Source organism: Gavia stellata, chromosome 4, assembly GCF_030936135.1.
Source record: "Gavia stellata isolate bGavSte3 chromosome 4, bGavSte3.hap2, whole genome shotgun sequence".
Lineage (NCBI taxonomy): Eukaryota > Metazoa > Chordata > Aves > Gaviiformes > Gaviidae > Gavia > Gavia stellata.
Genome location: NC_082597.1, coordinates 41,295,905 through 41,367,993, shown reverse-complemented (window position 1 = coordinate 41,367,993; position 72,089 = coordinate 41,295,905). Strand labels below are relative to the sequence as shown.

The 72,089-nt window shown below is 40.8% G+C and overlaps 1 protein-coding gene across 1 annotated transcript; it reads right to left on the bottom strand.

Moving 5' to 3' along the window:
• Positions 1-15,475: 15,475 nt before the first annotated feature.
• Positions 15,476-65,413, bottom strand: TPH2 (tryptophan hydroxylase 2). Its single transcript, XM_059816738.1, has 11 exons — positions 65,309-65,413; positions 61,821-61,973; positions 59,136-59,319; positions 58,926-59,026; positions 55,734-55,801; positions 50,223-50,419; positions 48,301-48,436; positions 42,801-42,927; positions 23,105-23,200; positions 15,736-15,869; positions 15,476-15,650 (listed from the first exon to the last, which is right to left on the bottom strand). Exons 1-11 carry the CDS (start codon positions 65,411-65,413, stop codon positions 15,476-15,478), a joined length of 1,476 nt encoding a protein of 491 aa, XP_059672721.1.
• Between the last annotated feature and the right edge of the window lie 6,676 nt (positions 65,414-72,089).

Here is a 72,089-nt window from a genome sequence, read left to right as displayed (position 1 = left end):
AATGAAGGGCACTGTCTTTTTCAAGAACTTTAAGGAGAGTGGGAGAGGAAGGGAACACAGGTCACGGACAGAAACAAATCAAATTAATGGTAAGACTTGCACTGGCAAAGAGATTTTACATTTCAGAGTGGGACACATTTCCATTAACAAAAGAACTCATGACCTACTATTTCCAAACAATCCACCCCCAATGTTCAGCTCAAACACCCAAACTATCAACACTGCGAGAACAAAAAACGTAGCTTGAGCTTAATTTGGTTCTTTTTTTTTTTCTTTGTAAAGCACCACACATCTTAGCCTGATACTCGTTTTGCCTACAACTCTCTTCCTGATTTACATTCACATGCCAATATACCTGCTATCAAATTTGCTCACACCATTTCCTTGCAGACCCCAAGAGCTGAGCATAGAAAGTTAATGTTGGCAGTTTAGTGCCTTGAGAGGGAGAATTAAAAGCTGTTCTCCTGGCATCAAATTAACCCCATCTTGTTTGAATATGAAGTATATAGCAAGGGGTGAGTCGTTCGATCCTTATCAGACAGGTGAAATATGCTCACATGTAGAGAGATTGAGATTAGCATGAATTTACATAAAACTGTGTGAACAATACAGACCTGTGTGGAAGAGTGGGCTGTATGAGGGAATACAAGCACACACATCTCCCATGGGCAATCACTATTCAGTAGCAATGGTCACGTTTGTTCCATGTGACGGATGAACAGCAGATTAACTGACAGTGTTTTGACACTAATTTTGGAACAGATCCTTAAGATTAGGTGAAGTCTAGATAATGAAGTCAAAGAGATTGAGGATATGAGATAATAATTTTCTCAGTTTTTACCCCATTCATAAAGCCATATCCTTGGTGTATGTCCTACTTCACCACCTCCAGAAGTTCAGGAGAATGAGGTCCCATCTGTGGCTCTCTGGAAGCTCCCCTAACCCAAGAGATTTCCAACACCCTCAGAGCAGGGCAAAGTGACCTGACCTTTGGACTTTGAGCTTTGACACCCAAAGCACTAAGAAAATTCTTCTGATCTTAGTCCACAGTGGGAGGATCTTCAGAGGATTTCTTTGCTGAGCTGTAGGGGCTCTTAGACTCTTAACTCAAAGCTGCAGCTCACTCTCAGGAATAAACCAGCATCAAGCTTACAAACTAAAGGAGCTACAGGTTGCTGCCTTCTTTTGCAAAATTGCATTCCTCCATGCAAAAGTTTGTTTTACTCTACATGCTTAAGTTTGCTTTAGCCCATTTATGGAAAATCAGAAGAGATCTTACCCTGTCAAGAACAGACCTTACTGATTTATAATCAGTGATTACTGTCTCAAGCAAAAGCATGGAAGATGTTCATAGAAGAAAACATTAAGCAGGCAGCACTGTGGATCCTACCACAAAAATAAGATTAAATCTGCAGCATTATCCACATTTGGCTTAGAAAGAGATGGCAGAGCTTCTGATGGCACCATTATTACAATGTATTAGCAGCATTTGTGAAATGTCCTGGTCACAGTGTCTCAGCATGGTTGAAGCTGGAAGGGATGCCTGGAGATTATCTAGCCCAGCCCCAAGCGCAGAGCAGGATCAGCCACAGCAAGTTGCTCAGGGCTGGGTACTGTCGGGTTTTGAGTGCCTCTAAGGACACAGACCCCACAACCTCTCTCGACAACCTGTGCAAGTGTTGACAACCCTCCCAGTAAAAATGTTTTTCTTCTGTTTACGACCCATTTCCTGTACTGTTACGCTCGCCCTGTGCCCCGCTTTGCTCCACTGTGTGCAGCACCAGCCAGTCCATCCCTCAGTGCCCTGCTGTGCCCCTGCCCTGTGCGGGGCCTCTCCACTCCCCAAGACGGGCTTCCCTCCTCCTCCTCCTCCCTCCAGGACTGCATTGCAGCCAGCCACCAGAGCAGCGCTGTCACCTCGACAGGGTTGGCAAGTGGTGGGAGACACCCTATGCCGGAGCACGAGGACATCCACACGAGAGGGACGAGAGGAGAAGGAAATTCTGGTGCCACCCGGTGCTATGGCACCTACCATTGGGTGTAAAACCTGGCCTCTCCTTCCCCCTCCTGCTTGACCAGACCAGATGGGGAGCAGGAACTGAAACGCCACCCATCCTTTGTGCAGGTATGGCTGTATTTGATGGTTTCACAACACCACAATACAGCCCGTGGCTCTGCCTCCTCACGCTCCTGCACATGCTTCAGCCCTGGGATGTCACTGGGGCAAATATTTTCCTGGTCTTGCCCCGAGCGAGTGACTGCCTCCAGGGGCTCTCACTGGGAGAGCCCCCTCCACGCAGCCCTAGGACGTGAACCACTCCTTGTCATCAGTGGTTCCCTCGGGTTAAGTACCCCCTTTAACATAGCAGCTGTAATTTTTTCAGGATTATATAAACAATGCCTGTCTCCTTACCCGCTGAAGTTCCAATCTAGCCCCTCATCACCATACTTTTTTGGCTGCAATTATAACATTATTAATGGTTATCCATCCTGAAGTAAAGTAATCTTGACTACACCAGTTAATCAATACTTGTACAAATGAACTGAGCTTTTCCCCAGGCTAGGACAAGTAATTGTAATTATGAAATGTGATCAGCTGGTGAAGCACAGTTACTAACACATGCATCTGGCAGAGAAGTGAAGTTTTAAATATCTATCAAAAGGCTCTGGTTTCACAGAGACAGTATTTCTTTAAGTCGCGTTAAGCACTTGTCAGAAACCATTAGCTTTAGCTAATCAGTTATCATCCTTCTGAGGAATGACAAGCAAGAGTCTAGTGGACTGACTATTGAGATCCCTTGCTGGCACCATTGTCCATCTGTCCGTGCGAGCACTGAGCAGAAGGCATCGCATTTGCAGCAAGGTCACAGGGCATCAAAGGGAAAAGCATCAGAAGGCAGAATGGATACGGACCAAAGAAAACAGTAATTTACTGCAAGTCTTGAACACTTTGAGGCATCTGGTAGTCAATATGGGTTAGTTACATTATGTTTGCTCTGCTTTCTGCATGAGAACCGCATGTGCAACTTCGCAGAACCCTGGGCAGCAATTACTACATAGGAGACCATGGAAAAATCTGCTCAGAAAATAATCTGGCCTCTTTTTAATTTAAGCATACATACATACACACACTGAAAAATAAAAGTTTGACTGTATTGCCTAACTGAGGAGCCACACACAAGATTAATTAGGGCAAATGGTAATCTAAACACAGAAGGGAAGGAGGGTGATAAAATATCAATTTGCTTGTTTGCTTTAATCTTCTAAAAGACTAGAATAGGTTAGGTTTTGGGTTGGGATTTACAGGTTCCAGTACTGGGAAATGTCCAACAGTGAAGGACGTGTGCAGGCTGCAAGCACTTAGGCAAATGTGTGAAAGTAGATGTACTGTCTGTCGTGTTACCACAAAACATTTTTCAGAAAACAGCAAGAAATAAAGGTCCTTTCTGCAGTAGCAAAGATGAAGCCATCTTCTGAAAGGGAAACATGAGTCACCTTTCATCATGCTGTAGCACCCCAGGCAATTGAATATAAGCTTGCAAGAGGGAATCACAGAGAACAAATGCTGTCTACAACTTCTGGGGTAAAAGTGCCAGGGAGGCTGGAAGTGGAGCACTCTCTTGAACTTGGTGGTGCTAGAAAGGGGAGGTTTCTGTTTGCACCACTTGCTGACCGACAGAGGGAAAATATTTTTTCCCCGTTTGTGGTTTCTTTCCCTTATGCTATGCCCAATAGAAAGCAGAAACTCAGGAATTTAAGGGAATCCAGAGAAAACTACTGTAGCTCCTTAGTCACAGCAACAGCTTTGTGCAAATTCTGCCCAGACTTACTTTAAGACAGCCCTGGGGCCACCATGATCTATACTTGGTAGCTCAGAGTCACCTAACTGCCAAGGACCATCACAGCATGTTAACTCTTGGGGCGGATTCCTCTTGCTCCTCCAGATATGTGATTTATTCCAGAGCTAAACAAAATGGAAGGTTTCACTTAGATTCAGACCACTGCCAAGGTTTGCCTGGAACTTGCTAAGGTCAGAAAGATACAGGGTGAGAGCCATCCATCTGAATGGAGATACTTGGTAATGCTACATTTGCAGTAACTAGCCAAGGCTAACTTTACAAAGAAAGGCACTCACAGGTTGCATTTCATATCACCCTGAAGTAAAAACCTCATAGGACAAATTTGCCCCTATTGCCCCATGTTCACTCCCGCAATCCAAAGGGATTACTCCATTACTCCATTTTACAGGGATTAATTGTACCACTGCAAATCCCAGCCATGAAGCCAGTACTGCTGGCTTGCCCAGCAAACCCAGGCCCAGTGTACTACTTCCAGAGAGGGCAACAGTAAAATTACCCAGAGACTCAGCACACATTTCACCAGGCATTTCTATCCCAGTGTCATTGAGGGAGGTAGCCCTGGAACTGAGGATTCTCCTCTTGTGCCTGGACAGAGGTACTGATAGCTTAGGATTTACGAGAAACTAACAAAAAAGGGCATTTTTTCCTTAATATGCTAAGATTAGGTAACTCTTCTGCTATTGATAATTTTAAGTCTCTCTCCCCTACCAAAGTCATGTAGGCTGGTTTTTGTCTAACCTTCTGTCCCTTTTCCATTATATCTATAGGAAGAAGGCAGATACTTTCCCCCTGCTATGCAGAGTTCCCCCTTGTGTCTCCAGGAACAACGTGCAAAATGGGTGCTATGAAATTAATGCTCTTCAGTTGCTCTGAAGCCACTGACGGGTGCCATTCCCAACAAGGCAGGTCACCTCCACTGCCCATCCTACCTCCTCAGAAAGATCCTAGATTTCAGCACCCACATTGAGCGCTGCTGCTGCCATCAATTTAAGTAGCTCTCAGACTAAAAGCATTTTTAGCATCAACTTTATAATCATTGTTTATGGTAAGCATAAGGGGTAGACTCAGATTCTCAGATGAAGTGACAGTCTCATCACCATCTAGCAGAAGGGGCTGCAACAGGTAATTGCTACTCCTGACTTCTAATTTTTTTACATTTTAGCTATGCAATTTGAAATAAGACTCCTAAATCCTCAACTATGCAGGTTGTTAGTCTTATTAATAGCTTTCAAAGCCATCTTTATAGCCATCAGCTTCTTCCACCCAACCCATTGACTCTCACTGCATTTTAAAAGCTCTACTGAATTTATACTTTGGGACAGGGATTGCCCTTTTACAATAACAAGGAAAGCCAAGGCCTCCTTGGAATTGAACGTGGCAAGGGATGTCAAGGTCAACAGGAAGGGTTTCTTCAAGTACATCAGAGGCAAAAGGAAAACTAGAGAAAATGTGGGCCCGCTGTTGAACGAGACAGGTGCCATGGTGACAGAAGATGCAGAGAAGGCGGAGTTACTGAATGCCTTCTTTGCTTCAGTCTTTACTGCTCCGGCCAGCCCTCAGGAGTCCCAGACTTTGGAGGTAACAGAGAAAGTCTGGCAGAAGGAAGACTTCCCCTTGGTTGAGGAGGATCAAGTTAGAGACCAGTTAAGTAAACTGGATATGCACAAGTCCATGGGTCCTGATGGGATGCACCCGTGAGTGCTGAGGGAGCTGGCAGAAGTCATTGCTGGGCCACGCTCCATCATCTTTGAAAGGTCCTGGAGAACAGGGGAGGTGCCTGAGGACTGGAGGAAAGCCAATGTCACTCCAGTCTTCAAAAAGGGCAAGAAGGAAGACCCAGGGACCTACAGGCCAGTCAGCCTCACCTCCATCCCTGGAAAGATGATGGAACAGCTCGTTCTGGGCATCATCTCAAAGCATCTGGAGGAAAAGAAGGTTATCAGAAGTAGTCAACATGGATTCACCAAGGGAAAGTCATGTCTGACCAATCTGATAGCCTTCTATGATGGCATGACTGGATGAGGGGAGGGCAGTGGATATTGTCTACCTTGACTTCAGCAAGGCTTTCGACACCATCTCCCACATCATCCTCATAGACAAGCTTAGGAAGTGTGGGTTAGATGAACGGACAGTGGGGTGGATTGAAAACTGGCTGATAGATAGAGCTCAGAGGGTTGTGATTAGTGGCACAGAGTCTAGTTGGAGGTGTGTAACAAGTGGTGTTCCCCAGGGGTCAGGACTGGGTCCAGTCCTGTTCAATATATTCATCAGTGACCTGGATGAAGGGACAGAGTGTGCCCTCAGCAAGTTTGCTGATGACACAAAACTGGGAGGAGTGACGGGCACACGGGAAGGCTGCGCTGTCATTCAGCGTGACCTGGACAGGCTGGAGAGTTGGGCAGAGAGGAACCTTATGAAATTCAACAAAGGCAAGTGCAGGGTACTGCACCTGGGGTGGAATAACCCCATGCATCAGTACAGGTCAGGGGCTGACCTGCTGGAGAGCCGCCCTGTGGAAAGGGACCTGGGAGTCCTGGGGGACAACAGGATGACCATGAGCCACCAATGTGCCCTTGTGGCCAAGAAGGCCAATGGCATCCTGGGGTGCATCAAGAAGAGTGTGGCAAGCAGGTGGAGGGAGGTTATCCTCCCCCTCTACTCTGCCCCAGTGAGGCCGCATCTGGAGTACTGTGTCCAGTTCTGGGCTCCCCGGTTCAAGAAGGACAGGGAGCTGCTGGAGACGGTACAGCAAAGGGCTATGAAGATGATTAGGGGACTGGAACGTGTTTCTCATGAGGAAAGGCTGAGGGGCTTGGGTCTTTTTAGTCTGGAGAAGAGAAGACTGAGGAGGGATCTTCTTAATGCTTATAAATACTTGAGGGGTGGGTGCCAGGAGGATGGGGCCAGTCTTTTTTCAGGGGTGCCCAGTGACAGGAGGAGAGGTAACGGGCACAAACTTGGTCACAGGAAGTTCCATCTAAACATGAGGAGGACCTTCTTTACTTTGAGGGTGGCAGAGCACTGGAACAAGCTGCCCAGAGAGGTTGTGGAGTCTCCTTCTCTGGAGATACTCAAAACTCGCCTGGACGCATTCCTGTGCAGTCTGCTCTAAGGGAACCTGCTCTGGTGTGGGGGTTGGACCAGGTGATGTCCAGAATCCCTTCCAACCCCTATCATTCCGTGATTCTGTGATTCTCTAATACATTTGTGCAGAATCTCCTTCCAAATAGCCCTGATAAGCACTAATGTATCATAAATAGTCAATATTAACAAGTGACTAATTACACTCTTCTGGAAGGCTGTTCCATTCAAACACTCTGATCCCATGAGCAAGAAATTTATGCAGTCAGGGCCGGCTCACAAACATTTCCAGATTAAAAACTGAAACTCCTTATAGCCCAAACAATTTCTATTCTCAATAAACTGGGGTTAAAGGCAGAAAAATGTCATCCTGTCTTGTAAAGCAGCTTAGCACATTTACCAAACGCCTCTGGGAGAAGCATCCCATTTTCACCAGAGCTTTATGTGGCCAATTCAGCTGTAACAGTTCTGGCTACTTTACCATCGACAATTTGACAAGTGGACTCAAACAGGAAATGTTTTGTGATTTCCTTTCACAAACCTGGATGGGGAAAACATTAAATAGAAATTGAAAACTGAGTTCCATTGGCATTTTTCTTTCAGACCTATTTTCCCATAATTTAACTTCTTTTTTAGAGGAGTGTTCCAATAGACTGCTGGAAAGATAACATTTGCCTCATTTCCCTTCCCTCCAGCCTTAAACAACCAGGATTTATACAGTTATTTTTATTCTTTTCAGATACCGCAGCCTTGCCTGTTTATAAAATGTAAGAGGTAGACAGATAATTGTACTATTTCACTAGTAAACAGGGAGCTGAATATGAAACCGAGCTCAGAACTGGAAACCCTGTCAGAGCGTTGGTGAATCATTATATGAAACAAATTGTTCACTTTCTGTTCAGTCCATTAGCTACAAGGATGGAAAGAATTGCTCTCACAACGCATAATGCTGCAATTTCCTATACCCACTTAGCACTTCCCCTTTCCCTTCTGCAAATCAGAGGCATTACAGTTGAGATTTAATTCGCTCCCTCTAACCACGTTTTCATTCCCAACTCAGACAAACCAAACTATCGCTTGGTGAAAATGCAACAGCTTTTACACAGCATTCATGAATACAGTGCTCTTCCTCTCCTTTGGAAATAAGGTAATGGCAGGAAAACACAGAGAATTGTATAGAGGCCGCTGTGCCTATCCAGCTGCAAACAGCCCCCCTTTTGATTCTCCTGAGCTTTTTGCGAGATGGTGTATCAAAACTGAATTCACATGAACCCCATGTCATTTGTATGCCAGATTTCATGCTGACGTTGTGATGAGAAAATGAATACTTGCCTACAGGTACCACACAGTTGCCCGTGCCCTTTCCTTGTGTTTGTAAGTCTGAGGGAGCTGGTGACCCTTCTAATAGTCCCTAAGTGTTAGGCTTCCTAAGCAAGCTATTTAAAGCAATTCTGCCTCTGAAATGGGGCAAGGAAGATTATATTGGTACAACTGAGAGCCCTAACCATCCTGCAGGGCTTCACTCCAGCAATGAGACAGGGCTTACCATCCCAGGCAGAACTGTGTGCTACCACACTGTATTCATCCTGAGACCTGCACTAGGCTGCCTGCCTCTGCATGGCAATGTCCTGCGGGGAAATAGCCCTGGGTGTGCACAGCAGTGAGTGCTCACACAGCCCTTCAGATCCACGGTTTGCTATTACTGGCCTCAGAGAAGAGGGAGACTGCACAGGACAGGTGAGAATGAGCACCCGCACAGTTTCTGCAGGATGACTGTAATGGGAGGGAGGCCTGGAAAGCACGACTTTATCGTCCGTGCCCGGTACTTACAAGGACGGTGCTGGTGGACCTCTACTGTGCATTTCTTCCAAGCAGAAGCCAAGTATGAGGAGGAAAAAGTTGAAAGGAGAGCTATGAAATAAAATTCTTGGCACTTTTCAAACTCTCTTTACTACCTTTCCTGCACATATGACAGCATATGTTAATTGATCCTGCTACACAGACACCCACAGACAAAGCCTGAGGAGTTGCTCTGTAAAAACAGAAGACAAACAGTGGTCATTTGAGGCCACAGGAGCAGCTAGGAGTGGGAGCTCTTCTCTGGGACTCAGGTGGCTTCTTAACTCCTGCCCCTGTCAATTAGCATGGGCCAAGAGTCTTCCCTTGGCTGCATGAACTGTGCTGACCAACACTGGGAGGAATAAATGAGATCTCAAAAAAGATCTGACCTCATTGCCTCTGCATCTTCTGCACACTGCGTTTTTATTCTGGAGATAACATTGCCAAAGAGACTTTTAAAAAATGCCTGCAAATAAAATAAGGAACAGGCCTGGTATACCTGACTTACAGCTCTATCTCCTGCTCTATCAGACACAGATCTATCTCAGAAAACTGTGGCTGGATTGAGACCTGGAGGTAAAATGTAGCCTTTCAGTCCAGCAACTATGAAATCTATTTTGAGCTGCTTCTAATTGAAATGACTGGCACTAAAATGCCTCTTGGAACATGTGCTGGTTTTGCAGCAGTTGAGATTTTGACTCCCCAGTTCCCGACTGATGTGAGACGCACGCTTTTTAATAACTTCACCTGCAAGTGATCTATCAGGGGTAATCATTAAAAGGGAATTCAACCACACTGATCCTGCAGACAAATTCTGCTAGAGTGGCAAATCCACTGCGTGCATAACCTTAAACTCATTTACCATTAACTGGCCTTATTCACATCTCTGAGATCAGCAATTCACTACAAGGAGGGATGGTGAGGAAGGGTAGCATTTTAGGCATACCCATCATTTGTCAAGCCCTGGGAAATGACAGCATCACATCTTCAGCATTACTCCACTTTCATGTAAAGTAGCAAGTCTGGGTAGGGAGTTTGGTGGCAACAAGAAAAGCTTGAGGGAGAAAGTGCTAAGAACATCAACCACTCCATAATTAACACATCTCTTTATAATACTTACAGAAGAATAAAATAGTAACACATTTCAAAAGGTATTTTACAAAAGAAATAGAAAACAAAACTGATTTAATAGGAAATAAAAGTGATTTTATTTGTGCCATGCTGGTCTCAAATCACCCACTTTGTCTCCTGTGTGGAAGCAGGGCTGTTAGGCGCTGGAGTGCTTTATTGCTGCTCTCTTATCAGAATTGTATTCACGCTGGAGCTCACGCAGAAGCCAGTGATGTAGGTGTATTTGGGTTGTGTTTCAGGTCATGTGCCAGTTTAACATGGACTGAAATCTACCTCCTGCTGCTTTGCAAACTCAACTCTTTTCCTCCAAAGGTGGAGTGTGGCAACAGCAGCTTCTTCTCCATTATTTTTCCTGGACATTTGAAATTTCTGACTACATTAAAAAATGTCCACCTGAATATCCATCACTCACTTGCATTTTAAAGTACATGACTATGTAACCCATTTCACCCATTTCCACCTGAATAGTCCACTCTGGGCCAAATCCCAAGAAGATGCCAGCACTTATTTTTAGTCTTACCTTAACATCTCAGCTGTGGGCAAAGAAATATGAATTCTTACTCTAAGGTGTTGGAGGGCCTTTTTAAACTAAATGTAGTTGTTGCAAAATGTTTGAATAGACATCAATGAATTCTGATTATTTTGTGTTTACTTACCTTTTCTCTAGGACCAGATACAAAATGAAGCAACACAGGTTTCATGGAGTATTTCAACTGAGGAGGACATTATTTAGCCTCCAAGCTCAGTTAAGTTACAGGAAATTGCCAATAAGGATGCCAAGGACATCTCTACAGCCTTCACTATGTCAACTAGAGGGACTCATTACTAATAAATATTTGCTAGTATAACCAGAATCTCTCTCTCAGCTCCGTGTCTCAAATGTACTTTGAAGCCAGAAGACGAATCTGTCACTGTTGGCCTATTCTTCACTGAGAAGGCAAGAAGTTGCCTGTGAAACATCTCCAGAGTTGGAGTGATGGATACTACAGAGCATAGCCATTATATACCAACACCAGAATTACTCCCTTTACAAATTATTTGGAAATATGAGAATGGTTCCTACTGAGATAGAAGGGAAGCTGCCATATTTCTAAAAAGGCATAGACTGTCCTGCTGAAGCAAGAAGAGAGAAGTTTCCAGGTTGGGGTGGAAAGCTGACTTTCTGAATGGAAGAGCATTGCATTGATCCTCTTCTGACTCTTAATGTGACACTGGGCTGAGCAGCAGGTGTGGTCCCCAAGTTCCCTGGCCAGCAATGTCAGGGGCCTGAACAAAAGCTCCCTTCTGGACTACACCAGTGGGTTTCTTCCCCTTGGCAACTGGGGGAGTTAGGAAGGACGGGCTGCTCTATGCCCGGATTTCACCAAGACACAAGGTTGATGTGTGGCTGGAGCACTCAGGCTCAGGAACTTGGAAGAGCTGCAGGTTCTCCAGATTGTTCAAGCAAGCACAGTCTTCCTGACAGGCCAAATGCAGGCACAGATAGGATGAAATATGCATTTCTATTTTGTTTATAGAGTTGAGCAGCTTTAAACCTTGTTTACAAAAAGGACAAACTCTGGTTGCTCACTATCAGTCTTCTGCCTCTGGGTAGCTGTAACTAGCAGGCAACTCACACACAAAGCTCTCTCAAATGGCCTATGAACTTAAAACAGAGCACCATAGTCAGCATTTGGGGCTACACTCAGACTATAGATCCTATTCATTCCCTAAGGGAAGACGGAAAGATGAAGAACCACTCTTTAGGGTTATTCAAAGACTGAAGGAGGAGGCAGAGGTGCAGGTGATGTACAAATGCTCTGCAGTGGTGGCTGTTGACAATTACTTTTTCTGTGAGCTGGCTGGAGCCCTTTCATAAGCAGGCTGAAGCCTTTTCCAGGCAGTCACTCTAAGGGACTTCAAGACATCGTGTAGCCTCTCCCCTAGTCTCAAGACAGGACCGACTGTGCTAACATCATTCCTGAGAGACAGCATCCTAACCTGTTCTCCTAAAAAATTATGGACGCTCTGCTGTCTCCCTAGGCAATGTCCCCCACGCTTCACTGTTACATAACTTAATGCTCCTTTCCTGCAATTTAAGTCCATTAGTTCTTGAGGCTGGAGAACAGTTTGTCCCTTCCGTTTTGCAGCTATTTCTATGTGTTTGAAAAAGGTTATCACATCTCCCCTCAGTCTCCTCTGCTCCAAACTAAGCAATCCCAGCTTCCCAGTTCATCACACAGAAGCCAGGCTGCTGCTGGCTGGTGATAGCTTTCAGTAACTGCTGACTGGGCTGGATTTGTACCAGCAGCCTGTAGGTGAAAGCCTTCAGCAGCTTTAGCTCTCTGAGCCAGGCTGTCCTTTCAAAGATGTGAAACTTTCTTCTGTAATCCATTACAGTGCATCAATTAATACACATTACATTACAGTAAATTTCTGGAATTTACTCCATCACATTAGTATATCATAACAAGAAGAAAGGAGAAGACGCCTTAGTTTGTGAAAGCGTACTGAAGGGCTAAACTTAAAACAGGCTTCTAAACAGGTCTTGAAGAGTAGAGAGGGAAAACGCACTATATTGTGTTAACACCTTCCCCGCTCCATCCCCTCTACTGAACAAATGAAATGAAATGCATGAACCATGTCTTGGTTTGCAAATGAAACTTGGTATTTGTATTTGCTGCAATGTCTCAGAGTGTTGTTTTTCATTTTAGACTTTGCATGGTAGTAAACACTGCAATGCTTTACATTCATTAAGCTCGGGCCCATTTACTCTGTGCAGGCAAAGCAAGTGCATACATCTCAGACCCATAAAGCATCAGTTCAAAATTACACAGGAAATAAATGAGCCTAAGCCAGAAGTCCAATTTCCAGAGTCCAGCTCACTAAAGCTAAACAAGCACCTTAGATAAATATGGCCTATTTTAAATGAAACGTTAGTGTAATTTGATAACTGTCAATAATTCCCTCATTATGCTTAAATGAGCTTGTCATCCAAGGAGACTGCTGCATGGCTGATCTTAATTTGCTAATAAAAAACGCAGAGAAGAATTTCAGCTAAGCTGGAACTATTTGATTCATAAAAGTGCAATAGTGCACTTTTTAAAGTGTTCCTTCCCAGTCCTGGCTCCTGGCTGGCTGAAGCCCAAAGCCAGTTTGCTCTGCAGCCTGTAAGAAGGCAGCTTTGCTATGTAAGAACAATGAGCAATTGTCTCTCTAAATCACTATTATTCCTTAGCCCATTATATTTAATTTATTTTTAATCATGCTGTATAATAGAAATAAAATCATTGGATTAAGCATACATCTAGCAGCAGGAGCCCATTATCCTTTGACAATGTTCTGTTTCATTGACATTATATCTTCATTGTAGACAGTTTCCTTGCCATCATTAGTCCTAAAATGACTATTGGATTTCAAGTGTTTCTCCCTAATCCATAATAAGATTTACTTGCTAACATCACAAAACAAAACAAAGATATGCTTCTATTGTTTTACTGCTGTGGAATTCTTATTTTAAGCTATTCAGAAAAGTCAAGAACAAATCCAGGTATTATAAGTATTTAAAGTTGTCCTGCATAATTCTTATTCAAGGGAAAAGCCTCAGTAACTTTGTAAGCTTTGGATCTTTGTTACTCATCGTGGCTTCATTTTACTTAAGCAAGCAACAATACTTTGTCAGTTCTTGAACTACGTAACATCTACTATTCCTTGCACAATGATTTTTTCAGACCAGTTAAAGCAAATCTCAGTACAGTCCATTTTCTCCAGAAAGTGCTATGAGAAGTTCATCAGATTCCATGGGAAGAAAGAGGGAGAAACTTCCACGCCAAGGTTGCCCGCGATTCCTCTGTGATAAGTGCTAGTTAACAGAGTAAGCACTAATACCAGGAAGTTAAAAAAACTCCTCCGGCATGCTGATCCCCATAGGATAATTCAACAGCTCTTCATTTGTACCAACGGCAGCTACAGTTAAATCTAAAACTAGATTTTTCCACACCCTATTAACAGCAGCATTAGAATGCAGCAGGCACCATCCGGAGAAAAAAGCATTTTCTGTTATCTCATAGTTATCTTTGAGGAGGTGGCAGATTCCCCTGTGAAAATTATCCTTGTAGATTGCCTGTTATTTAAGGATATGCCGGTACTATCAAGTGGTGCTCTTTTTATGCTGAAATTGCTAGCAACACTTAAGATTATCTGCATGACTTTCAGCTTGGAGAGCAGCTTCAATAGATACCTATTTTCCATATATGTAGACAAGCTATGACACTTTCACCCATACTGACATGATCTGCATAAGCCACATGGTTTCTATTAAGAAGGGTCCATACAATATCGTCAACTCTCCATTACCTTGGCTAAGAGGAGAATAGAATAACCCAGATAAAGGAAAGACATGCATAATTATTGCTTCCAGATAAGAGCTGGCTCAAATCTTTCTGCACTGTGCTCCCCAGACAGAGCTTGTACTTCTGTCAGAGCTTGCTAACTTAGAGTTTATTAACTCAGGCATTCCCTGCATCTATCTGGTACAAGCTAGGCAGCTGGGGTGTCTCTATGATTTAATCACCCCACAAGTAATCTACTAACTGATAATTGTCTTGGCTCTAATTAAATAACATATTCCATATTCACCCTTTTATATGTGCTGATACTGATACACCGTAGACCCAGTCATGCATGGCCATGTCAAGGTTGAATGTGGCATAGTGAGGAAAGGCAGATTATGCATGAAGTGCAAGAGGAGTATGTTCAAAAGCCAAGGGAGTGCAGAAGGCATACAATAACGTAGAAGGGCTTTATATTCATATCTAACAACCCAGAATTAACACAAGCACTTCCTCTCTCATTCCCAGATAGCCCTCTTTTACAGAGGAAGTATGCTCAGGACTGTCACAGGTAACACATGCATGAACTAGAACTACCTTTCTACATGAACTATCAGAGGTTGGTTTTTTTATTGTGTTGCAATTACTCAGCCACATTGAACATTTGTCAGTTGTGAGTTCTCATCATCTGTAATCTCCACAGACCTTTTAGTACTGATACATAGTCTTCCTGATCTCAGCATTGGTATATAAATTGTATTGTTCCAGTCACAAGAGACACTCAGTTCTGTTACAGATACATGGGCGAAACATTGTCTTCACCACTATAGAAAGAAATACAGATTCTCTTACAAAGAAAAATGTTGCAAATAATTTTTTCTGGATTCTTAGGGAAGGGATTATAAAGAAATAAACTCAGACTTAATGAAATCAGCAACACCATTTCTTATACATTGAAATGAAACATCTTATGAAAATAAAACCATTGCCAGACAAGTTTTTAATGGTGTACTTGTACATGACATTGTGTTGAGGAATTGATGATTATATTCTGCCACATTCCATGTTGCATTTACTAATTAGCATTGCCTTGGTTTGTCTGCACATTACAATTAGATAGCTACACAATGATGCAAGCCACAGGCCAAGCTGTAAAGGGAAAATTGATGGGTTTGAGAAGTTAGCCCTATCATGTGATGTTACTAGACTGGCTACAGAAAAAGCAACTGACAGCAAACCACAGTGCCACACATATCAAATCCCTAAATATCTGTTCATTTTGCTTAAAGCATCACATACAGTGTTTAGATCGCTGCGGAGGTCCTGGACAACATTCTCTATACTCCTAGTATCCTTCAAAATCTCAATGCTTTGTGTATATGGATTGAAATACACAGAGAAGGGACGATTGATTGATTTGGCGAAGTCCCTGAAAGAAAAAAGAAAATTAACACCTCTTTTTTTTGGACAACTTAAAGAAGAGAAAATTAGATTAGATTAGGCAAATAATTTACCTCATCTTTTCTTTGGCTTCTTCAAAACTTTCTGAAACAAAGTAAGCTTCCTGGAAAGTAGTGATAAGGCATTCTTGCAAACAGGTTGTCTTTGGATCGAATGTTTTCACATTGGCCTTGTCAGAGAGAGCATGCTGCAAAATACACCACAGGATCTGTTAAACCGTATTTTGATACTGTTGTGTATCTATACAACTGTTCATATATACAGCTTTTATATTGCTGTGCAGTATGTTTCCCATTAGTTGGTAGCCTCTCTTGGTCTACATACAGTGGTTTTTCAGTTTGAACAGAAGAAATCATTTGTTACTTAAAAAAGCTCTTTTTATGAGAGTAATTTTTTCCAAAAAATAATTATTAAAATAATAACGAGGAGATTAGAAATGCACCTGCCATATAGGCATACAGGCCTAAATCTTCAGCTGGAAACAGGAAAGTCATCAAATAACCGTACCTGAAAAATTATCTATACAACTACAAATATGTGCGTCCCCAAAATGTCGCTTAACTGGCAGAATTGATCATTGTCTTGGTGGGTGAATTGAGTGAATTGAGACCAAACCATTCATATAATCTGTGCTTTACATTTTCAGGCCAAAATCATATGCTATTTTCCTGACAGTGAGTTTAAGAGTGAAACTATATATCTGAAAACCCATTAAATAACACCCATTTATTGCATGCTGATGAAATGCATTACCCTTCTGCCACATACACCTGAGCAATAACGCTCCATATAGTACTGCAAGGAAAAAATAACTAAATAAACAGGCATAGATAAGTACAGAGCAGACACTAGGCAGATGAGGCATCAAATGCTGCTACACAGAGAAGACATCTCGAATTAGCCTTTCTCTTCACATGACTGGCACAAGCCACTAGAAAGGACACAGAGGTTTCAAAACTGAAAATCAGGTACTGAGACATTTTCCAACACAATGTTTTTCTAGCTCCCCTTTCCACTTGAATACTTGTATTAGCTTTTGGATCTACCTTAACTTTTAGAGCACACATTTTCATTCTCAGTGCTCTGTACCGAAGTACAAGGTAAGGAAGGAGTGCATATTTAGGCCAACTTTCAACCTTTTTTAGTCCCCTAATATCTATCCACAGTGAAGATGTGCATGAAAAGCATAGAGAAATGACAGGGAGGGAGCAGATCCCTGAGGTCCAAAGGTGCTTCTGATTTCTTTACTTTCTTTCTGCATGGACATTCTTTATAGCAGAGTAAGGTATTAACCTTAAGGTATTCACCACACCTTTTATCTGAGCTCTTGCTTACGCTCATTCCTAAATCCCTGTGAAAGGCTCTGAAAATATCACACTAGCTCTCAACCTGCAGTCTCCAAATAACAGAACATAAAACTGGAACAAGAACCTCTTCCTCCCACCTCCTCTCTCTCCAAAAATAAATACATGAAAAATTAATGCATGGAATCTTTAAATGTCAGGGAATTAACTTTCTTTAGTGTATGTATCTTTCATTTCTCACAAGGTTTGCTGTTTCTAGCCAGCCATCAGTTAAACAGGTTTGAAAACAAAAATCAAAAATGGTCTGTCTTAATCAGCATCCTCTTCTAAATGGATTGCAGCAACAGGCTCACCTTATTAGGCCCCTGTCTGTTGTCACTTTCTCCTTCCAGAGCCATGATGTGATTGAGTGCCTGTAAATTTAGGCATTTACCTCCTTCTATTGAAATGAATTTGTTTTTCTTGACTGGGAATTATCATAGGCTCTCTAGGAGGTCAACTGTAGATAAAAACCATCTCCTCTTAAGGTGCCTTTGTACTTCCAGGTGAGACTTGATGCCTCAAATGCCTAAAGCACAGAGTTTTAAAACTCTAAGTGGATTGAGTGAAGCCCTGTGCAGAGAATCAAGATGGTGATATGGGCCATGTTTTCTTAGAACTGAATCAGTTCTTCTGGCTTATGGATTCTTTCCTGTACTGTGACAGCTTCAACAGAAAGCGTGACCGTGTTGTCCTCTCCTCTTCTCCTCCAGTCACTACGGCCTCTGCTGGGCCAGGCCTACTCCTTGGGATTGAAGCCATCAGAGGCCAGAAGGGATTCAGCCTGTGGCTCCTACACCATGAACAACTGCTCTAATCACTGAGCCCTAATTTTATAAAAGGGTAGAGTTTAAAGAGAAGCAAAAGCTAATTCTTTATCATCACAGTGGATGTCCTCTGAGAAATAATTTCTGGTTATTCTCAGATTATCTATATGAAATGACTCCTACTTTCTGGATCCCAGTTTAGTTTATGCATGAGCAGAGCTGCTGCTTCACAAAGCAACTCTGCAGAGACTGGGATGTGCAGACACCAGGAAACACGCAACCTGGAAACAGAGGGTAAAGAATTCAGACATGCCTTCAAAGTTAGGTGACAACTGATCAGTTATTTTTAGGATTGCAGTTTGGGAATGAATTGCCTAAATTATGATGAATTCCCACTCGAGATACCTATCTCCCTTCTAGAATATGGTCTTTTGGCTCTTGAATCAAGTAGGCATTGTCATGGCTACCAAAGCAATGGGAAACACCTTTGCAAATCCAGATGGTGTTTTCAAATTCTGCAGCCTGGAGCCTGTAACGTCTACTATTGAGTTGATATGCTGACACCAGCAACGCCAGAGTTCAACAACTGAACTGAGCTTGTAGACAAACCTTCAGACAGACCATAAATTGTCTAGTGTGAACTAGGATGGTCAGGACACTGACTAAAAGTTGAAGTAGTGTTTTTTTCAGAAACATTACAGTGCTCTAAAATATTGGTCCTTGGCACTCTCAACATTATGAAGTACAGAATCTCAATTAAAAACTTCATTCTGCTGAGTCCAAAAGCTTTTAAGTTCAGGCCTGTATTTTTTTTTTTAACCAATGCTATTCACTTATGGTTTGGTTGGACATTCAGTTCTTCAGTGAACTCAAATGAGTAAGTATCCAATATGGATTTCTCCATCAAAAACCTCTTCAGTTATCCACCTCCAATGAGATGTCAAGGCTAACAATCATATGGAAAATAGCTTTTGGTCAAATAGAGCATCTTACTACCTTGTGGATTTGTGATAACTGTCTCTAATGGTCCATTCATACAAATTGTACTGCTTATGCTAATACAGCTATTTGTGAACTCCTTCAGTTCATGCAACAAGAGTTTGGAGTGAAACTTCCAAATGAATCATTACTGATTCCCAGGAAAAGTAGCAGTATCAGACAACTGGACAGCTTAAGAATTAGACAACTACCCATATTGGAAATAAGCACAACACTAAAGAAATGCCTCCACTCCCTGCTAGATCAAAGGTTAAGAGAGTGATTGAGGTACCTAACCACAGGTCTCTGGGGCCTAGGATGTCTGATGCATCTGTACAGGGATGGAAGATATAGCAGAGGACCTAAAGAAGACTTACACGTTTCTGGAATGGCAGCTGGAGAGCTGGTCAGGCATGCTGGCGCATCTCAGATGGCACTGAGCAAACACGAATTATTTCCTAATTGACCAATATTACTGACACATGAAAAAAGAGTTTGGTCTTGTAATTTCTCCTCTGAGTATTAAAAAAATGGAGTGTAATAATACAACTCGGAGCTTTTCAGTTTCACAAAACCACCCCAAAACCCAAAAAACAAAAGCATCAGCTAGCAAGGGGAAGACTTGAGATGAGTTATGCATACTGCACTGAGGACTACAGGAAGGCAGTATATGAACACAGGTGAGAAGTTTTCTGTGTGCCAGTACTGATTTTAATGCCTTGTTATTCCGGGGGGGAACACAGAGTCTTGGAAAACCTGCTCTTAAATGGTTTTCTGCTTATCTCCAACGTAGGTTGCAAATCTGACAGTGTTCTGATTTTACCAGAATTTTTTTATTTCATCAGTATAATTTGATATATTGTTTAGACTAATAAGGAAAAGACTCTCTATTTAAAAAGAGCACTAAAATGAGCATCTAGGATCTGGGGGTTGTTTTCTCCATCATCTTCATCCTCTTCAGAAAACAGAGCCAAAACTTGTATTTGAATCTTTTTGGTTATAAAGGCTAATGCTGGCTCTTCTTAACATAAATTATCATTAAAACAAAATATGACTGGATATTGTACTTGACTTTAAAAATCTATACGGAAAGATTTGAATTCTACCTCTCTGTTAAATATAGAAGCATATAACAGGGATTTATCACTTGATCTACAGCCAGCTGAAGCTGATAGGAGACTCCTTTAATGAAAGAGTTCAAGAGAGCATCATACAAAGTAAATGGATTAAGGTTTCCGAAGACATTTGGACTGCCTTTTAGAAATAGTTTTAATAATTGAAATGTACATTATTTCTGCCTTATCTCTAAGCCCCAAATATATACTGTGTAATAGCGTTAGCTAGAGTTAACCTGACTATATTAGGCAGAACATTTTATAACTACTTACCATATTATTCGTTTCCCTCAGGCTTCATTTTTAATCTTCTCTTTCTCCTTATTTTGTTGTGCTTTTAAATTTTTTTTTGCTTGATGCTTCCATAGCATGCACATCAGGAGTTGCATTTTTCAGTATCTGAAATTTGAAGTCTAAATACTGAGTGGGGAAAAAGACTTGAAGACAATCCTATATTGATAGGCTGGTGCCCACATTTCCCTTGCTAGTTCTTTGTTGCTAAAGCTGTTGATTAGATTTGCAGAGTGGAGCAGTGTAATATAGAAACAGGGATGACTGAACAAGCTATTCACTCATCTGAAAGGACCAAATACTGCTGGGTACTTCCACCCTGCAAATAGTATGACTCATTTATTTCTAGAAATTTCTAGAAATTATACATAAAATTGGCCACCGTTTTGTTTCCTGTGAATACTGTTGCATTGAAAAGAGAGCTGATAGGGAGGGCATCTGGAGAAAGGCTTTTCTTCTTGCTCACGAAAGCATATTAATATCAAATGCCTGTAAAGTCAAGGCAGCAAAATTCAACATTGAAACAAGATCTACCTTCCTAGTGACAAGTATAAATAAGTATTTGAACTTCTTCATAGAAGGTACTATGGGCACACAATCGCCCTTGTCTTAAGATGGCAGTAGTTATTTCTGGAAGAACTTCTTCACTCTGACTCCTATGAGAAGTACGGGTGTTGCACACATGAGGGTCAGACTTCATGGCCATGCAGTCTGAGTCTCCTATTCATCTCCACTCACCACGGAAATAGCTGTTATTGTTGTTATCCTTTTCAGAGCAATTGCTGCCATCCATTAGCATTTCAGTTACAATCAAGATATTGATAGCATCAAGATCTCAGCTACAGTCTATTATATCAGCATCATCTTTTAGACACCTTCAGGTCAAGGAAGACATTTTCCCTCCCAATAGGTACTAGGAGATAACGGCAGAGGTAAGGAAGGTTGCTTTCCCAGGAAATAACCAGAGACCAGCAATGGCTTGATGCAAGGCTGTACACCAATGTCATGGGTGCCCAGACATTCTCTTTCCTAAGCACCTGCCTGATGTATCTTGTTGACAAGAAGCACACTCACTGCCAGGTTTCTGTTCTAGAAACAGTTTCTCCCATGGTCAGATTAGCAGAAAACTCAGTAGTTTTTTGCATTTTTTTCCTTACCTTTTACCTTCTTTTCTACCCTGGAGCACAGTCCCACAAAGGTTTTCCGGACATTTGTCACCTTATCAGTTCCTTCATGGAGACTATGGCTATTTGTGGTATGGTGCTGTTCTGTGCCTGCTGCACACAAGTGCTTTGTCTCTCAATAACTGAAATGTCTAACTTAAGTGCGTATGCTCAGTATATGCAAGATCTGGTGAAATTTATTAGCTTATGATACACAAGAGGTCAAACCAGATGATCTAATAGTCCCTTCTGGCTTCACATCTATGAAATATATACGTAGTGTAATAGAAAAGTATTTATTTATGGCAAAACTATTATGATATATATGGCCATACCTTTGAAGCAGATCAATATAGTCCATTAATGTGCACCTTATTTAATTTTTACTGTTGCTTTTCAAAAGGATTATTCTTTGCATTTATACTCTGAGATTATTGCTGAGTGAAGAACACATATTTGGGATCACAAATGTGTGGTAAGAAAATATGCACGCTTGACAAGAATAACGTGTTTGTTTATAACATTGATGGTAGAAGATTTATTATGTTCTTGACTATTCATTTCCTTGCTTTTATGCCCTTAAATTTTGTAAATTATGTGATCGGTATTTTCAGAGTCATCACCTTATGACCGTAACTGTTAGTTTAACTAAAAGGCCTGATTCTCTGCAGAATCCTGCACAGAATTTGAGGCTCAGCATGTTCTTGGGCCAGAGGAAAACAAGTGGACATGTTCATCTGTTTGCATTTAACCGTCTTTGCACTGTGGGTATAAAATATTGCCAGGCTGATACAGAATGCATCACCATTAATATTCTCAATTACAGATGAAACAAACAGCAAAAAGAGACTGAGATACTTCTATTAAACTGCCAGGTAGTTCACTGAAAGCCAGCCCAGGAGGGTGGGAAGATGTTTAAACACAAATAAACAAATATATTGCAAAACAGTTTGTAAATACTACTCTATATATGCTTTCTAAAACCAAATGTTTACTGAAAAGCCACCAAGAGTTCATTTGGGTCCCCGAAGATAGTACTCCTCCCTCTCCTTCCCCTTCCCTCCCATCTTGCCAACAGAGATGTATTACGTTCCAAAATACCACACTTGTGCAAAATACCTTTTGTTTGTTCCCTATGTTTTCTAGGCATAAAAAGAGGCAACAAATGATCCAATACAACTACTCACACCATGCAAGGTTAAACACTTTCACCTTTATAAGAATAGGGCTCTATGTATTGTCACATAGGCATGTACATCAAAAGTCTAGCATGAGTTTCTATGCATTTCTTAATTTTAAATATGATTCATCTACTGAATCAGGATCTTAATAAATGTTGTTCTTTTAATATCAATAACTAATCCATTGAAATACATTGGATTACATACAACAGAATCATGTCTATTTTCAAAACACTTTTTTGTGTGTATTAAAAATATATGCTTCTCTTGTAAGCAAAGCTTTCAGAGCCCAAGGCATCCTTACCTGTTAGAACCTATGAGCCTCCTTTTACAAGAAATGCAAATTCAAATGGAAATATGTTTTGTAGTTTATCGTTGCTTTGGTATTTCAGGCCTTACAAATCCATTTCATGCTTCAAGTGCCAGCTGATATTTCAAACAAAGCTTTTAGGTCAATATCACATTTTAAAAGTAAGCTTTTTATCTTGAGAACTTTAACTGTTACTTGAAAGTCAAAATATTTACATACAACTATTATTTTATTAAGATTAAAAGAAAGTTGATTCTGCTTTAAGGGCACATACCTTTAATTCACCAATAGAAGACAGAAGTCCTGCCCCATAAGCCCGTAGTTGTCCTTCTTGCTTGCAAAGGCCAAATTCAATCGTAAAAAAATAGCACTGTAAAATATACAGATACGTATAGTGTAGTTGCAAACAGGCACTTCAGCAATGACAATCGATACCATATTCACTTGATTGCCCCACTTCTTCAAGATTTCACATCTTTAACATAAATTCAGATAAAGTATGTTATTGCTTTTAAGCACTTCAAATGTCATGTTCTGCAGTAAGGGAGTTTTGCACAAAAATGTGAGATTCTGCTTTTTTTCTGGGCACCCAAGCAGTTCACAGCAATGGCCAATTAGGAACAGACAAGCAAGATCATTTAGGTATCAAAGGTGCTGACAGTAATCTGCAGAGATTTTTCAAACCTTCTGAAATAAATGAGGTGCCTTAAAATAAAATCCTGCAAGGTAGTTGGTCTGCCTGTCTAGGAATGTCTGAAGATCTCCGAGATCTAGTTCAGAGCACTCAGCTGTAAGCTCAAGCTGATGCCACTTTAAAGTCTGGCACGTATGTAAGTGCTGTCTTGAGTTAGAATGAACTTACTTATATGTATGTGCTTAAGAGCCTTCTTGAGCCGAGGTCTTAATCTTCACTAAATTTTACTCTGCTATAAATGAAGAACCAATATACCACTTGGCTTCTTAAATTACAGAAAGAAAATTACAGTGAGTCAAATGAGTTCACTTGACCAATCCATTACAATTGTTCTTTAGGTCTACATTCAATCAGGTAACGTATCTGAGCTGTAAAACTGATGAGAAGCTGTGAAAGAGATGTGCTAAATCAGCTAAATCAGTACTGTATCTAACTTTGCTGTATCCACCCAACAAAGTTAAATGTTAGGAAGACCGTAAGAAGTACAGATAGCCCACTGTCCACTAAATGTAAAAGACAGTCACTTCTGCTCCTATGGTACTGAGTTTTAGCATGGTTTTCTTATGACCCATCAAGATTGCTCTTTGATGTTAGATCAAACAGTTGAGACTAAGCTAGTAACTATTTCTACATATGAAGATTTTAGGAAGTCGATTTCTAACTTATACAAAAATACTGCATATATAAATATATACACACACACCCCTACCTACATATATATATATGTGTGTGTATTACGTTATCTGACAATTTCCGGTTTTGTGCAAAGGGACGTAACTACACTGAACCTAATAGATTTACATGTCCTCGCAGGAAATATGAATTTAGGATAAGAAACAACCCAGTATTTGGTACTAAATCTTAAGTTTTTCTGAATAACTTGAGAATGGATCCTAACACGATTTTTTTTTTTTTTGTCCATTTCCTCCTTAAACCCCCACTCTTCCAGGCTGAGTATCATACTAAATGCAAAAGAGCAGAAATTAACAGCTCTTTTAAGTTCAACAAATGTTTAGAAATTGAGAAATGATTCATTTCTCTGCCTCTCATAGAAGTTCCTGTAGAGCTAGTGATTCATGCAGCATGGCACTATGCAGAAGGGTGTAATAAAAAAGAATCAAAACATGAGCCCTGTGTCTAATCCAAACCTGCTAAGCCAGCTGGGAAGAAGGAAAGGTTGCAGTGACTTCAAATGTCTTGAATCAGATTCCATCACAGCAGAAAAAGGCACAGATATCCACAAGAGGAGGTGAAAGCACAAAATTGTCAAACAAAAAAAATCAAAGTTCCACCTCTGGCTTTGCTATTGACTCGGATAAGCCAAGCTGGCATAAAATTTTTCATTAGATGCAATGAGGTGATGTCATCACTTAGAGGAAGGCCAAGACAACTGGTTTCCAAAAAAAGACATCTCAGGGACAAACAGCCAAGTACACAAAATGATAAAGGCATCACTGTAGGAGTGATGAGTGAAGCTGAGAGACCTACTTCCAAGAAGAGTACAAACTTAGCTTCCCTCCCTAAATATTTTGCCAGAAAAACCTTCAGGAGGCTACAGTCCTGGTTCTATACATGCTGTCACTGTCAGCAACAAACCACTCAGCTTTTCACTTAAATCCCACTAACATCTTTGAATTTGCCCCCTCCCCCTCAACTCTCTTAAAAGAACGTATCAGGTAGTAGTTCTTATGCTCTGAACATGAACACCCTGACAGATACACAGCAGGACTGGGCTCCTGATAAAACACAGTGATGATGGTCATTTTCATTCTTAAAACCAACAGCAGCTAAAAAGGGGGGGGTCTGGTGTTTGTCTGTTATAGATCTGTAAGAGCAGCCATGACTTTGTCCCCCTACGTGGGACACCTTTACTGTAGACCTTCCCCATGTTGAGAAGGACCAAACCGATGTCATGCTGCTGCCAGGAGAATGCCCACTCGGCAATCTATAGGGCCAGTGGAGGGAGGGAAGAGAAGTGCTCTCCACTCCCCTGAAGATGTGCACTTACAGGTAAGGAAGGGGCAGAAGGCAGAGAGCTAACACTGACACAGGAGAGAGCAATCCCTGCTGCCCAGGGGTAGGGTGTTCACAAGACAAAGGGAGACCTCGATTTGACTTCCTCCTTTATGGATAGACAGCACACAAAGAGGGAGGCTTTTTTTACTTAAGTTGAAAAATTATTATTACTATTATTATAAAAGGGAGTCATATTTATGAGCCAACACTTGCTGATGAAAGCCTACCTTCGGTATTGATCAGACTTGCACTCTCAGTATAACTAACTCAAATAAAATGCATACAAAATGACCAGATGATAAAATACATCTGCCTGCTACTAACTTGTGGTATTAAGCTATAGCATTAAGAAAAGCCCTTCAAATGAAAAGCTGATTTTTTGATAAATTTGCTACATGCAACAACTACAATTTCTGTATTTAAGAGAGCTCTGCTTAGCTAAGAAAATGAGATAGCTCACCCAATGCTGCCATCTTCAGATCATCAGTCAGCAATACACGATTCCACCCACCCTCCCACTCACAGACAGACACGCAAAGGCTGCTGCTCTGTGGGTTATGAGACTCCACAGCCTTTGGAAAGCTGTGCTCTCAAGTCTATGAAGGCCAAAGCATACCGATAAGGAGGTTAAATATTAACTATATATAAACACTTTTTATAGACCAGATGCATAAATACTGGCTGTATGGTAAACTACACTGACTGTGGTACTCTATATTATATACAGGATACCTGCACTAGAGTAGGAATGACTGAACAAAGAAACGGATGTTGAGATGAATACATTTTTTAAAGCCTCACCTGAAAGCAAGTAGCTGATTATTACATTGTTGTTACATGTAGGCTGGTGAATGCAAGCACAAATGGGGGCATGCAGGCTCTCATGTTCTGATTTCAAATCTTGGACTTGCCTCTGGCATATTTCCTCTCCTGCGGCCCCAGACATGTGGCTCCTCTACAAGCTACAGCAGTATCCTGTTGTGTCCCTTTACTTCCAGTTCCACCTCATCTTCAGGGTCAAGTGTGGCTTTGCTACAACCTATAGGTAGGCTCTTGAAGTAGGAAAGGTGTCTTTCTATGTTGTATAAATTCTGTAGTTCATGAAGAGCCTTCCACTAAAACGCCGCTCCGTTAGCCAGATCAGCAAAATAAGATGAAGAATCAAAGTGCCAAATGAAGGATTAAAAATAATTTTTAAGCCAAGAGACATCAACGTAATGATCAAGACCATGCCAGGAGCACAAGACAGTGTACGATAGGATCTTAACTTATTTCTCTTATTTAACGAAAGTATATGAGAGATACTTTACAGTCATGCTTATGAAACACTGTCTACAGCAGTTCAAAAATTACTAAATAGATCCACGGAAGAAAATCCTATTAAGGGCTATTAAATACGAATATAGCAGATCTCTTCCTTCAGAGTCCCTGAATCAAAAGTCATCAGCAACTAAAGCAGTATGCCAGGAAAATATCACCACCATATGGCTTTAGACCCACACTGTCCTCCAGATGTCTGCAATTTGCCAGTGTCAGAGACAAGATACTGGGGTAGCTGGTCTGGCCCAGTACATGTGCGATTATAAGAGTCAGATCAGTTGTCCTACTATGGACAGGAAAGATACAGAACAGATCAAGCGCTGGCAAACTCCAAGCCTTTTCTCCAGGGTAAACACACGACTGTTCTTCATGTTCAGGCACTGTCCTGCATTATAAACTGGACTACCAAAAAGAAAAAGAAAAATTCAGTGACAGCTATGACAGCTAATAAGAACAAAAAAAAAATCATTATTCAAGTGTGTTTAGAAATTTTCAAAGGCAGTGAAAAAAGGTCTGACAAGCTCAGCTCTCCTCAACTGGCTGGTTTCTAAGACTTTGAAAAATCACTCCTCATATCACATAATTTTGCATTTAGGAATCTCCTTCCTGGGAACTGTGCAAAGAGCTTGTGCAGGGTGTTGTCACAGAGTCAGTACTTCAAAATCTGACTTGTCCATAAAAAGGCCTTTCAAGCCATTCCACTTCGCTTAGTTTTCTATGGTATAGCTTAGAGACCGGTATTTGTGTTCACTTGGCAATTCTCAGCATGATGTATAACCTGAGATTTTATCTGTTCTCTAAAAGTACCTTGTAAAGATGTTGTCAGGGTGAGTCCTGAGAACACCAACCATGTCAAGAGCTGATTCGCTTGCACTCCCTGTCACAAGGGAGAAGAAGGAGAGATTGAGTAACTACATGACTGCAACTCTAGCACATGGACAGGAATATTCACCACTACAGGAACTGCTAATGGGACAGGGCTACAGCCCCAAGCTAACATGTAGTAGCACAAACAATCACTTTTATGTGTGTGTGTATATATATATATAAAAAATCAGTTGCCATGAAGGCAATACAACTACTAATGTGTGTAAATACTTGCAAGACCAGTGCCAAATACATATCCTTAAGAAAACATCTTTACGTTCTTTCTACTAGATTTAAGATTTAAAAGGATATTTGAATGGATCACTCTTAATTCAGATGCATGTGATATGTTCACAATATGCAAAGATTAATTCTTTTTTCTTTAGAAGGAGACCTTTGATATTTTAGCTCTAAAATTATTTACCTAGAGATTAAATCTCTGCTATAGTTGTAATTATCTCATAAGAAGATAGTTATATACAACTGAAAGTCTTTCAAAAATGCCATTGTTAGAAATGAATCCTAAGAATCAATGAAGTGAAGGTGTTTTCTTTCCCCCTGTAAAAGCTGCTCAAATTGCAAGCAAATGTTGATTCAGAGATATCAGTGATTCCATTTGTGCTTGCTTTCTTCATTCAGAGCTGATGCAAATAAATTTGTGAATAGTTGCTTATTTTTCAATCTCAAAGACATCAATAGTCACCAAAAAACCAGCTGGCATTTCACATTTGACTGAATTATTCAAAATTCACAGTCTGTTGAGTAGTATCAGAAATGCTCCACTACAAGAAACAGCCAGATATAACACAGGTAACCCAGGCAACTAGCCAGTACAGCCCAATGTTGGAGTCCAGACATCAAGCAATACCGGCTATTTGACAGCTATTCATGCAGGAACATTATTGAGTAGAAATGCAGGGAGATTTTGAACAACAAATAAATCTCATGATAAGCTTGTGAATAGATCAAAAGCAGAAAAGAAGTAAAAGTCAATGGCTACGTTTTTCATTATAGATGATTTGCCTACCTCCAACAAAGGCAGTGACCCTATTCACAGCCAACAGCATTTCTAAATAAGAAAACAAATTTTAATTTTTCAGAGTTACCTTCCTGAAGTATTTTGTTTAGTCTGCCACTTTGAAATGTATTTAGGCTCACTGAAATGAGGTTTCCTTCAGGGATTTCAAAGTGTATGTATTTAACAATATTCTCCTTTTTCCCTCATCCGACTGCTTTGCATTCAGACCTTTCACTAAAGGTGAATGCTTGGAACAATCTCTTTATAAACAGAAGTTTGAGTAGAAGTGGTGCCGCTCATTAGAGCACTCGGGCATAGATGCACACCAGCCTTCGGATTTATGTTGACAGCCATAGCACACAGTATCACTACATGCAAATTCCTCTAATGCAGAGTCTTGACATACTCAGAGAAAGCATGCACTATAGTGAGCATAGTGGGACTTAACCCCTTGTGAATACTTTGAAATGATATGATTCTTCTTTTAGGAGTTTCTGGAGAAAAACTCATAATGGTAACCAAAATAAAATTATCATCATAAGTTTGTAAGGAAACAGAAAATGTACCTCAAGCAACACAATGCTACAGTGGTATCAGTAAGGAGGCAACTCTATACCTCCAACACTGGGAAGCCCAACCAAGACAAGACAATGTGTATGGCAGTTGCCTCCCTTGCAGGTGCAATACATCTTCTGGAATAAGATCTGGAGGACATTCCTACTAACACCTTTGTGCTCTTGAGAGAATGTGTCTTTCTGTTGTTCATTCTCACATGAAGGAGCCCCTCTTGCTACTCTGAAGAGTGGGCAGAGTGAATGGAGGACGAAGCACTTCTGGGAACTTCCTGCTGGTGCCGCTCCAAAAGAAGTTAGTTCCCACAGAGTTGGAGCCACTGGATATCCCATTCCATGTTTGAATTACTCCTAAATAATCTGAATTTAGGCTTGCTCTGCATAAAGATGATGTCTGTCCACCCCTCTCATTTTATCTCAGTTGAAAACCTTGGAGAACCTTGGAGCTGCAGAATCAGGAACCTCAACACTTAAGTGGAAAGTGTTTCCGTGTAAAAGGCTGGTGTTTCCTGGCAAGGCAGCAATTCCCCTCCAGCAAAGCTAGTGGTTACAGAGATGATGCGAAAAATCAATCCTACAAAAGCATACTTGCCTCAACTTGCTCAAGACTGTCAGAGAAAGAACTCCTAGTTTTTTCAATATAATTAACTAATAGTGCAGAAGCTTAATATGCAGCTAAAGAGATGAGACCATTGAAACCATGAACTGCTGCTTAGATCATTTGTTAAACATAAGGCATTGAAGACTTAATGCTTTACCCTTCCTATTTCCCCTTCCCTATCATTTGACTCTTATCTTGAACAACTTCTAAAACCTGGGGTTTTAAGGTTTATTAATTTCATATGGAGTTATTAAGAACAAATGATGTGCAATAATGAGCCATTCCCTTTCCACTTTATTTTACAACATGTGACGTGAATTAGTGTTCAGTGCTCCCTACGGTAGCTGAAGTGAGTATTTGCTCATTTCTTTTTCAAGCTGTTGCTTCAAATTTCAGCCATCTAGACATTTCACACAGTTAACATAACAGGCACAGTCAGGCCTTTCGACATTTTAGCTGGGACTTCAAGAGTCGGGGTCCTCTGAAAGTCAAACTAAAACGAAAAAAAAAAAAGCTGAGTAAACATATGTCACTGCTGTCCAACCACACTCTTCAGTCTATGCTGACTCATGTGACACACCTGATCCACCATGATCCTTCACAATTCACAGGCTGCAAGCAGGGACTGTCTTTAGGGCTCTGCCATCCCTGTTTTCCAGATCTTTGTCCTGATACTCTTTCAAATGAGGACTTTGCATTAACAAAATCTATCAAAGCAAGAACAGTCCTGATTTTATACGCTACATGGGCAAGGGCTGGCACCTCAGAAGTGCTCCCTCAGCATTGTGGCTTATGCTACAGCTTGGAGAATATGACTCCTCTAGCAAAGGGCCAGGGACTTGGAACACTGACAGGCTGGCATGACACAAGCAAGAGCAGAATTTGGAACAAATACACATACAAGAGATATAAGTTGTCCTTCGCCTGGCAGCATTCCCATTTTATGGAGAGTCATCAACCCCCAATTGTGACTGCTGCCCCAATTGTGAACTGCATTGCTTAGAAGAGAACAGACAAGAACAACCTCAGACACTTTTCTTCCTCTGGCATCCAGAGCCAGCATCTCTCCAAAAGCCTAGCCCAGCCCTCAACAACTGTTTCCCACAGTTACCTGTAGAACTCAGCACTGGTCCAACATAGTTTCCCCTTCTCTAGAAAGACCAACTTCCACTCCCCAGCAAGCATGCTAAGAAGGAGATTCAGAAGAGAAGGCATAAAGTTGCAACACTCCCTGAAATACCAAGAAAACCTCTTGAGGCTGAGGAGGCAGTGTCTGTCCTTTTGAACATGCTGCAATGCTCTAAGGAAACTGCAGAAGGGGAAAACTGGCACCGGAGCCTCTTCCACTTACCCTGGGAGAAGCTTTTGATAGACTGGTAAGGTAAATCCACAGATCAACAAGAAGCGTAGGTGCAGCAACAAATCACAGTACAGGCAATCCTCATTTTATAAGCAGAGTTTTTACTGAATCACTGCCCTATGCCAGTCCACTGTCAGAATTAACTAGTGCGGGCTGCAAGTCCTCTTTAATAACTATCCTTGGCCAGCCCAGAGACAGACCCCCAGTGTCCTCCCTAGCAGGCATTCCCCTGAGGAAGACACCAGACGCATGTGGTGCTTCTCATGATGCCATTCCCTGGAGCAGGCTGTGTCCCACCTAGCTGCCAGGCCAATTACTGCGTATGGCAGTTGCACTGCAGGGAGTGGTGCAGAAGAGTCACTGAGCCTCCCATGACATTTCAGCTGAGGAGGGGTATAAGGTTCTTGCGTACATGATTAGCAGCAAAAGTCCTAACGTATCTGCTAATGAGGGGAAGTTGTATCTTCAGAAAGGGGAGCAGCCTCCTGGGGCTGGAAGGATCTCAGACCTTTTGCAAGCCCTGAAATTGTCGGGGCAGAAACACATTGAAGAGACAGGGACAACTTGCCAGCAAAGTTTTAAAATTCTTATTCCAAGGAAAAAATGCACTATTTCTTTGCAGTCATATCCACTTCAAATTCATTTTTGTGGAGCAAAAAAGGGGAGGACTTCATTCCAAAAATAACAGCATCCACACTAATTTTCTAAACATTTAAAAAACAAAACTAACTTCTTACATCTGTTTACTGAAATCCGATTTAATAGCTAAGACTTGTTTTCAAACATCACAGTTTCCAACAGCAACACTGCATTTAAACTCAATGTTCTTTTAATTGCATAAATGCAAAGGGACTCCCAAAAGCTTTTGTGTCTGTTAATGCATTTGTTTAACCTGCCTTGCAAAAAAACCCAAAAAAAGATAGTAGACATCAGCACAAAAGTGTAAGTTTCTATTCATGTCAAGCTGACAGATCAAAGAAGAAAACTAGCTCAGGGAATTTTAAATATCTATTAATTTTACTTCTAAAAATATATCGAAATTGAAGACGTTTTTCACAGCCCCGAACAATCCTTTTCAAGTATAGTTGAGCATCTCCTTATAGCTCCCTGATTTTCAGCAGTCAGGGCATGTAAAATGAATCTATCATAACCACAGAGTAGTCAACTGAGTCACCACTGAGTTACCTGCCAGAAGTCTGTAAAGACAAAGCAAATCACGTGAACATGCATTCAGCAAGGTGGAAAAAAGTTATACTGAGAAAGTACCTGTGAGCAGAGAGATCACAGCTTTTCACTGTATCAAAGTCCAAGGAATTTACAGTGGCTGTGGTCTAGAAGTGACCTACCAAACATGAAGATCACATTGAAATGGTCACTAGTCATCAGGCTGCCACTGATATGCAAGATTGCTCCTAAATTCATTGCAGATGTATAATACAGATCTGCTCATAAGCTAATATGTCCATTCAAAGTTGAAAAATTAATCTTATAAAGGTGTTTACATTCTAGAAATGTAAAATGTCCTGTTAAACTATAATTTTAGCTACTTTTATATAGTCAAACTATATAATTGTAACAATTACAGCCTACTGATTCAAGGGAGGGAAGAACAACCTTTAGAAAAAAAGTACTATGTTTTATGGAAAAAAAGGATAATCTGGGAGTACCCACTCTTTCCAGCATGTCTTGAAAAAACTCTGAGTTCAAACTGCTTTATCTAGCACTATTAGTAGACACCATCTTTATCAATGCCACAATGATGATCTATAGAAAGTTCTCTATAATGTACAAAAAATATAAAGCTTACAAATGCTAACTGAAACAAGGTTATCTTGTCAAAATTAATGCTTTGTTTGATGCAAAAGCAAAATCCCAAACCGAGCTTGAACTTAATAAACAGACTGATGGTGGGGGGCGTTCAAACTGTGCCTGAAACGGTGCCATCATGTTAATGTTCTGTTGACCTTGCACTGCGACAACTTCAGCCACAGCTGGAATCACACCAAAACAACCAAAATTAACAGATACAAGGCCATTTTCTGTAAACTTTTCTTTGGCTTCAGCAAGGCTCTCAGGTTTAGAACATTTGCTTTAACTTTCCAAAATCATCAACAAATAAAAAACCTTTTTATACAATAATATCAGAAGGCCTGCCAGCTCTAAGTAGTAGCTAACAGAATTTGTTGCATGCTGTACCATGTAAACTTGGTTTGGACAGAGAAAGAGACACAATTGCAAAATCATGTGTCCTCCGGAATCGATTCTTTCCCTGCAGAAACCCGTATTCCTAAATAACAGGTTTTAGCAAGTAAATGATTAACACTAATTTTACAGTAACAAAACCCACTTTCATTTGCCTACGTACAACCCTACTGAATTTTAGGAGACTGTATACATGGAAATGAAGGTAGTATTTAGCCCACAGACCTAAACTCATTGAAAGCAATGGAAAACCTCCCCTTGGCCTTCTGTAGTGTCAGAGTTGGACTTATAAATATATAATTAAGCTATTCTTACAAAAGCATTATGGTAGATCACCCAAAAATACTTCAATTAAAAATTTATGGGACCATATTCCATCCAGCACTTTGATACCATTTGATAGAAAGATGACAACAGGCACAAGAACCACTTCCAAAGCTGCGGCATTAAGTAATTAAGCCCTAGGCATAGTTAGCTCTTTACGGATACCAGCCATATTTTGTCTTACTTCCATACTTTTGTCTGTGCATACAAAGAGAACTCCCAGGAACATGCTGGTGAGAGAATTAGACTGAACACATGTGGTACGCTCAGTCCTTGAGCCAGTATTTAAAACAATTCAGATTAGTGCATAGTTATGAATATTAAGTTAGCATCTTTTCAGCTCTGTACAGACATGAATTTTAAGACTCTTTCCATAAGATGGTATTTGGGTTATGCATAGTAGCTACATGTATGAATGTCCCTTCTGGAAGCAAAATTATTTACTTAAATACTCCAGACAATAAAAAGATAAGTGCATGATTTGAGGACTTTCTTCATTACACATAACTGGTTTGGTTTCTGCCTGAAAGCAGAATCTCCTGGCTTTCTTCCCCTGATGAGCCCACCAACCGCTGAAAGGAGGGCCAGGTGCACAGGGTCGCAGCCATGGTTGCACTGCGCGGTGCAGCAGGGTGCACAGATCCCTGAGTGAAGGGAACCTGGAGATGGCCCACCCCAACAGCACTGCAGGTCCCAGCCAGATAAGTGGGCAGCTGCATGCAGGGGGCTGCTCCCAAGAGAACCCCACCTGCAGTCACCAAAGCTTTTTTTGCACAGCACTCCTCAGCTGCTCTGGCTCCATGGAAAGCATGGATATAGCCAAGTCCCCCACCTGTGCACCCACAGCACAGACGTTCCCTTGGTCTTAAGTGAGACCTCGACATGGCTGAAATGAGTTGCCACATGCTGGACTTCTTCACTGCCCCACACACCTGTGTGCTGCTGCCAGAGGATCTCCACGTCTTGTACAAATGACTTAATTACCACTCTATGTTACAGAATCTTACAGATTTAAGTATGTAAACAAACACAATAGAAAAAGCAAGGAACATTATGAAATTTACTTTGTTAGTTTCCTTTGACACCTATATATTCCTCCGAGAATACTTCTTAACATTGTATGGGACATAATACAGTACTCAAATAAAGCTTTGGCAGCATGAGACCCCCACAGTTCTGTACTGTACTTGAATGCATTTTACAAGTGAGTTTCACATGTATGTGCTACAACCAAAGAAAAATAAGTGTAGCAGTGTCAGTATGAATGATATCTACACAGAGCCTAGGATTATCTCTTTCCTTCAACATATCAGTGAAAGCACAGAGGCAGTCAGGAACAGCAGTAGCAATATATTCCAAATCTTTCCTCTACTGCTTTTTTTCCCCATTTTCTTTATTTAAACTTTTATTCCTGTAACTTCTGTGCTTTGCTTGTAGTTGTTACCTAAAACGCTTGTGATATTGTTGCTCACTGGAAGCTTATGATCTTACGCTGCGTCCTTTCTTTTGTCCCAGTTACATACGTTCTATAAAAGATACTTTATGCCTTTTTGCTAATACATTTCCTACTCTAGGTCAAAAGAGAAAACAAATATGCAAAAAACCCTGTCAAAATTCATAGATTCCTTCCACCTATTCTTCAACCTATCTCAACTGGATCCAACACCGAAATGGAGGATGCTTGCCACTTGCGTGCACTCCTGAATTCCACAAATTCTTCCTGAGCTCTTTTTTGAGGCTCACTTTCATTACTGTTGTAGCTGAGCACACATTCAGAGTGTGAGCTATTCAACTACCAGCAAAGATTACTATTGCAGAATCTGCAATTTCTTAATGAAAATGAAGTTGCTTCTGAAAATAAACAAACGTAATTAGCAAGCCAGTGCTGTGTGAAATTTGCACCATTCTCTTGTTAACCTATATGTCAAAATGTATTACTTGTGTGCATGTAAATTTGCATTTGCAGTTCAGTAACCTCACAGATTATGATCTAACCATTTTGGAAACACAGTGCTATGAGAAATAAAAACAAATCCAGTGTCTGACTGTAATTTGTTATTTTATTAGAGGCCTTTTCTTTAGCATTTCTAACTGCTTAGGGCTTGATCTTCATAAACTGCATCCTGTCTAAAAGGAGCTATATTACTTCTACAGCGAAATTTCTATTTCCTTCCCTGCTCCCAATTAAGTCAAATTAGTTCTCTCTTGCACCTAGCTTCCTCACTACAGGCTTGGGCCCAAGCATACAAACATACAAGCATGTTATAGAACAACACTATTTCTAGTTACTTGTGAGTGCAAGATTTTGTCTGTTAGGGCGACCTGAGATCCTCTCAAGAAACAGGTCACTGACCTGACCAACTGGGCACCCTTACAGCAATAGGTGAACCCTCCTTCACATTCTTAACTTTGAGTGACACAGTACAAACACAAAATGCTTTTTTTTCCAGATGTAATGTCCTACGTTGACCTACTTAGCCCAGAAACTACTTAAAGCAGGAGGTTTGTATTTAAAAATGTTTTGCAAACCAGTATTTTATACCACCCTCTACAAATTAAAAAAAACAAAACACCACAATTCCAACATCAGTAGTCCAGGTCCCCACCTTCATGTGGCTGACACATGATTTCTCCACCATCTAAATTACTTCTCCCATTCCCTCACAGAATTTGCAGCAGCAGAATCACCCCTTTGTACGTTCTGCTGATCAGAAACTGCAGGGACTCGTATCCTTGAATAGCGATGCTGGATCCACTGAATCCTACTTCCCTCCTGCATGCAGCCCATTTCTCCCATCCCTAAGCAGCAAACCATGTTAGGTCTACAACATCAGGTCCACTCCTCCTGCCATACAAAGGGCTCCCAGCAAGCACATTCAAAACTGGCTTAACTCCACAGTGCTGCTCTTAACCAAAACCTGGATTAGGTTTCGAACTGCTTGTTTACCCCACTCCCCAGCCTGGTGATTAAGATACCCTCTCTCTTTCTTTTCCAGTTCTAGCTGGGAAGGTGGAAAGGGTTCAGGGAAGGAACAACGTGCCCAAAGTTACAGAGCATCTTCCACGTGATGAGCAACTAAACAAATGATTGCTTTGCAATTCAGAAAAGGAGACAACTAAGGGAGAAAATGAAACAGTTCTGTAAAGTCATGATGCATAGAGAAAGTGTACAGGGATGATTTGATCATTCTCTCTTCAAATACAAAAAAGCTAGTAGGAATCAGGTTAAAAACAACAGAAGGAGATAGTTCACCTGACAGTGAATAGTTGAGCCATAGAGCTCTTTGCCAAAGTTACTGCAGGCACTAAAAATTCACATGTCTTCAAAGATAAACAGCTGTCTCTGGACAGAAATCCATTCAGGATAATTAACTACATAGAAACCACATTTGGCTCAAGAGTTCACTGAGTTTCTGAGTGGTCAGAAACTTGGAAAACATTTGAAGAGAATCAGATATGCTCATCCTGTTCTTACGTCATGCTTGTCCTGTTCCTACGTCCCTCCTAAGCAGCTATTTATGACTGCACTTGGGCACAAGGCACCAGCCATGTGGCCTGAGCAGCACAGCAATTCTTTCAGATCCAAACCTGGAAACAGACTCTGTCCAAACCCAGAACAAAGGCTTCAACAAACTGTCACAATTCCTGCAGTAAACATTGAGCATTTGCTCCCATTTCAGCAACAGAACTCCTCAAATTCTCCCTGTAGTAACTTCTCTGAAGTGCTAAGCCATTTGGTTTTGAGTTACAAAGCTAGTTAGGTATCACTGCTGAGATTTTGTTCTTGTGCCATAAATCTCTGAGGTGACGGCCATGAAGACGCACTGCAGGGGAATACTGCAGTATTCTAAAATATTAAATATTGATCCCTGGAATCTACAAGGATTTTCCCCCTTTAGTCCTGTTCTGTGATAGGACTTGACATCAGTGCTTCAGCTACTTTATCAAAAGGTATTGCTGAAAGAAACCCTTAAAAAAAATGGAGACCATTACCTGTTATTAATTCCTTTAGAACGTTGCACAGAGCAAACCCACAAATTAGGGCATGCTTTTAGAGCAGCAGTCAGTGTGCCCAGCAACACCTCACCAATCAAAGGAAAGTAATCCATCAGTAAGTTATCCTTCTCTCCTGATTCAAACAGACCTGTATGACTTTGTAATGATTAAGAAAGCCACAAGGTTTCACCAGCTTTCTCTTCTGCTTCTTCTGAAACTTGTATCAGTTCCAGGTTTTGTACTTGGGCAATTTCCAAATACATCCACATATGGGTGTTTTTGCCTGGTCAAAGTCAGGAACAGAAACATAGCCCAGGCCATCTACTGATAAACAATACGGATCACAGTATTTCCAGTCTCATGCTGCGTGGCTGGACAATGTCTGGCTATAGTGATCCATCATACCAGATTTCAGCTTCATAGTCCTAGCTTTTACCCTGGGAATTGGTTCATCTTCCCTAAGTGACACACATCCCAAATCAGAGTAATTTCATATGTCTCCCATAAGTTCGACAAAATTTACTCAAGCACTCTTTAAATCATATTCACTCTCAGCTCTTCATGCTGTAGCCCCTTTATTCATTAACTACAGGTGTAGCTGGAAGCAACTCCTTTGCAAGAAACTCCATTGTGTCACCACTGGACTTAGGGTACTCACCATGCTCACTCTTGGCATTCGTCATGCAACCATGGCATGCGATTGGGATACAGAAAAAAGACGGAGCACAGATTTGGACTTCAATATGCTCAGTGACTGCCATAGCTCTTGGGCTATAATACCAGATTTCAGTTGGCCAATACATAATTATTTTTACATGGCAAAATAGCTTCAGCAGGGGAGCTGATCACAGGCTTACCACAGTGCTTAGTTCACTATCATTTTGCAGCTATAAATAAGAAACATTCAAGCAGTCTTGATTTTTCAGATGCACAGTGGGAATGTTCAAAATCGCAAATATTTTCAGAGTTTTCCTCTCAGCTCCATTTCTTCATTCACAGAGGAAGACAGCAGTTCAGTTCACAAGCTGTACTTATGGCCTAGCACTATCAATAGCCCCTCTGGGCAATCTAATCTGTTGTTTGTGAAGATGAGAGACTGCAACAGTCTGCTCTGTCTAGTGAGAGCACGAACGCTGTGTCTACCCAAAGTTACCAAATTCAACTCGGTCTTTAACTGCAATGCTCCTGTTTCTTCCATTCTGGTTATCTCCTCAGCAAACATAACGTGTCATTGTCCTGATTTATGTTCAGCATGGGAGAAGAACTAGAATGAAGCCACCAAGACCAGATAACATAGATCCTGAGAGAAGACAGGCAAGTAAGCTCACATGAATTACTCACATGAATTACTGACTTCTCCCAGAGAGGTGGTTCTGAACATTATTTTTATCCCAGCATATATATCTAAAATATTTTGTTTGTAATACATATACAGAGAAATTAAAGTCAGCTTTAGAAATAAACCATTGGCCTCAGTCATCATCCAGGCAAGGTAAAACATTTAGATTCATAACAAGCCTGAAATGCATTTACAAGACCTCATCATACACAATTCCTTCAAATTCAGAAGCAACTCACTATTGTGGTTTTCTGCATAAAGGCTAGCAAAACCAAGAGCAATTTCTTGATTTCTACTGTCCCACATTGTTAAAATACCTGAACAAACATCAAGAAAGATTAAAAAGTGACAATTTTACAGTTCTAGAGAACTGAAGATTTAAACATAACTTCCAGTAAGAAACCACTGGAGAAAAAATTAGTGTGACTAATTAGTCCCTAGTGGCCAAATTATTGAGTAGAAAGATTTGATGATAAACTGCATACAAACCATAGACATTCTGCTAACACCCTCTTTTCTGAATGACCACTAGTTAATGTGCCCCCCTGAATTTTCTATACACAAACATGTCTTACACATACTGCATCATGAAGGGGCAACCTGAGCTGCACTGAAACAACTCAGCAGGAGCTGGGAATCATTTCTGCCATTATCAAGAGGGACAGGATCCTGCTTATCAAGGCTCCCAAGTCCACAAATTACAAGGTAATACTGAAACATAAACCAAGGTATATTTTTTGTACAATTTTCCTGACAAAACCTTATGTTATGTGCTGTTAAACATGTTGTAAATGATATATTATATAAATTAGTTGAAACACCTCATGTCAAGTCCTCCCTACAGCTTATGGTTTGACAGGTAAGCAGAAAAGACAGTCTTTGTTTATTTTTGTACTATGTGAAGGTAGAAAGAGCAGGCATGCTTGAAAAATCACCTCAAAAGCATTTTTAGAAAGTCACACAGAGTAGCACAAGACATTAGTGATGATGAGGATAACAATTAGCACCCAGACATGCATGGCCAATATTGCATTTCCTTAACTAGTAACCACATTATACCACACTACAAGCAAAAAAGTGGATTGTGCAAATATTTTGTTTTGTTTCAGTAATGTATCTCTCAGTCACTTGTTTTTTGTGTCTCCCCTCTTTCTTACTCTCTTAAAACATTGTAAAGGAAACTGCATCTCTCAAAAAACCACTGCAAAGACAGTTGCTTGGCTCTTTCAATATTTCACTTCTCACAGTAAGAATACTTAAGTTTGAAAAGGAGCAGAAGCCATTCCTTTCTCTTTGCTCCAATCTGACTACCAGACTCAAAGAGGAAAGGGGAGCTCACATCCTTCCTTTTCAACCTTCTTACCCTGCAGCCACTCTTCCCCCTCTGGCTGGCCAGCACCAGAGCCTCTGCAATGCTCTCCCATTTAATCCCTGCCCTCAGTGGGGCTGCACAGATGTGACTAATTGCAATTTAGCAAACACTTCTAGTCTGCCCAGGGACCAGGCTGCAGCTTGCTCTACATCCACCATGACAGTTCTGCAGGGACAAAAACATCAGCACACTTCCTTTGCAGATCAGGACTGATGGGGCACAAAGAGCAGATCAATCAAGGCTGATACATGGTGGCTTTTGAAAGCGGAATACAGTGAAAGATGGCAAAATCACCTGTAATAATTCTTCCCTTTCTCTCCTGAATTCCTAAGAGGCCTTCTCCTCTCTTCCTAAAGCCATCATCCTGCCTGTAATGGCTCAGCTGTTAATGTCACTGTCTTTTGAAACAGGTCATGTTAATGGCAAGCTTGCTTTGGGCATATTGCTTCAAGCTCATTAATACGCATGTTCCCTCTCCCTTCATTTGTTTTTCTATTTACTTTGAAGTTGCCTCACTGGAACCTGCACTGTTTCTCTGTGTTAAGACTCTTGGCTGGCATTTCTCAGCTTGCTGTGTCTCTTGTTGTTATCTAGGATGGAAATGGGACTGAGTGTTGCAAAAGTCAGTTAATAGCACCTCAGGTGACATTTGGTGCTCATCTGAATGAATTTCTTGGCCTCCTCACCATCACTGCTGTAAGATGTTCTTTCTACTTGCTCTCAAGTTGACTGTTTAGATCACAAATTTTAGGGCAAGTAACATCTCTCTATTTGTCAAGAACCTGCCCCAGGAGAGTACAGCCCCTCATTGTGCTTGTGGGTTACCTTAAGTCTCTCTCTACATGTCTGTTCCATCTGAAAGAGCTATTTCCAGCATGGGAGGAGAAATCAACTTTGACTCAGATATCAACTTTTCAGTATGATAAGAGAAAGTGATTCAGCTGTCTTCTTTTATTTTTGGCTTTGTGATTCAGGAGCAGCTCATTGTTCAGATGACACAGTCAGTCATAACTGAGAACTTGTGTGAGGGGGAAGAGTAAAAGCATTTATGTAATATTCAGAGGTCACTTTATAGTAATATCTCTCCACAAAGAGATCAGTCCCAACATTGTCCTCTGCAACAAGCCCGTGTCATCCAAGGTTATTTTGGGGTGAAAAACTTGGACATCCTGTTTTCCTCAAAGTACCTACAGGGACAGTCAGTTAGCTAGTTTCTCTTGAGGCCGCAGGTCGTGACAAGGTAGGTCTGCTTACTACTAAGTCCCTTCCTTGCAAACGTGCAGACACACAACTTTCATGATTCTTCCATACAAACAACAGTTTCTTCTCAGTAGACATCCATTAGAAAACCAAGGAACACACGCTGAAGCATGCGAGAGGAACTGGCCATGAGCAAGACATTGAGCCTGTCTAAGAAGTGAGGCCCATTTGATTAAATAAATTCGGTGGTTGCTTCTGGTGACCTATGTCACGATGCAAAGGGCTGCATACGAGTTATTTGGAAATGGCGCTACAGCAGGGCTGACAAGTGGGCAGGAGCTGAGAGTCCTGGCAACTTCACAGGGCCCTTCAGTGCAACCTGAGGGTCGCTCACACAAGGGCCAAGAAGGCTCCAGTTGGGTTGTCAGGAGCATCTAACATCTTTAACACACAGCCTCTTCCAGTTCACACTATCTTCTGGCATGTGCCTCCTTTGATGCAACATAAAATCCATCTCACAGCCACTGGCCGAGACACTTGACCTAGTTCTAGATCTACCACTGCACAGCCTTGGCTTAGTAACTACATATTCTTCAACAGCACCAGTAGCAAGGATGCATCACCATCTCAAAATCCATCACACACTACAATACAGTGAACAGCTGCAAAACCAAACACTGAGTACAGAAATAGCAGTGCTAAGAGCCAAAGTGGCCACCTGTGGAAGAGCTAACAGCGTAGAGCTGAGAGCACACACCAAAATGTTGGGGGTTTGGTTTGTTGGTTTTTTTTCAAAATTACCTTGTTTACTTGGTTTTGGCACCTTAAAGTAGACAAAACCCATCTCAGCTAGCCCTGAAAATTGGTGGTTATTGCACATAAAAAGTAAAACTGACTACCTGAAGACTAGTGTGTTCAGCTTTGCTCTTATTAAAAACAATGGAAAAATACCTAAAGCTCTGTGATTGTCACATCATAGTCATCTGCAACCTGAAAATGCAGTCAGCTCTGATAAGACAATGCACATCACTTCATCAACCAAAGAGGAGGACAGATGAGAGAGCATGCCACAAAAAGATTTTGACTCACAGTGGCTAATTTCTGAACATCTTCATCAGATGCTCCCAGTGAAGCAAGTCCTATCTCTTGTGAAAACTGTGCAAACTTGGGATCAGCAAGCAGAGGCACGTGTCCCAAGAGTTCATGGCATGTATCCCTAAGGGAATGGAAATGAAAAGAGAGTCATTACAGAAATTAATTCCATAATCATTCCATAATTAATTTAACATAAGCCATTTTACACCGGTCTGACCTCTACTTTAAAAGTCTTACCATGAAACATGTTTTCTACAGAATAGTTGTTCTTCCCTGTGTATGGTTCTGTAGAAACATACAGGTTTACTTCTATTAAACGTGTTATATGTCATTTAACCCCATCTGTTCTGTGATTTCCCCATCATTTCCAGATTGAGTGGGAGGGCCTGATCACTGCTGTCTTCCAGGCTTAGTACCATGAAGACTGAATTGCCCAAAGAAAAGCCAGATGTCTCACAGGTATAGTTTTCAGCATTTCTCTCCACGTAAATCAAGTTAAAAATGCAACACATTCTCTCTTCCTCTTCTCCATTCCTCTTTCTGCACCTGGGTACAGCTCCACAATCAAACATTTTGCCACTTGCCACTAGAAATTCAGGGCAATATTTACAGAGGTTTCTGGGTGCTTAATTTCTCATTTAGTCCTGACTTTCTACTGCAATTACTGAGTACTTTTGTTACACGGTCCACTTTTCACCAAGCAGATTTCAGAAAAAGCAAAGAGCTCCAATCATTTTAGAAAGAACTACTGTCCACACCTGTGAGTGCATTATTAGTCACAACAAAGTGCAGATATAAGTGTACAAAAAACTGCTAACCAACGTAACGAAAGTGCACATGCATCATCTACAAAAGCTTTCAAACAGTACTGAAAGTTTTGGTGCATTTGTTCACAGAAAATAATGGACTTGGTAGTAAAGTTCACTTTAAGAATCAGATCTGACATTTCCTTTGCTTTTGTCTCTTCAAAGACATTTCTCTCTTTTTTTTTCCTAAGCTGTAAACAAATGTTTTAAAGGCAGGGAGAAAACATCAAGTTTTCTGCCTTCTATCCAAAATCATCCAATTTGTCTTTTATAAACTATTTTTGTTTGAAAAGACACAGAACCTGACACTTCAGATAAATCACGAACAGAAAAACAACCCTCTATATAATTTAAAGTCTCCTTACTCAGTACTCTTCACCAAGAAGTCTGTGCCAACTGTGTCTAGGCAGATAGTAGTAGTTTCTGAATGCATGCAAATGAAGATTAGCATTTTTGGCATTCCTAGTTGTCTCACCAAAAGCTTATCAAATATAGTTCCAGTATTGGAGGGTTACATACAAGTCTCTCTTCTCAGCCCAGATGGCCTCGCTGACAGATGCTTACCAACATTTGCTCATGTTATATTCACACTTTTTGGTGAGACAAGCACTGCTCTGAAGTTGTGCATGACAAGTTTAAGCCAGCCTCATATATGAGTAATTCACTCAACAGTACAAAGGAATTGCCAAATCTCATTTCTCGCCTTCCTAGACATACATATTTCCTTTGCAAAGAAGCAAGTGAGGTAAACAGATACTCTTGTGTCTGACATGATAAAATGAACATGGTCCGTGGACATTGACTAGAGATTCAGTTGTAGCAATATAGGCTAAGTGTTCAAGCTTACTATGTGCCAATATTTTTAGTCAACGCCCATGAAACATGTTTGATATGTACAGTTGGCTAGGAACAGTATCAGACATCATACGTACATAATGAAAATTGTTTGCATTTGTTTTCTGCTGCCTAGTAAAGCTTGTCCTTCCTCCTGAAAGTCAGATCATTCCTCCCTTGTTTCTACATCACTGCATGTCCTTTCAGAGCCTGGGAAATTCCCAACGTCTTCAAAAGCGGCCAGTAAGAAGGCTTTTCTTTTATGATCTCCACACCCCTTTCGTCATGCTCTGAGTCTTGCAAGGTGATCAAAATTCCCTGCCACAAGACCCATAGCTTAGATACTACTCCATTCCTCACTGGAGCTCAGACTTGAAAAATTGGCTGGCTCTGCATGGTATCCATCTCTTTGTTCAGGAGATGGTTTGAATCACTTGAGTGGATAACCATCAAAGGTTAATGACCCTTTTCAGTTCCAGTCACAACAATTTGTTTTGTCATCTCCTGAAAGGTTTAGCTTGCTAACAATACAAAGGACAGTAGGGAAATGCAGTTTGCAGTCTGATGGATACATCCAGAGAAGTCCCGGTACCAAACAATTCACTGGAGGAACATGACTCCTCCAACCATGACCTTCCAACACAGAAATGGGCCACAAAGCCCAGACCTCTAACTCCACTTTCCATCTTCACTAGAGAAATCAACACTGATTACTGAGCACTTCACCTATGCTGCACTGCATCAGTCCAGATACATTCAAGGTAACTTCATATCAGTAGTTCAAATAACGAGAGCAAAGAAGATATAGTGGGACTGGCTTTAAGTAGGTGAGTGAGCGTCTACATCTCTATTTTCCTGTGCTGAGGTAACAACTCCCAGAAACAAATAAGTGAAGACGTGTTATTTCTATTCTGCACTGGGACACGGGCTCTGTGTCACTTCCATCCTTGCAGAGAAAATGAGAACAGACAAAGCCTAGTCCCATTAACTTGTCTCTCCTGGCAAGGGAAGGAGGATGAGGAGGCAGAAGATACTTCTCTCATGCTTTAGCTTGTAGATTCTTCTATTAAAACTATGCAAAGTAGTATTTTGAATGTGGAGTTATAAAGAGGGGAGCTTGAAACAAAAACATATGAACAAAAAAAACACAAACCAACAAACAAAAAATCAAATCTTCCAAGCAGAACCATGAACCACCATTTGGGATTGTCATTGGAGTCTCTTAGATTTCCCTGCCAGTCTGGCCCTTTATAGATAGTCTAAACAATATAATTCTTCTCTTAACTATCAAGGCTTGATTCTTTTGTTTTGTTTTATTCAGAAAATAATTAAGTTCCTTTAATTTATTCACACACATTGCTCAGAGAAAATAAGATTTTCGTAATGCACTTTTCACAGCAAAAGATTTTTCTTGGAGTAAATTAGTTAGCAGAGCAGAGGAAATCTATATAGCTCTGTGAATGTAGTAGAACCATAATGAAACCCAGGAAGAAGTGTTTTAAAATGCATATAGTAGTGATACAGACCAAACCAAATGAACTCTCTAATTTGTATCTAGCTCTATAGCCTGGGTGTTAAATCTGATGGAAAGCCCACTGAAGTCAAAGGGAGTCTTTTTACCAGGTTTATATTGCTGAAATGCAACATTCACAAAGCCAGAGACCTGCAGCAATCATCATTATGGCCCCATCTATCAACCAGCAGATCTCAGGGCATTGCAGCTACTGCGGAAGATGAAAAGCTGTCCCCACTCAAGTCAGTTTAGTTTTGCTGCTGATTACAAAAAAAGCTAGGATTTCACTCTACATTTCTGATAACAATTAATACATGCTCTATCTTATGAAAAAAATTAAACACATTTTAAAAGGGATTTTCAAAATTTTCCTATGGAGTTCCTAATAGTACAGATTATTTCATTTCTGTGGTTTCTGAACAAGGAGGTCTGCAGGAAGAGAATAACATCATTAGAAAATTACAACTTAATTCCTCTGTTAGTCATATTTAGAGCTGTTAAGACCATAACCTGGATTTTTAAGTTCAGCCCAAATAAGGGATAAAAATCTTCATTCTAATTGAACTAGTATTACTACGTAGTGACTTTCCAGACACCATGACCAGAAAGGTTACAAAAAAGTAGTTGCCATTACTACTAAGGATCAGCTATGATACACTGCATAATTCTGAATGTAAGCAGTGTCCTGAAAACTACAGGGGTCTCAAATATACCAGAGAACATCAGCAAAAACATAGATGCACTTAATTGTTTCCTGGAAGATGTTCCTTCCTTAGATCCTGTTGCAGTTATGTACCTAAATCCCTATCAATAGATGAAAATATTCTCCTAGTTTGTATTAAGTTAATAAATGTCATTATTCTTTTGCTGAGCACTGGCAGGTGCTGCAATCTAAGACACTGGCTTCCCACAGGAGAAGAAATCATTGGTGCAAAACCTGGTACTTCCTAAGTATAATTTCTTTTTTTGAAATATCTACAGATATTTTCAGAGAGACCAGAAGAGGCCCAGCATCATATATTCAAGCCCTTCCTTCAGAATTTTGCATTGTAGTAATTTGCCTACAAATTTAAGAGATTAAAGTTCTAATTACAGAGGTTACATAAGTGAGTGAATTCCTTCAGGGATTACCGCCTCTTTCCCAGCAAACACACACACACGCAAAAGTAGCCTCATAGCATATTAGCAAATACTTTTCCCAGTTCACATGCTGAGGAAGAGAATAAGTAGATATGTGTATAACAGCACCACCTGGTGACTCCTGCCAGAATAATGTTAGAGCATTTTTAGGGACAGCTTAGTATGTGGTTCCATTAATCCTTTTATATCCAAAAATATTATCCCATGGTTTCAGCAGCCTATTCATGAAATCAAAGTTAGGCATGGGTCCAAAGTGTTCACAGGACTGGAGCTGAATATATATATGTGAACCCTTTGTGTAAATTTTGGTAAAAATAAAATACACCAAAATAGTACAAGCTGAATAAACAAGTTACAATTTCATGCTAACCGTCTGATGACTGATGCACTGCAAAAATGTCATTCCTGTGGTTACAAGATCACTGGATGCCTTTCGTGAAACTAGCTCCATATTATCTAACTGACATGTATTGTTCTGCTATTACTGCACAGAGCACACCATATATAATACAAGACAAGAACTACAATCGCTTCGATCTTTTTTTTCCCCACTTTTCATCAAAAGACCAAATACCAAAATATTTCATCCAAACTCACAATATTCTGTTTTGGAAAAGCTGCAATGCTGTCCCATGAAAGTCATAATTAAAGTGTCTCTTATTTCTATCATGTTCCCTGTAACAGGCTTCATATTTAGTATCCTCTCTGGGTGAGAGAACAGTGCCTCATAACTTGCTTGCATTGTGTTATAGGAGAAAAAAGTTCAGCTGTGGAGCCTGGCCCAAAAAAGATAAATGAGGACACAAGAAGACCAAATTTTAATTCTGAAATCAATTTTTTTCAAGGGATTCAGGGCTTTTTTTCCAACTTCTTTCCTTAGTTGTCCACCAGAAAATAAAATTTTATATACTTTTTCAAAATGTTTAGTTGAAAACTCCATTTTCCACTGAAAAATAATCCAGATAGAATTTTTTGACCCACCATATAAATAGCCAAGTTATTTAAGAAAAGTAGAAAGTCCAAAAGAAGCCTTTGAATTAAATTCTGGCTCACCAGTGTGAAGGGTTTTGTCATCACCGGTGTAACTAAATTTTTATGTTTGTGGGAATGTTCCTCTTTTCAATCTGGGCAAATTCAATTGGGTCTTTCAAGAATCCAGCAATCATATTTTTTCAGCGCTAAAGCAAATGTAGCAACTTACGGTTCTGGTGTGTAGAGAGGATCTGAGCCATGACGTATGTACTGAGTACAGTGAAAAACTCTATATGCTAAGCCAGCTAAAAAATCTCGGGGAGATAGGTATCCAGCAACTGGTCTCACTGTGAAGCCAGACCTTTCTGAAAGTGAAGGAGATAACAAAAGACATTATTATATTTCCCTATATCCATTTCTGAGGACAGGTAAGGATTTATAGTTAATTATTCTACCAGAAGCACAACACAGAGAGTATATTGATTGAAGATCACCACACATCATTTTCACCTATTATATACAAGAACTACTTTGCATCGCTAGCATATGTTTAATGGAAACAGTGTGAGGTATTTCAAAGTTTGTTTTGATACATTTGTCTAGAGAAGATGGTAAGATACCCTAAGTGATGTTCTCAAATCACCAAGTATCTGGTTTTCATGTCTAGGACCAAACAGGAGAAAAGTTTCCAAAACAGATGACTTCCGTAACATACATTAATAACTAACAGAACAGAATAGGATTAAATAAAATCTGTCCTCACTTTTACAGATAAAATACTGTTTGTGATACTAAAATATCGACTTTCACAGTTGAGGTCCTCATTTATTTAACAAAGTGTTCCTTTGTCAGATTAGTCCCAGTGGGGAATTATTTCAGGATCAGTGACTTGGAAAAGGACATTTCTCTCCCAAATTAATTCTTTACTCTTTCCAAGTGTTTACAGGAGAATGTTTCAAGTTTTTCTTCAACAGACACTACCATTGTTGTATGTAGTCTGAAAACATATTTCTGAAAGAAGTGTAGGTTTTGAGTTTCTAGTTACGAAGAAAGAATCTGTACAATTTGGCATCATTCCTTACAGACCACAACACAATAGATTAGAGATCCAGAAGGACACAACCAAATTCGAAGACTGATGAGTCAGTTTATTAGTAAATGCAGGTGTTTCATAAACAAGAGTTATGGATAAAGCAGAGACTGTGAAAAGTAAGCCCTTCGTTACAAATTTTGTATTTCTCTTAGTTAAAAATTTTCCATGCACATTTGGGACAAAACACTTTGCTATTTTTTCTCATAACACTTAACATTTTTTTCCAAACAGCTGTCTTTATAATATTTCAGTTCCTGAGTTCCAGAAGCTCCTGAGCAAGAGGATTAAGGAACAAGTATATGTATCTGAAAGGACCCCTGAGGAGAAGAGAAAATCTTAACTGAAGTCTTTGGCACCTTTTCCTCTAGAGTTAAAAACTGCAGGTTCACATCTGTCGCTTCTCCTTCCATATGGGATACATTTCCCTTACAGATGAAAAAGAAGGATATTTTCAAATTTAAACATGTACTATCCTGACCCTTTAAAAAATAACATGAAAGAGAAGTACCAGATTACCTATAGAGTCCCACTGAGTTTTTTCAACATACAAATATAACGAATAGCTTCATGAGGTCTTGGGCACTCAGGAAAGCCTCATATTCATCAGGATGTACAACAATGTGCCAAACCTGCTCTCCTCTTTAAATTTGGTTATGTTGGCATTTTATTCCCTCTTTTACCTGCCTGGATATTTGGAGGATGCCCACTGTGGTTATCAGAACACCCACCCTGTGGCAATGAGAAGAGCAGAGCTAACTCTGCTCTTTCTTTTCATCATACTGAAGGACTTTTCTCCCAGTGCAAGCTAACAACACGTGATATGTGTTCAGCTGTTTAATTCCTCTCAGATTCATACCTGCAGGTACATATATACAACTGTCTTGATTTAACAAACTCTCTGCCATGGAGAATGTCAAAAACATAATGATACTTCAGACGAAACCAAAGTCCACTGACAAAGCTGGGAGTCTCCATTCAATGTGCTTTGTATTTTGTACTAACAGAAAAGAGTGTTTTCATGAAACTGTATCTATTGACAAACCAAACATGAATCTTACCTTTAAGAAAAATGGAAACATCTTCCAACTGAGGCACATTATCCTCTCTGTATCCACAGTACTTGGTCAGCAGAGGAAAGTTTTTCAAATATTCACGACAAGCATGGGTGGGATAGAGTTTACTGAGTTCCCTAAATACCACCCCCCATGTTTTAATTTCTTCAGCAGTGTACTCCACTCTGGGAATGGGTTGACCGCTGTAAAAAGTAAAATAATACAAAATACATTTCAATACAACCAGATTCTAGATGATGGCAAAATTTCTGTGAAAAGTATTATTTAAATAAATAAAGGCAGACAGAGACTACTAGAACTATTAGACATTATTTTTTTCTTAGAATTACTTCTTGATGTTATGTTGTACCTATTAAATTAATTTCTTAAGAACTGTATTTCTTACTAAGCAATGAGATTATTTCTTAATCTTTGTACATATCATAGTAGAAGGATGGATTTCTTATATGTCATGTTCCTATACCAGAGTAATATTTCTCTGTTTATTGCCACTGATGCCTTTGCAAGTGGTTAGCTGAAGATCCTGATTCAGTCTAACTGGTAGCTTCAGTAAGACCACCAGCAGACTGAATGCTCTATGCATTCTTTAAAATACATAACATTCACACGGCATCATTATCTAGCATTTTACAAAGTGAAGATTAGGCAATTACATAGATGCTTAGAAATGTGTGGATCCAATTAAAATATGTATTTTTATTGTTTAGACTGTTGCTTACATGTGCAGATATGTTTGGAACCCCAAATTCATGCAGGACTACATCATGAGGAAGCTCACCTCAGAGCCAAGAGTCTAGCCTACATGAAATTAAGCTTCTAAATACATGTCTCTCTTTTTTCCTTCTGCACTGTTCCTCTGCCTCCTCCCCCTTACACAAATGCACAGAAATTGCAAAGCCGGAGCCTTCCAGGGTACCTACTAATCTATCTCTGACAACCAAGATTTGCCTTGAGTGGTTACAGCTAATTCAAAACTGACTGACAGTGTGAAGAGTATGAAGGGCTCCTTCCAATTTGCACTGCCTTGTATTTAGCTGTAAGGAATTTCCCATGCCATGGTCATGGGCCATCATCTCACGTTATGAATTCCCCCTAGAAACTTTATAATCTTTCTCTGGATTTAATGTTCACAATCTATAGTACGTAATCTGTACAATCTGCCTTCTCCTCAGGTATTCTCTTTTCCTGTACTGTAACGAAGTACAGACTGACAAAGGAATTCACAGGATCCCCTTCCACCCCATCAGTCCCTATCTCCAACTCCCTTGCCACAGGGCTGCCAACATGGGCATTCCCAGCCCAGTGCTGCAGCTTCCCCAGCATTGCAGACAGCAGCTGAACAGGCGTATGAGGCACGGGGAATCTCACTGCAGCAGGAGAATTGCAGCGCTCAGCTTTTGCTGGGGGTTGGCTCTCCACCTCGGCTGTTGCCAGGTTCATAATCCTGCCTCCACCATACAAGGTAGCAAGGAATGAGCTCATGTCACATGTGATTGCTGCTATGCAGTCCCTACAAGCATAAGAGAAGAGCATCCACCCTACATACATTGTGGTTGTCCCCTCATCTTTATTGAAAACTTACTATTTAATCACCTTGCCTTGTTCTATATCGAAGTATTTTGATCCATGGCAATCATCTGTCAGTCAAAGGCCACTTTGTATGAGGTACTCATACTTCTAAAGGACTCACTGAACATCCAATACATCCGCTAGTTCCCCTTCAGCCACTCTTTTGCAGCCATGACAAGAAACGCATTTCTCATCAACAGAAGCTCCATTGGGTTCGTGCCCATTCTGTGGTAGGAGTCAGTCCTTCAGGTCTGGTATCTGTCTTCACCTTTACACTTTATCAGCTTGAAGCTGCCTGCCAGCTCACAGAAAGCATAACACAGCTATTCTAAATTGTACCGTACATGACAGGTACGAGGAGGTTGCTAATCCATCCACCTGGGGTTACCAAAATACTGTGCAGTAGCCTCCTCCCTCTTCCTTAGACCTGACCTCTACTACGGATACTGCCAGTATGGGTCAGCACTCCTCCAGCAAAGTTGAAGAAATCTGTGCACCAGCGGAAAAACTCAGGTTTCTATTTAGCCTGTCACTAAGAAAGTATAAACACAATCAAGGATCTGAAGCTTGTTCACTGCTCACTAAAAGGTTTCTAACTTAGTTATCATTTCAATTAATTCATTAGTACTGAAATAAGGTTCACTGAACATTAATTCCTTAACAGGATTTATGCCTAGAAGAGCTGATCATATTTCCAGCTGACCATGATACTGCTTTTTTTACTGAGAGGATCAAGGCAGCCAGACTTGAGGGACGACCTATACCTTTCTCGCCCAGCTCTTCAAATCTCATTTTTCTCACCCTCTTACTTCAACAAGCAAGACCCACCTTGCACTCAAACTTTTCCATAAATCACGGGAATGGCCAGCCTGCATAGCCAGTTTTCTTGTGGCTGAGAAAGACGACTCTACAAGCTAACCTATCCTGAATGTTTATTTCCTCTTATTAAAATAAGGTCTTTCAATTTTGCCATGGTGATGAGCTATCAACTCACATTATGAATTCTCTCTTAGACCTCGTATTTTTCCTCCAGTTTTAATTTTCTCAGCACTTTCGCAATTCCTGATCAGTCTCAAAGGATTAATTAGCAAGAGTAACACATTTTCACTATCTTTAGGATAGAAACTAAGTGAAGAAGGGAGGAATATTTTTTTTGGTCCATTTATTTCATACAGCTGATCTTCACTCCTGTGCTCTATTAACACGTCTTTCCCTTTAACACCCAGCACCAGCAAATATCTGCTCCTCCAAGTTCATTTCTTAGTCTTTTTCTCTCTCTCCCCACACAGAAGCCTCTTTATGTTCAACCAAAGCAGAACATCTACCACTACAGAACAGCAGCAATTCATAAAGGAAATGCTGATCCGGGATTTTCAATTCAACGGGGTTTTTTTACAGAACCAATTCCTTGCAGCAATTTTTTGCAGCCAAATCTCTTTGTTATTTTTTTAAGGAAACAAGTGTGGGGTATTTTTACACTGGAAAATGAAAAGTAGAAATACATCAAGCCTCAATAAATTGTTAGGAAAGTAACTTACCTGGAAGACACAGAGAGGTTCAAAACAATGCTCTGAATTTATCCCTAAGGGAAGCTGACCTTACAACACAGATGTTCTTTTTGTATAAATAAGTAAACAGCCATTACACTATAGAAGAGGGTGTGGTGAGACTGCAACATAGTGTCGTGAGACCTAAATTAATTCTGAGCTCCCCAGCATGGGTAGCAGGAACAGCTTAGCTGTACAAGCACAGCGTCCTCCCTGAGCTGATTTACCTTTCCTCAGTGTGGCTTAGGCTGCACTGCAGGATGGTGAGGGTAAATGTCTCCCTAGGCTGTCTCTACAGACATACCCAGAGAGAGACTGACTGTACAGCCCAGTAGATATGGCACACCCCTGGGTTTCAGATAACCACTGCAGCAGACCTGAGGAGTATGAATGAGATTTTGCCACATCTCAGGCAACTGCCCTAATCACTGGCCTCCCAGCCATTTCGTGGTCCCTTGCTAAAAATACTTCAAGCATCTTGTTTTCCCTCTGCTGATAATAAGAGTTTGAAATCTTTTAAAGGTTCAAAAAGATCAATGGGATGAAGGAGTACTTCTGAGCAGTTTTGCTGAAGTACAAGATCTGGCCCCCACATAACCTCTGTTTGGGTTGTTTGATTTTTCTAATGTGCCTGCAGAAATGGTTCTCAAGTCTTCAAAATCTAAAGAAGGAAAAGATTTTTCCTTTCCTTTATCTGTTTTTCTGGGAATATGCAGGATTACTCTACGTGATTTTTGTGAAAAGACGTTTCTCACTGGTTTCAGGGCAAAAAAAACAAAACGCCTTTGTAGCAGAAGACCAACCACTACTTAGTGAGCCAGCTACATGATCTTTCCAGCACTTAGGCAGCTGAGAGGGAGAAAGGAAGAAGATATTTCCAGCAACTTAGCAGCTTTGAAATACATGGCACTACTGCTACCGTCATGGGTGAATGGAGAACTATACGATCTACTGAAAGAGTTCTAGGAGCACACACAGTCTGCCCTCATTCACGGGTACCTGCTTGACATTTCACACTGCAATAAATACTAGGCAAGAAGAACTAACTCTACAGCAAGCATTAAACTGAAAAAAGATAATAAATCAATCAGCTGTAAATAAACAAACAAAAAACTGTCTCAATTTACATTTGAAAGCTGGCTAAACTTGGGATTTACCTGGTCAGACTAGGAAGCTTCTCCACCTACCAGCACCCTGCGCCCAGCAGGCAGCAGCTCAGTGTGCTGGATGAATGTCATGAGCAGCCAGCTAAACAAATGCCACCATGGACAGAAAAAAGGGGAACCAACACTAGCACTTACGCATTTATTAGATTGGTAATAGCTTAACGACAGGACAAAAAGTAAAGGAGACAGGACAAAAGTAAAGGAGAAATATAATCATGATTATGTGGTCACAGAGCAGAGTTAACCCCCCTTTTCCCCCTGCCTTCTGCAGCCCGTATACTAGCCTTTTATTAAAAACAAAAAAACAGAACTGAAAAACCTTCAAAAATCCATTTTTGAATTGCTTCCTGACAGGAGGAGCCTTCTATGAAGGGAGAAAAAATTGATGTGTTTTATATTCTTTAAACAACATAGGTAGAAATCTCAAAGGAGAAAAATGAAAAACCTGAAGAAGTGCAGTAAAATGGAAAAGAACATGAAATTAGTATGTTCTTTCCCTTGAGAATGAAGGCCTAGGCCTGTTGCAAATAAAACCTAGAGTATGATTAGAATTAGTTGAGTGCTTCTGTGACAAGAAAATTGCAACACAGTAGCTATGTGAAGGTAGCACAGAAAGTTTCCTAACTTCCAGGGACAGTAGCAAATTGAAAATACTGACTTGACACAGGAGGGAAAAAAAAAAAATAATCAAAATGAGAAAACATATGCCGTGTATTTGTGCACAGACACCAGCTCCACTAACTACAGAGAAATCCACTGACTGAATTCTGAGAAGTTTAGAGCTGTGTTGGCAAAATTGATAAATATCATTTTGCAGCGTCCAGTATAGTAAGCGCATGAAAAAAAAATAATAATTTTGTTTTTAGTGAGCTCGTCCAGCTACACAGGGATGCTAGATACATGCGATTCAGCAGTGCATCAGTTTGTCATTAAGACATGCAAGCATTTGTAGAAGAGTTCCTTAAGTTTAAGCAGCTATGAATAAAATGTTGAAGAGATAGTGCTTACCTTTCAAATGCTTTACTTGCCTGTACTTGTCTGTACTGAAAATGTAATGGGATTTCAAACATCAGGTTTGTCATTTATAGCCTACACTAAACTAGTCACAGTTTAAAGGATGACTTTGTCTACTGTTAAACTTCATCCTACAGAATTAAGCAGAGCATGAATTCTAACTGGTCAGCAGCATGGGGAAGAATTATGCCAGTACTTACTATTTATAGCTCATGGCAACATCCACAAAGTACTTTCTTCTCTGTCGATAGACATTGTCTTTAAATCCCTTAAGCAAAGAAGAAGAGAGTAATTTACAATCAGGACAGAAAATTAGCTGTAAGAATTATAAAATAAATCATTAAAGTGCTTATTTGGTACCTAATTATATTGTATTTTGATTAACACTATCTACTGGACTGCAAGAGAAAATAAGGATTTCTTCACTTTTTTCCCCACCAAAGTCCCACAGGAGTTTTTTCAAGACAGGTTTGTGCACAGGTACACTCATTCATCCAAGATGCTGAAAAAGGGACACTTTTTCCTTGTCATTTCATCTCACTCAGGTTTTCCTTAATCTGAATGGAGATATACATGCAGGCACAAAGCAGAATAATTGACCTATCCTTAATACATCTTTCTTCACTAGAAGAATCAAGTGCCCAGAGTTCATATGCAACTCATTTTGAAGATGCTATTTCAGCAAGTTGCCATCTTAACCAATGCATTAGAGACTGAACCATCAGCCTCAAGCAGCAAATATGCATATTGCTCCAATTTGAATTACAGAAGAAGGGCTCATGGGCTACAGTAGGCTCATACCTTTTGCATATTAAGTGCAAAAGAGCTGTATAACACACACACACACCAGCCAGTTTAAGCTATTCAAAACTAAAATGAGATCTCTTCTATACCTATAAAAGATGTAGACACTTCAGATTTTGGACTACAAAAAGAGTTATCTATTTTCAAGGCAGGACTGCCAACCTCTTGAAGATGAAAAAGGGTAAAGAGTTATCCAAGTTCCCCAGTTAGTAGCCCAGAAAGTGCATTTAAGTTTCCCCTAGTCAGAACTGAAAAGTAAAATGCATTTTTCCTTACTGCTCACATACACAAACACAGATCACTGAAGAGAATGAAAAGATGAGGCTGTTTGATTTGAAATATTTGTATGAGCTTCCAGAAAACTCAGAAGGCATTTTAGTGCCCCATAACCAAAGCTGCACTGCTGGGGCAGAGTCCAGGAGGACTGCAGAAATCCCTCAAGCCTCCACTCCTACACAGAAAAGTTTTTTGACTGGCAAAAAGCTGTAATCTGGGGGAGTCTCCTTATCTGCTTAATCTCTTTTGATGAAAGCATTTTGTTACTCAGCTGCAGACTGTTCAAGAGCCAAAAGGGTATGGAAGACAGCACAGGGGATTTAAAACCCTGTCACGTGTAGTGAAACTGAGACTGAAACCATTAGCCATTACGGAGTGGGTTAGGGCTATGCTGCTGAAGCGGTGCTGTGCTGGTTCTGTAATAGGGTAATTCTCTTTGGTCCTCTGGCACCTACACGCCACCACTAAGGAACAGGGCAGGCACCAGAAGTGGCCTTTGAAAGCAGAGTCACAGATTTTACAGTTTTTTTGCCCCCCATCTCTTACACCTAGCATGCTGCATAGGCTAACAAATGGTGTGTAAATTATGTTTATAAGAGTTCCCCCAACTGTAAAATATATATTCATAAAATGCAAATGTCTTCCTTCATTGTCTGTAAAACTGAAGGCAAATTTTCAGCAGAGCACTCAAGTATTTAATGAAGGCACCAGCTCAAAACATAAAACAGTATCAAATGGCCCGTCACAGTCGTCGACTCAAGGCTAGAATGAGCTGCCACTAAGGCCTCTGTTTGAACCAAATTACTGTTAATGGTTGAAGGTAATCAACAGATTTTTCCATTCCAAGAAAATGTGAGGTAAATCCTAGTTTGTCATCAAGAAGTACATGGCAGAAACCAGGATCCAGGAACACGCTCCCCAGCTGCGGGCTCACCGTGTGGGAAGGGCTCACACATGGTAGAGATGGCTGGGAACCAAGTGAGGTGATGATGCTTATCATGGCTGATAACACGTGCAGGTGACACCAGGCACAGGAAAGTGGGGCTGCCGGGGGACATCGCGATGATGTCCGTTTGCTTATGTGCACAGGCGTGAGCGTCTGTGCCTGAGTCCATGGCACGGCCACTGTAGGAGCTATGGAGCAGACAGGACAGAAGGCAGAGGTCTGAGTGCCATTTCTGCACTGACATAGAGCCCCAAACCCAGGGCCACCAGGAGTACCTGCCTCTCCTCAGCCAAGGCAGTCACCAGGGAGGAGCCTGCACAGGCACTGTATTATCACGGTATAGCACAGATTTATCACTAGAGAGTCCCCTACAAAACTGATCTTTCTGCTGTCACTTACAATCTCTTTGGGGCCATTTTTCTCCACCTTGGACAATACCAACAAAAATGTGTGAGACAAAAACCAAAGGAGACTATCGCCTACAGCTACAGTTTAATCTGATTCTACTACAAGACAACCTTATGGTCAGATATCTTAGTTCATTATCTACTCCCTTTCAGCTGGAAGTTTCCTACAATACCAGTTTAATCCAGCCTGTTTTACTTTGGAGTAGGAATAAATACAACTAGCTACCACCAGTATCTTTCATCCAAGTGGTCCAAAAGTAGAAACTTGGATTTATAACAAGTGAAAATGTTGTAACACAAATGCTTGCCATCATCTGCCATCTAGAGACCCAGAAGTTAAGCATTTATGGACATCAGCCAAAAGAAATAAAACAATAACAAACCTATTATTTTGCCTTTTGCACTAAGCATTTGGCACTACTGCAGATACAGCTTGTGTGAAATGTCTCCTGTCACCAAAGTCAGGAAACAATGTGAGACACCTTCCCATCTGCTGCATTCATGCAGAAACAGGAACATGTTGCTCTGATTTATTTTGCAATTATATCTTGAGTGCCCAAGGAAGTCTTCCTTCATAATTCTTTCTTCTCTGACACCTAGGTTAATATCATTTCTTACCTAAGAGCTGTAACAGAACCGAAGGTCACGTTGATCTAAACTCTTCAGAGTCTGAAGATTTCTATCAACCAGTTAATTAAAAAAATAAGTAAATGAAAGCAGTACAAAAGGGGACATAGTTGTTCAAGAGTGAATAAGTTTTCTGGAGGACCTCTTTTTTGGGTGTCCTACTACAGAAAAGGAAAATTAATTCACTGAAACCACTGAAGAGAACTAAATCCCCATCTTCTGAAAACCATATGCTGAAAAAAGTACTCAGAATCGGCAGTCAACAGGCTTTTCATTTGACTGGGAAATAACCTGAACAAATTATCTACAATACAATTTTATGTTACACTTACAGGGTGATCTGCATCCAGCTCAGATCCATACATCAAAACTCTCTGTGAGCATTTATCTAATTCAGATATCTTCCTGGGGAACCAAGGGACACAGTCGAGATCTGTAGAAGATAGAATGTGAGTTTAATGTACTGGAGTGTAAGACTATGGAGATAGCTGTGCAAAATGTTTGTCAGTGTCTAAGCCAAGTTATACAAAAAGCAGCCTTGCCTTCTTCATCAGTCCAGATGTTTTCTGGTGGATTGAGAGATACAATATTAGTTTGAAACTTGAGCAACTGGATTAGTTCATTAAATTCTTTCTTACTGCAGTCACAGTCCACAAAAATTTCCACCTCCGAGTTCCTTCTCTTCGATTTTCGTGATTCAATATGAACCATACTCACATGTTTCTCCTGTGGAAAGAGGAAATAGTGTATGAAATGCAGACATACCAGCTAGAAGAGGAATATCGATGGCATTGTTCCTCAGGAAAGTTTTTCCCAGTTATTAAAAGGTGTTTTCTTTGAAATTACTCACTTTGGACCTACATAACTGGTTAGTGATGCTTAATAAATAATAAAGACAAAAAAATCTGTATACTGAATGTAAAAATAGTACTATTGTGTTTAATGAACAAAGTTAACTAATGATTCAATTTTACCTAACAAGGCAATCTTTTATAAAGGACAATACTACTATATCACTTTTAAAAATAAAAAAATTGTAATGCAATTGCATATTTACCTTTGTTAAATATGAAATGCAATTTTATTAGGCAATATGCATAATAATACCGTTAATTTAACTGAATTTGAGTGTGTTTACTTAGATGCTATTAAATGTGTACTACTTCAGCATCTCTCATGAACACAAGGGAGAAAATATTTTTTAAGGATAACTGTATATCAGTCCTCATCTATCTTTCTTGCAGCGATTATGAATTACCTGAAGTGGTAATAGTAATAAAATTAAAATCTAATTCAATTTATTCTCTATTATAACATCCCCATCAAAACTAAACACAAGCGTGTAAATAGTTCTAGCATTAAAATTTTCCTATGGGGTATATCTCCCACCACAACTACTGGTCTGCCAAGGGTGTCATACAATGACAGACAACCATAATGTGTTATGGCTGACCTGATCTGGTGTTGTGTTAGCCTTGCTTCAAAACAGGAGGTTGGACTAGATGATTACTTTCAACCAATATTTCTATTGACTCTCTGATTTTTCCTTTTTTTGCCAGACACAAACTACCTGTTACTTTTCACAACTATCTTTTCACTTACTCAATGAAGCCAGTAAAATATTTTTTGACTTCCAAATGAGGAGAACTCTGCACTTGTACTTCCACCTCCCTGCTGTATTTTGCAGAAACGCCCATTTCAGGTGAAGGTCCCCTCTGGTACAGCCAACCAACAGTCTCTGCTTTTATACCACTGGATATATGTACATAATTCTTTAACTAGCATGCTCCATAAGGTATGTATATGGTGCTATCTCCTTAGCTAACCCATTCACATAACAAATTCACAGAAGGGAAACCCTCCACCTGCTGGGGGTTTTGATTCTGCTATTTGTAAACTGGCAGATTACAATGCTGAGCAGAATCATTTTGAAGATCTACTCCTGAATAACACAGGCCACAGGACTCCCCTGCATGTTTTCAGCTGACACAGAGATACCTGTTTTAGGCATTCTCTTGGGAAGTCAGACAAGTGGCTTTGATCTACCCTAGGTTGAGAAGGGAACAAAACCCTGCGCTCCCCCTCACAATACTCAAATCGCTAAGTGACTCTGTGAATGGGGGTGATATCTCTGCAACATCTTCCAGCCATGTTTTAAGAGACCAGAGTGAGTTAGTTATACTATAGAGCCCATAGTTAGTTATGTACATAGAGAGCCCATTCCCAGGAAGGGGGAGTTGATATGTAAATCCAGGATTTCAGGTATGAACCCATTCAAGCATTTAAGCCAGAGCTGCAGTTAGACACTTAACCTCTGGAGAGAAGCTGCATTAAAAACATGATTCCTGCAATTCCTATCAGCTTTCTGTTCCTGAACCCGGGTTCCTGGCAGCCTCTCTCCCGGGGGTCTAACTCACCTCCTTTTCCTTGGCTGGGGAATCTACGTATCTACATCAGCCTTGGGAATCTGCTCCCAGAGCCAGCTCCTGTGAATTAGGATTGGTAATGCCCAGTACTCCCACACTTACGCCCCTCTGATGGTTTGGCCTTAGAAGCAGACCCTAAGCCACCTCCTAACTTTCTCTTCACTGCACTGCACAGGCTGAATAACCTAACAATTTTATCATACTGCTTTGCTTTAACTATCCTCAGACATGCCTCCAAGCCCTCTTCAATTTACTAATAAGGCAAGCAGACTACCTGAAGTACTAGCAGTCTGACTGAAAACCACTGATTGTGTGGGGTTCTATATGGGAACCAATACTTCACAATTTATGTTCTAGTTAGACACATAAAGCCCTGACCCTGCAAGCACTTGAAGATGCATTTAGCTTTATGACCAAACATTGTCCTGCAGCAAGGCTGCCACCACCACCTGACTGTATGTAATTTAGATTCTCAACTGCTCTCTGAAAGTGCCTCCTTTCATTGTGGCCTGCACAGATAACTTCAAATCTAATTTACGGTGTTGAGAGTCACGCATCAGAAATCTAAAGCGAATGGTGTGAACATCAGAATCACTGTTAAACTTTATTCCAGAAAACCCTTCACGAGCCCAAAATGCGTTGTTGAATGGTCCATAAAATTTTAAGTGACTTTTATTCAATTCTGCAGAGTGTAACTGCACTCTATTCCTTCCGCCATGCTCCATTAGATTTATACCAACAAACAACCCGACCTCAGTAGCCTTCCTCAGTCCAGTCAGCATAATGATTTGTAAGCTTTACCTGGAAGAGTCGGAGAGCTTTCACCAATCCACCAACTTCATTCTTCAAGGAAAACACCACAGCTGTCTTTCCACCTTCAGAGACAGATTCACCTTTCCCATTTCCTTTACTCCCTTTCTTTTCCTCATTTTTCCCAGAACTCGATCTGTTTAGCTACAAATGGATAAAGAACAGCAACATTTCAGGTGCAAATGGGCATTTCCCAAAATTAAGTCTTTTTAGACAAAGAGAAATTTTTGTTAAAAAATAGCTAAATTGAACTCATCCAGACTTTAAAAGGTTACTTTAAAAGGTAATGCATTTACTTGAAACCAGTACCACAGGTCAAAAGCTGCTGTTAGAGATGACTGCATAAGAGGCCAATCCATAAAAAAAGCATAACGAAAAGCTTATAAATGTTTGGGATAGAAATATTAGGGCAATGCTATCATTAGTAATAAACATGAAGCAAATGGAGATGGTCTGAATTACTGCAAAGCTTGCAGTGATGCTATTCTAATGTGAATATTGCAGCAAAATTGCACTGCAAAATTGGACTGATGCTACTCTAACCTGTTACCAGTCAATTTACGATGATTTATACTGGTCTGTATTTTTGTATTAACCATTCAATTTAAAACATAAACTTCATGTTCTCTGTTGTAGTACAGTTACTGTTGTCATGTAATGTCATTTTTCCTGAGAAAACAAAACCTCTGTTGATTATACAAACAAGCACAGAAATACAAGCTTAGACTGTACCTCCCATAGACGATGAGCTGGCTGAGGAACTCAAAATAAATACAGAAAATCACACCATCCTTAACCACTCCTACGTTCTTCTCTCAACTTGGGGGTCAAAGACTGCTTTAAGACAAATTTCAGCCAGCATTTTAAAAAAAAATTTATTTTATCAACTTAAATCTTGTTGAGATGCCAACAGTACAGCCTTGACAGATACTTTTTCTAAGATTGACCATGATTTTAAAAAAACAGCCTGCATTTTCCAATACCCAGGTTGTGACTCCTGCAGAAATTAAATCTCCAGTGAGATGCTAACTGTTTTTTTATCATCCATTATAGTCACTAAAAGTATGTGAAATAGAAATTAAGAATCCTATACAACTATTCCACGTGCATTAAATTGTCCTTTGGTAAACTGTAAAGCAGCTTACGGGAAATAACCCGAAAATTAATGCAGTTTTTAAACAGGTCTCATAACACTTGATGAAAGCCAAGTTAGATCTCTGTTCTTATTTTTTCCTTACAGGTAGGTTATCCCACTCGCATAATGTGTGTGGACCTGCAACGATGGACTTGAGCAAAGGGTGTCCCTGTGCTTCTAAAAGATTTTACAAGATTTTATAAAGTGCCTCATGACCCAGCAAAAAAATTAGTAAACTTCAACCTGATTCCTTTTCAAAATGGATTATATAAAATGGTTTTCTTAAAAATTGGTATCGCTGACAGTGACAACGTATTTCCATCACATTCATCTAAATGCACCCACATGTTTCATGTCAAACTCGTTTACTTTTTTACCCAAACCTAGTCCACTCTGAAATATCTCCCTCTATTGAATAGAGGGCCCACAGTTCTCAAGTCAACTCCCACTGGATCTTCTGAGATATTTTTTTTTAATGTACAAGAATGCACTGAATTAAAAAGAGGGCTAGTTAAAATGCATAATCTTACAAAAAAACACTCTTTAAACGGCACAGGTTAAACCAGCCACACTTAAACTAGTTACTGGACATGCTAAAAAGTCTCTGTGGTCTTTTCTTATCATTTATTGGACTACACAGAAACAATATAGAAAAGCAATTATGTTTGTAGAATGATATATGAAGGGTTTCTAACATGTTTATTTTTTAGTAATTGAGCTTATATGATTCCGCTCAGTAGGAAGTTTGCTCAGGGGTAGTTTAGGAGAAGGTCACTTTTGTTTAACTTGAATAATATTTGGGATTTGGCTGAGTCCTTTTCACCTACATCAAGTACACAACCTCCGCATGAAATTACAAAGATGCTGGTTTTATAGCATCTGTGATTTTTCACTGTATGCTGCTTTCTGGAAGCTATGTACCTAGGATCATGTAGTCAACTGAGCGTCTGAGAATCTCAATACCATCAATCCCTCTTGGGGGACCTTCACTTGGGACCTTCCAAGACTGTCACAGGTTCCCTAATACTCTCAAGCGAGCATTAGCTGAAGTGATAACTGAAAGCCTCTCTCAAGTATCCGAAAACTAGATTAGCTAGTTGTTATGAGCCCAGCAGAAGAGGCTGTGATATTGCAGGAACTCATATCTTATCAGTCATCATCATTAGTACACTTCATAATTAAATAATGACTAGTAGATCAACTTTCCTAATGAAAATGAATTATCTGGAGCAAACGCAAATACTCAGGAATGAAAGTGATCTATAGCAGAACGCAGTGAAGAAAGTAACTCAAATATAAAGACAGTAAAACAAGTTTATCCCATTTAATTCAATAATTCAAATAGAATTTGAAGTACATACAAACAGGGATATTGCGCATTTTACTATAAAGACAATAGGCCAGCTCACAACTGGTACAAACTGGTGCATTCTGTTGGTTCTACTCAAGTAATCTGATTTTTCATGCGTTGCAGAGCTGTCATAAAATTTTACAGGTGGTAAAGCCTTTATAATCCTAAATATTTCACAAATTCAGAGCAGATTACATTATCAGTCCCTATCAACGTTCTTTATTCTTTTTAAAGTAAACCTATTCAATGCATTTACCTGTAAGCATGCAGAAGTTTATCCCGTGCTTGAAATCACCCAAGCACCTGTTGCACCTGTATCATCATCTTACAGAGAACTGTTCCTACCTCCTGACAGGGTTTTCAACAGGGAAACTGCACATCCTCTATACGATGCTGCCGGACATTCTCGTGCCCCTGCTAGTGGGCAGAAGGCGGGAGACCTCAAAGCCAGCCGCTCAGCAATGAAAGTACCATAGGCACCAACGCAGTGTAAATGCATGCGATTTGCGTAATGCCAAAAATGTTTTACATACCGTGCTGTGAGGTTTCCAAGTGCCTTGAAAAGGCAGATTCTGCTGACACAGCACTGGTGCACACAGTCAGCAGGACTAATCACAGGCTTTCAAAATTCAAGCACTTAAACCCACCCGAACTGGACCCCAGTACTTTTACATTATTCCAATAGCAATACGGTTAATTCCTGTAGTAAGGCTTGTATTTCTAATGAAACTTTTACTATTATTTAAAGAGACTTTTAAGGCAGCGTTTTGAATGAGGACCCATCAGACCGCCACGTAAGTTTCCTCGGCCCCTCGAACTGCTGAACAACCATTCATTCACTTGGCCTTACTTAGCTAAAAGGAAGGGGGACGGCTCCCGGGCACCGCGCCCCCGGCCGGGCCCGCTGAACCCGACCCGCCCCGCGGCTGCCCCTCCTGCCGCCGCCGGGGCTGGGCCCGCCCGAGAAGCCCCGCTCCCAGCCCCGCCACTTACGGTGAAGCTGCCGACGGCGGGGCGCTCCTCCGGCAGGGCCGAGTCCAGCGAGAAGCCCCTCCGCGCCCAGTACTTACTGGAGAACATCATCATGGCGGGCTGCATGGGGCCGGGCGGGCGGGGGGCAGCGCCGCGCTCTGCCCGCCTCGCCCCGCGGCGGCTCCTTTTATACGCCCCCGCGGAGACTGATGGAAACCCGATTAAGGGAGACCCGTCTCCGGGTGACGAGAGCCGCCGGCAGATGAACGCCCACGGCCTCCGCTTACCTCAGCCGCCGCCGCGCACCGCCGGGGCGGGACGGGGAGCGGTGTCGCCTCCGGGCGCTGCCCAGCGGCCCGGCAGGAGCCCCCCGGGGCCAGGAGGGCTGCGGGGGAGCAGTGCCGACCGCAAGCCCGGAGGCACCCACTGCGGGGCGGCTCCCCCCGCCTACCCTGGGGGAAGGCAACGCCTTCACCTTCCCCTCACACCGCTGCCCGCCTCGGCCCCGCTGTGGGGCACAGGCCTGCGCGGCCGCCTGCCTGGGGCAGGGAAACGCTGCTTTGAACCCGACAGGCCTGCCCTCTCCCCGCATCGTGGGCAGCAGGGCACGCTGCCAGAGGCCGCCGGGGCCCTGGGGAGACATATGGCCAGCAGTGCCAGGAGAGGGCCCAGGGCGGACACGGGGACAAGATGCCAAAGAAAAGCAGGGGCTGAGTTTCTACACAGAGAAGTTGTGCTGAGATTTTGATGTGAGAAACTCTCTGATGTAGAAACTCATCTCTCCCCCCTTTATAGAGTACTGCTTTGAAAAACACAGGCTACTGAAACAGAGGTACGAAGGGATAGGAATAGTATCTTGTAATGCAAGACTTAACATACCTTATATATTGCAGGGCGATTGGTGACATGGAAAGAGTACTTCCACTGAGAGAGAATGCTTAACCAGAGAAAGCTTCTCAGTCAAGATAGCAATGGCTGTGGTTTCTACCTGAGCTGTGTAAGGGCCAGACTCTGAGCATAAGACTCTCTTCTAACCACAACATCAATAAAGCAATTAATCACCTATGAAGGTAAAACAATCCCATACAGATCCTTTTATATTTACATCTATATGACAACTTCACTTGTCTCTGAAATACTTGTGTCTCTGGGGTAAAGACTTAGATATTTTTTTAAGAATTTGTTTACTACTTAATTTCAGACTACTATTAGCTCAGAAATTTTAAGTGAGCAGAAGGCAACTGCTGAAACAATAACCTGACTGCAGTCTTAAAGGACTGTCTCAGTCTCTCAAATAGACTTGTGAAATTGTTTTAGGACTTGTAATTTCTCTTCCACTAACGTTCTGAGGTTAAACACTCATTTTGTTGCTTACCATTGCCACTTGCTCTCCTTATAGTTTTCCTCCCTGCTTCTCCCATTTTCCAAAACTTTTCCATGACTTACTTGGAACAAATAGGTTACCTTACGGAGTGTAGGACTGAACAGCACATCTGGATTGGGAGCCCTGTTTCAGTAAGTTTCCTTCAAATACATACACGTTTTTCTCTATTCCAACACACCAGGCAGGGGAAACGGTCACCACTTCCCCTTGAAAAGCACCATTGGTGCCTTGCCCTGCAGCCTCCCCAAACAAGGGCAACCTAGCTGAATGTGACAGCTGGCATCACTTGGCCTTAACTCGGTATACACACAGATCACACAGATTGAGAAGAAAAAGTTAAATCCAGATTCACTGAAGCTGTGACACTGAGCAGGGAGATCCACCGAAGCTGAAACACCAAGCAGGGAGCTGCACAAAGCAAGCAGCAGGAGGTATCACTCAGTACTAAGCTTCATGTCACATCTGAGTTCAGCTGCAGACTGCCTCCACAACCTCACTGCCTTTAGCCTTGCTAGACTCAGCATCTCATAACTAGCACTTACATATCTGCATCATCAGGGAATTTGTTTTGCTCTTAAAAAGAGAGACCAACACAGAAGCACAACAGAAGATTTGAGAACATTTCATAGCTCCCATGGAGTATCGTGGAATCTTCCTGTTAATCACAGCTAACAAAAACCAGCAAAAGCTTCCAGTCTAAACTGACCATTGTCAGTGAGATGACACCCTTTTTAAAATGGATGGTCGTGCTCGATGTTCAGGACCAGGCTAGGTTCTGCCTCAGAACTCATGGGAGGTTTGAAGTAAACCCTTTTAGCCTTGCTTTTCCTTTCTTCTGCTTGACAATAAGATTGTAATAGTATTTGGTTCCTCTACCTGCTCCTGTAATGCAAATCAATCATTTTCATTATGCTAACCCACAGAGTTTTACTTTGTTTTCCCAGTTAGGGGAAAGCATGTCTACATGTCATAGTTCAGTCTCATATCTTAAGTTATCAAGAGAGATTCTGTCATGTTTATTCATTATTTTTAATAATGGGAAAGCAAGTTGGAGTCTTTGGACTTTTCTATTCCTACCTGCTATGCCTGAGATACCTAGACGCAGTTCCTGCAGCTGAACAATTTGTGAGAGAGAGATTGCTTAGCACTCTCCGAATGCTCCAGTGATGAAACCAAGCTCTACTGAGCAGTCTTTTCTCCTACCGGCATGACAGAGCATGATTTTATCTACTGTTAGATGCTAGCCCTGCAGCTGGGACATCACACAAATCAGTGACCCTATTACCCAGTAGCCTTGCTATCTATCACAGCTCTGTGCGGTAACTAGAGCATGGCAAAGGTTTTCTGTCTCTCATAGCCTCTTCAGGATGACTCATGAATGCAAAACAAACAAAGGTACATTATATCAGCAGGTAACCGTGTAACAAGCAGGGAAGAAGCTCAAATGATTCAACTATTGCAACCATGCTGCCTGCCCATGAATCCCACAGAGAGACTGATTCTTCCTGGAGAGAAGTTCTTCTTTTGCAACTTGTATTTTGTAGGTGGACTTTCCCATATCAGTGCCAGACTAAAGGACACACATTTATGTACTGAAAATGTTTATTTCTTCTTTGTTCTAGCTACAGTACAACAGAGCTGGTATATGGCTCTGGGATTACTGCTAAACTACAGATTTTGTTTAGAGTTCAATTATAGTTCACAGTGCCATATATGTAACACAACTGAACACTTAAAATCCCTGGCCAAAAAATTGGAACTTCATTGAAGCAGCTATTCAAAAATATCTGGTAGCTGACTACCACACAGAGATAAGCTTACTTTTATTTCTGAAAGGCATCTTATTTCCTATAATCAGAAACTCCAAGATCTTCTTTAGTTTATACACATATCTTTCCTGTCCTCTTATGAGAACAGAGTCAGCATTGTCTGAACCCGTAAGCTATGCACTTTTTAAGCTCAAAAAATGCAGAATTCTCAAATGGAAATTTAACTCTGAAGCAAGTCTGTGAGATGTCATTTTCCCCCTTTAGAGATACCGTCCATTTCAGCATAGTTTTCTTTAAAACTATTTGTAACATTTACCATAGTTTGATGACATTTACTAGCAACCTTAAGACCTTCCATTTGATTTTAACAGGAGGATAAAATTCACAGTGCAGAGTAGCTAGTATACACCAAGAAATAATCTGAATTTACCTCTGGCTCTCCCAGATCAACACCAAGTGCTACAGCAGGAAGTAGAACTTTTAAGTCATAGTGTGGCAGAATGGGGAAGGAAATGAAGCTGTGAAAAAGTATTGAAAAAGTATCAAAAAGCATAAAGAAAGGTGGACTTCACAAGGATCTAAAAATGAAAATAACATTATTCGATATAAAGTCAAAAAGGCAAGGAGAAGAACAGATACGCTTATTATTAATGCAAGAGATGTTGACACAAGCAGAAAACAGAAGTCTTGATACCTAACCAAATCATCATTTGTTTGGTAAAACAAGGAATTTGTGAAATAATTGACAAGAGGACTAGCCAAAGTTGCTTCTTACAACAAGGAAAGAAAGGTGTACAATCTGTTCCCAGATTATCAAAAGATACACACACCAACTTCAAAGTCCATTTCTCTGAGTGAGATAATAGGTCTGCTGAAAAATCTGTGATGAGAACATACATCTAATTTTTAAGCCACAGAGATACAGGAAACACAGGTTTTCAAGCAGCCAGTAAAATCATCCCAAGTTCTAACAGCACTAAGAGGATTTTAATCAATCAACAGCTGTTGGGAAAGGGTATCTACCAAATGATAGACTGGCTAGGAAGATCTGGGAATACAAATGATAAATTTTGATCCAGGATTTGGAAGAAAACAATGAAAGGAGAGGCTCTGGTAGATTTAATTTGAGCCAATGGAGAAGAGCTGGTTGAAAATATTATGCAGAAGGTGGACTGCGTGAAGAATGAACATAAAATGAATTCACAATCTTCAGCCAAAAAAAGTCAGAGAAGAAAGCAGAAACTGACAATTTCAGAAAAGAGAACTTCAGTAAATTCAGTTATTACAACATCCAAGGGGAGGAAACCTAGTGCAGAAAGACAATTCTTTCCTTGCTTTAGGAAAAAAATTATAGATTCATCAGGAAACTGTTTCACTGTAGAGGAAGTGTAGTCTTCTACTACACTTTTACTAGCAGCATCATAAGTCATTAGTTTGTCATTATCTTCAATTCAAAAAAGTAGCTTACAGCACATGAAAACTAGGACCAAGCTACTAAATACAGGCAGCATAACACATTAACGCACAGGCAACGGCTGTGGTGCAAAATTCAAAGTAATTAGTATAGGACACCAAAAGCAATTTTTTCCAGCAGCCAGAAGAATTGAAGTATTAGACCACTACTAAACATGAGAGGACAAAACAGGAAAAAACATTAAAATTATCTAAGTATTTAATGTTTTAGGGTTTTTTTAATCATTCTTTGCTAAAAGAATCAGCTGTAACTAGGGGTCTATCATATCTAATAGCAAGGGCAGAGAGGTAAGCTTTTAGCTTTTAACAAGATAAAACAATGTTGGAGAAGACTTGGGATAAGTCTGATTAACTATTTTAAGAACTCAGGGGATGGACAAGTGACAAAAGACTGGGAAAAGGCCAAAATTATGTCCATTTTCAAGAAGATATTGGGGAGGAGGAAGGGCTGAAGAATTATGGACCAGTCTGATTCCATTTGTTTAAGAAAACAGAAGTACTGAAATTATTTGTAAAGACCTAGAAGATAACAGATGATTAAACAGTCAAGATGGATTTGCTGAGAACAAATTGAGTCAAGCAAATCTCATTTCCTCTTATGACAGTCCTGTGGACCAAGGCAAAACAATACATGTCATTCATCTTGATGGTAGTGAAGCATTTGGCATGGTCTCTTATAATATTCTTACAAGACAGATAAGGAAACCAAGTCCAGAGGAAACTAATAGATTGGACAAAGGGGTGGGTTCACTGTTAAATGGAAGGGTGCAGAGAACAGAAGAGCCACAGGTACCCACCCTCACTCCTATACTATTTAATAATAGCCTAAATGACCGTGTAGAGAACACCCATAAATCCCCAGACTGTACCTACCTCAGATGCTGCAACAGTTAGGAAATTTAAACAGATCTTGGCAGGGGAAGGGCTACTTACAGATTACCAGCTGCACAATTACAAGAGAAGACAGAGCTCGTATGAAGGAAGTCAGAAGTTACAGAAAATCACCAGCTACATGTGACCATTCAGTCTGCCCTGGAAGTCTACAAACACCTGAAAACTGCTTGCATAATAGACTACAAAGGTATCCTCCAAACAGATTAGAAAAGCATCTAGCAGAAGAGAGGCATGCCTTCCAACAGGAGATAGTCTAGCTAGTTTATCATTCACAAGCTTTTCAAACTACCTTCCAATACTGTAAATCTATGATTTTAACAAGCTTGCTGTATGTATATACTCAGGTATGTACTTCACAGTGAAAAAATGCGTAGTATGATTGTTCTGGCTAAAAGAACTGATTAAGACTGAAATTTATCAGCTTCTTTATGTGGTTCACCATACACAGCACAAATTAATTATACCAGCATAAAAGATGTAGCAGCACAGGGCAGAGAACAAGGAACAAGTAGTGCCACTTTTCACAGAATCACTAAGGTTGGAAAAGACCTGTAAGATCATCAAGTCCAACCATCAACCCAACACCACCATGCCCATTAAACCATGTCCCGCAATGCCATGTCCACACGTTCCTTGAACACCTCCAGTGAGGGTGACTCCACCACTTCCCTGGGCAGCTTATTCCAGTGATTCACCACTGTCTCAGTAAAGAAATTTTTCCTAATATTCAGCCTAAACCTCCCCTGGCACAACTTGAGGCCATTTCCTCTTGTCCTGTCACTCGTCACTTGGGAGAAGAGGCCAACACCCACCTCTCTGCAACCCCCTTTCAGGTAATTGTAGAGAGCGATGAGGTCTCCCCTCAGCCTCCTCTTCTCCAGATTGAACAACCCCAGTTCCCTCAGCCGCTCCTCAGAAGACTTGTGCTCCAGACCCCTCACCAGCTTCGTCGCCCTTCTCTGGACATGCTCCAGCACCTCAATGTCCTTCTTGTAGTGAGGGGCCCAAAACTGAACACAGTAATCGAGGTGCAGCCTCACCAGCGCCGAGTACAGGGGCACGATCACCTCCCTGCTCCTGCTGGCCACACCATTTCTGATACAGGCCAGGATGCCGTTGGCCTTCTTGGCCACCTGGGCACACTGCTGGCTCATCTTCAGCCGGCTCTCAACCAACACTCCCAGGTCCTTTTCTGTGGGGCAGCTTTCCAGCCACTCTTCCCCAAGGCTGTGTAGCATTGCATGGGGTTGTTGTGACCCCGGTGCAGAAACCGGCACTTGGC

Excerpts from the sequence above, each read along its gene's own strand:
- TPH2 (XM_059816738.1), bottom strand. The coding sequence starts at position 65,413 with ATGCAGCCCGCCATGATGATGTTCTCCAGTAAGTACTGGGCGCGGAGG. Across the intron at positions 61,974-65,308 it reads CCGCCGTCGGCAGCTTCACC|CTAAACAGATCGAGTTCTGG; the intron begins GTAAGTGGCGGG and ends ATCCATTTGTAG. Across the intron at positions 55,802-58,925 it reads AGCTGGATGCAGATCACCCT|GGATTTAAAGACAATGTCTA; the intron begins GTAAGTGTAACA and ends TCTTTGCTTAAG.